Raw genomic sequence first — 72089 nt, forward strand, 5'->3', positions numbered from 1 at the left:
AAGGCCTTATGAGTTTTGGAAGATGGGTATTTCCATTATCCTGGAAAGACAAAAACAGAACCCTACCCCACCCTTTGATTGTTAAATTTTTCTTACAACTTGTAGAGATGTCACATTGGTGGATGATCTTTTACTTCTCTTCATCAAGGGGTTTTTCCTGTTCGAATCGAATTTTTATTAATTTTGTTGGTATCCATAGCTTTTCTTCTCCTGCAGAAACAAAGGCAAAACCCCTTCCCCAACGTAGAACATATCCAGGTTTCCATTCTGAGGTCAGCACATCCTTGAAATAAACTGGTTGGTTTAGCTCAGGAGTTTTGTCTGTCGTCCAATGTCTCTCCGCAGCTGTTGTTCCTTTCTCATTAGCATTGAGAAAATTCAAGGTTAATAAAGCACTATGCAGTCTATTTCTAGGAGTCATTGTTACCTGTTGCTGTTTATTTAGCATATCCTTTAAAGTTCGATTGGATCTCTCTATGACTGCTTGGCCTGTGGGATTGTGTGGTATACCTGTAACATGCTTTATATTATAATAAGCAAAGAACTGTCTCATTTTATTGGAGACATATGCTGGGGCATTGTCTGTCTTAATTTGTACAGGTATTCCCATGATGGCCATAACTTCTAATAGGTGTGTAATCACAGAATCAGCCTTTTCAGAACTCATAGGAGTTGCCCATTGAAATCCTGAATAGGTGTCAATGGTATGATGTACATACTTTAATCTTCCAAATTCTGCAAAATGAAACACATCCATCTGCCAAATTTCATTTCTTTGTATACCTTTTGGATTACTCCCTGCAGGTAATGGAGTTTGGTTATAGATGGAACAAGTAGGACATTTTTTCACAATATCCTTAGCCTGTTGCCAAGTGATGGAGAAATCCTTCTTCAAACCTTTGCTATTTATATGGTGTTTCTTATGATATTCTGAAGCTTCTAGCACATTACCTATTAGTAACTGATCAATCTCATCATTACCTTGTGCTAAAGGTCCTGGCAGACCTGTATGGGATCTGATATGTGTTATATATATAGGATGTTCCCTTTTTCTGATGATTTCCTGCAATTGTATGAATAATGAAGTTAATTCTGTATTATCAGGAATAAATTCAGCAGTTTCAATATGTAAAACAACTCTCTCTGCATATTGAGAGTCAGTGACTATATTGAGGGGTTCTGTGAAGTCCATCAGTACCATAAGAATGGCATACAGTTCTGCCTTTTGTACAGAGCTATATGGACTTTGCACCACTTTACTTAAGTCTCCTGATTTATATCCTGCTTTCCCTGATTTATTTGCATCAGTATAGAATGTGAGGACTCCAGAAATTGGCTTTTGTCGTACAATGTGAGGAAGGACCCATTCAGTCTTCTTTATGAATTCTATTCTCTTGCTTTTGGGATAGTGGTTGTTAATCTCTCCCAAAAAGTTACTGCAGGCTCTCTGCCAGTATTCATTATCTTTCCATAGTGATGAAATTTCCTCATTAGTTAATGGTACTACAATTTCTGCTGGGTCCATTCCTGTCAACTGGCGAAGTCTTAATTTACCCTTTTGAATCAAATCAGAGATCTTTTCTATATAAGTCTTTAATTTCTTATTTGGTTTACGTGGTAGGAATATCCATTCCAATATAATATCTTCCCTCTGCATCAAAATACCTGTTGGGGAATGTCTGGAGGGGAATATGACAAGAATGCATTTAAGTTCTGGATCCACACGATCCACATGTGCTTCTCGAATTGTCTTTTCTACTAGAGCCAATTCCTTCTCAGCTTCGGCTGATAATTCTCTTGGACTATTTAATTCTTTGTCCCCTTCTAGAGTATTAGCCAAATTTTGTAGTCCATCTTTGGGTATTCCCATGATACCCAGTAAGTTGGAAATGCTTCCTAATAACTTTTGAAAATCATTAAGAGTCTTCAATCTATCTCTTCTTAGTTGTACCTTTTGGGGTCTAATTTTTTGTAGCTCTATCTTATATCCTAAGTAATTAATAGAATCTCCTCTTTGTATTTTTTCAGGAGCAATTTGCAGTCCCCAGCGAGGCAAAACTTTTTTTACTTCTTCAAACATGCTTTCTAATGTATCTAACTTTGGATCAGCTAATAGGATATCATCCATATAGTGATAAATTATGGATTGTGGAAACTTTACACGAATTATCTCTAATGGTTTCTGCACAAAGTATTGACACAAAGTAGGGCTGTTTAACATTCCCTGTGGGAGGACCTTCCATTGATATCTCTTGACTGGCTGAGAATTATTATAATTAGGTACTGTGAAGGCAAATTTTTCTCTATCATTTTCCTGTAAGGGTATGGTAAAGAAACAGTCTTTTAAGTCAATAACTATTATAGGCCATTCTTTTGGTAGCATAGAGGGCAAGGGCATCCCAGTCTGTAGGGAGCCCATTGGCTGAATTACTTTATTAATAGCTCTCAGATCTGTCAGCATTCTCCAATTACCAGATTTTTTTTAAATAACAAATACAGGAGAATTCCAAGGACTGGTAGATTCTTCAATGTGTTGAGCATTTAACTGCTCTTGAACCAGCTGTTCTAAAGCTTGTAGCTTCTCTTTTGTCAAAGGCCATTGTCCAACCCAGACAGGTTTATTAGTTAGCCATTTTAAAGGTAAGGCAGTTGGTACTTCTGAGAGTTCAACAACAGTCGTGCTCTGTTTGTGAACAGCCTGAATGGTTGGTGACTGATTTTTATAGCATGTTATGATATTATTCCTAGAAACATGCATTGGTCTGTATTCCTTTTCTGAAAGTGTAGGAATTTTAATCTGGGTATTCCACTGTTGTAACAGATCTCGGCCCCAAAGATTTACTGCTACATTTGCTACATAAGGCTTCAGCCTTCCTCTCTGTCCTTCTGGCCCTATGCATTCAACCCATCTCGAACTCTGTTTTATCTGAGATAGGGTGCCAATCCCTAACAGTTGGACATCTACCTCTTGAAGAGGCCAATTCGGATGCCATGATTTTGGTGTAATTATAGTCACATCTGCACCTGTGTCTACCAGGCCCTCCAGAACCAGGCCATTAATTCGAATTCTAAGCTTTGGTCTTTGTTCATTTATGGAAGTCTGCCAAAATATTTGTTTTATAGTGTTCTTTGTAAACTGTGATCCAGCTATCAAAGCTGTTTTATCATCCATTGCAGTATCGGTTTTTACATTAGGCATTGGTTTATTCAGTTGTCCTGGAGAGGAATTTCTTCCACAGTGGCAGGGAATGTTCGTACTACGTTTGGTTTGGGGGCCTGCAAGAGGCCCCTGAGGCGTTTCCCGCCAGTAAAGGGTTGCCTTGTATATCTATTTTTGATCTGCACTCACTGGTCCAATGTCGGCCTTTGCCACATCTTCTACATAATCCAGGAGGTGGTTGGGGTCTCCTGTTTAGGCTATTCCTAGAAGGAGTATTGCTTCTAGGAGTACCCCATGTACAGTTTTTACTTATATGACCTGGTGTACCACACTTAAAACATTTGGTAACACGGGGCCTTCTTTCACCTCTGGGATTTGTCTCTCCTATCCAAGCCTCATTACTGTAGTTAAGAGACTGAACACCATTAGTATATTGAATCCATTCTTCCAAAGGAGCTGATCTGATCTTTAATGGTGTAAGTATTCTTCTGCATTCTGCATTAGCATTGTCGAACGCCAAGGACTCAGTTAATACTTTTCTTAATTCTTTGTCTGACACAGCTCTTGTTATAGCTCTGTTCAGTCTTTGTAAAAAATCAGTGAAGGGTTCGTGCGGTCCCTGAAATATCTTTGTGTATACCTCAGTTGGTTTTCCAGGTTCTGGAATTTTTTCCCAAGCATTTAGAGCTGCTGTACGGCATAGGGATATTGTATGCTCATCATAAGTGGCTTGTACATTCCTGTCAGCGAAACATCCCTCACCAAGTATTTGATCTTGGGAGATCACAAAACCTCTGATTTTACCTTGTTGTTCTAAATTTTTTGCCTCTTCTCTCAACCAGCTTTTCCACTGTAACTGCTGGCTATATTCTAGAACAGCTGAAATTAACTGATGCCAGTCATCTGGAATGATTCTATGTGAGGTAGACCACGAATTTAACATCTGTTTTACATATGTGGAGTGTATCCCATACGTAACTACTGCTTCCTTTATATTTTTAAAGTCCCTTGTTGAAATTGGTTGTAATGTATATGTCATATATGGCTCGGGGTGTGTGTCATCTGCTGGCTTCTCATGGACGATAACAGGATAAGCCATTGTATGAGAGCCATTTGGAGATGTTACAACCTCTATGGTCTTGACCTTCTGCTTATTAGTTCCCTTGTCATGTTTACTGAGAGTTTCTTCTAGGGCTTGCAAACGAGCACCTAGGGTCTGTTCTAGGGAGTGAACCTCCTCTCTTGCAAGGGACTCCATATTTCTCATGGAATCATAGAAGTTTTTATGTTCCTCAGAAACACATGATTCCATGGACCTTATCCTATCAATTAACGATAATCTTTCTTCCTTATATACTGTCTGAGTAGCCACAACTTCACTCTGGAGAGTTAGTGTTCTATCCATTAAATATTCATATTTATTATCAATAAAATCAATTTTGGGTACAAGCCTGTTTTGTAAATCCTGATTAGCAGATTCTAGAGAAAGAATCTTTTTCTCTAAGCCTTCATTGCTATCTTTTAAAGCAGATTCCAGAGAGAGAATCTTTTTCTGTAAGCCTTCATTGCTATCTTTTAAAGCCTGTATCAGTCCCAATAATGACTCATCTTTGTTCTTAAACCAGTGTTTGAACACTGTGTGAATTATTATGATGAATGCCAAAATGGTATAGCCCAGATATGCCTTAGGAATGTCGTATATTTCCAGGAAGATGTCATTCATCATACAGGCAAAAAGGTTTTTAAATTCTTGTGAGGTAATGTTGTCGGCCATATTACATGAATTACTCAAAATTTGTTAGTCAATTTTAAGGTGTAAAATTATCAAGTACCTTTACTTGAAACAATATGCTTACCTTTCTTGGGTTTGGGGCGTGTAGTAGCACTTTTCAGCCAGCAGGTGGCGTTGGTACAGCTCCAAAACAGGGCCTGCTGGCGATCTTGGCTGGAGTCTGAGGGAGATGGCGAAATGGCGGAGATGGCGGAAATCGGAGCTAGCACTCTCCTGCCTCTTTCGCTGGTCTGGGCTAAGCTAGGGAATTGAGATCGGACTAGCTGCTCCCTTTTTCGGGAATGGAACCGTGTAGGTGTTCCCTGGTTATATGGAACTTTGCAGGCGGGTTTAGGTACCCGCCAGCTAGGGAGGAGAGGCGGGAGCCGCCCAGGCCTTTGGAGTTTGCCCCACGTGAGCGCCAGATATTGGAGAAATTATTTTGGCCACTCCACGTAGTTAAAAGGATATTTATTTAATGGCGTAACTCACAAATTAAGTAATGGGTAGGTCGCAGGGTCTGGGGAAGGTGTAACGCAGTCCAGCGGTGTTCTCCGGAGCTCTGCACAGTCACCTTCACCGTTCAGCGTCCTGGCACCGAGAGAGCCACAGAGAGAGCGCTGGCCCATCCAGCTCTCGGTCCCCAGGCGCCTCCCCTCACCCCGCCTCGTAGGCGTGACAGTTGCCAGAGTCTCAATGGGGGTTGGAACTTCCAGAACCAAGCTGGAATGGCTACCCACTACAGATAGTCTGGATTGGGGAAAAGACCGGAAGGAAGGGAAGGGAAGAGAGACGTGCCTATGAGGAGCTTTGCTAGATAATGGCTGAGCTGGCTTCCAGAGGTGACACAGAACTCATCCAGTGAAGGCACCTCCTTGAGGAGTGGGTGGCTTCAAACAGCCTGAGCTACCTTGAAGGTCCCTGGAAACAATGCCAGACGTTGTTATCTGCTGCTCCCAGGCAGAGGTGTTGACTAGGGCAGAGGAGTTCCTGCTTCGCAGTGTGGCTACTAGAACTGCTGGTAAAACAAGCGACTAGACACGGTGAATGAAGCCAGAGGGATGGTCCACACTTTCCCAGTCAGAGAACTACAAAGCCAGCTGCCAAACCGAGTGACTAGTAGTCTTCCCTGCTCATCAGTCTTCCCAAGACCATGGCGCTCTACTGGAGTCACCTGCCGCAGAGAGGAGATGGGGAGGCAGAGACAGGACGGTGACCTTCAGACCACCAAGCTGTCCTGCAGTGGGGCTCGAGAAGGGCTGTCAGGGCTCAGCCTAGGATGAGGCTGGCAGGCGCCCCCGTGTTTCGGGCAGTCTGTCAAAGCAGCTGTGGAGAGCCGGGGGACCGTGGCACAGCAGAAGCAAGTCACAAGCGGGATTTCTGCCCAAAGCCTTTTCACTTCTTGGGATAGGGTTGTGCGCATGAGGCAAGGGGTGAGGAGAAACGGAACAGGAAGCTCTTCCAGATGTCCTGATAGAAAGTAATCACCTCAGCCCATCCGACCGGAAGAAACAGCAACCGCCAATGCTGCAGCGTTCGGCTGGCCCTTCGTCAGTGTGTTCCTAGTTGACTTCGCTGCCTTTCTGTGACTAACGTTAGCAACAGAAGGACGAAGTAAAGAGTTCTAACAAATGGCTCCTCAGAACCTGTTGGGCCAGTCTGTGCCTGGCTCCTCACACTCCCTCCTTTCTTGAGCTAACTCAAGCCAGGAAATAGCAACATTAAGAGCACAGAAGGTCTCTCTCTGTGTGTTCATATCTTGTGATGATGTCTTACCCCCTTTTAAAATAACTCTTTTTTTCTTAGATTAATGTCTATGAGTGTTTTGCCTGCATAAATGTCTATGCACCTCATGCATGCAGTGCTTGCAGAGGCCAGAAGAGGTTGTTGAACCCCTGGAACAGGAGTTACAGATGGCTGTTAGCCACCATGTGAGGGCTGGGAATTGAACCCAGGACCTCTGGAAGACCAGTCAGTGTTCTCAACCACCTAGTCATCCCTTCAGGCCCAAATTTTTTTTTTACACACACACACACACACACACACACACACACACACACACACATATAATTTTACAATACCATTCAGTTCTACATATCAGCCATGGGTTCCCCTATTCTCCCCCCTCCCACCCCCTCCCTTTACCCCCAGCCTACCCTCCATTCCCACCTCTTCCAGACAAGTCCTCCCCGAGGACTGCAATCAACCTGGTAGACTCAGTCCAGGAGGTCCAGTCCCTTCCTCCCAGACTGAGCCAAGCGTCCCTGCATAAGCTCCAGATTTCAAACAGCCAACTCATGCAATGAGCACAGGACTCTGTCCCACTGCCTAGTTGCCTCCCAAACTGATCAAGCCAATCAACTGTCTCACCTATTCAGAGGGCCTGATCCAGCTGGGGCCCCTCAGCCTTTGGTTCATAGTTCATGTGTTTCCATTCATTTGGCTATTTTTTTTTCAATATTGAGTAAAACTGAAATTTATTATAAGCCACAGTCGTCCTAGGGACCTCCATGCTATATATATAGCCTCTATGGTTCTATGGGTTGTGGTCTGATTATTCTTTATTTTATATCTAGAATCCACCTATGAGTGAGTACATACCATAACTGTCTTTCTGGTTTGGGTTACCTCACACAGGATTATTTTTTCTAGTTCCATCCATTTGCCTGCAAATTTCATGCTTTCATTGTTTTTCTCTGCTGAGTAGTACTCCATTGTGTATATGTACCACATTTTTTTTATCCATTCTTCCGTTGAAGGGCATCTAGGTTGTTTCCAGGTTCTGGCTATTACAAATAGTGCTGCTATGAACATAGCTGAGCATGTATCTTTATGGTATAAATCAGCATTCCTTGGGTAGATGCCCAAGAGTGGGATGGCTGGGTCTTGAGGTAGTTCGATTCCTAATTTTCTGAGAAACCGCCATACTGATTTCCACAGTGGTTGTACAAGTTTACATTCCCACCAACAGTGGAGGAGTGTTCCCTTTGCTCCACATCCTCTCCAACATTGACTGTCATTAGTGTTTTTGATCTTAGCCATTCTAACAGGTGTAAGGTGGTATCTCAGAGTCATTTTGATTTCAGGCCCAAATTTTATAGCCTTTAATTTTTGTTTTTATATTGTTTTCAGACAGGGTTTCTCTGCATAAACCCTGGCTGTCCTGGAACTCATTATGTAGACCAGGGGGGACCTCAAACTCAGAGATCCGCCTGCCTCTGCCTCCGGAGTACTGGGATTAAAGGTGTGCGCCACCATGCCCGGCTACCTTTTAATTTTTTTTTTTTTTGATAGTGTTGCCTCCTTAAAGGCTGGGGGTGGGGCGATGTTGGCAAGCCTTAGCGCTATCTGACTGTGGGCACGTTCCTTGGACTCTGAATGTCATTTTCCAGATCTCCTTCCTTTCCAGGCATATCAGGGTCCTCTTTCACACTGGCCAGGGAGGCCCTCATTAGTCCCCTAAGACTTGGGGTAGAGAGTGATTTGGTAGAGGCGGTGTAACACCTGTGAGGGAGCAGTTTCTGGTCAGCACCTCCTCTCCTGTCTACCCATCCACTCAGGACAGTGACCCTTAGTGTAAAGGCCGTTGGCATGAGTCCCCTCGCCTAAGAACTTCCTCTGCCCTTTCCACATTACAGAGACTCAAGAGCCCAAGACCAGCCCTTAGTGAAGAGCGGCTGAAGCTGATCAGTGTGCTACTCTGCTTCCTTACTGCTCGGAGAGACTTAAAACTCCTGTAAGGTGCGGAGAAGGGAGAACACACAGTGAATGTACAATTCCGTGAAGAGTGGAAGGATTGCCATCGGCGAGGCTGTCCATGAATTGTCCCAGGAGTCAGGGAGGGGACCAGCTTCCCTTGCCCACTGGCTTTCTTCCCCATGCCTGGTTGCTCCAGCCTGGCTGCACCGTGGTCCCTACTGCTTCCTTTGCCGGGACTCCTCTTACTTTTCTGACCTGCTTCCCACCCCCTCACCCTTCCCCTAAGGTAACACTCCAGGGAAGCCACTTTACCCTGATTTTGTCTCAGGGTTGGTTTTAGTAAACTGAAAAATTAAGCAATTGCATAGGAAAGGGTTTTTCGAAGAGGAGGCCTTTGAGCTGAGAGCTGAGGATAGAGAGGGAAGGAACTGGCTGTATTGGAAGCAGTACAGGGGGAGTGGAGGAGGCCCTAATTTGAGGCCGGCCATCTTGAGCATGGAACAAAGGAATGTGCAGGGCTGGCCCACAGCAGTGAGTAGGGAGGGGAGGACACAGTGTGCAAGAGGGAGGCATGAGCCAGATGCTGCAAGGTTGCCCATCACGAGTATGGGGATGTGTGCGATGTGCATGTATGTGCCGTGCCTGGCTTCCCTTTCCTCCTCGGCTTTCCTTATTTCTGAAAGCCCAAGCTGGAGGCAGAAACAGCTCGCTGCATCCCCTGGAATGTGAGATGACAGGAGAGTGGAGGAGCCAGCCATCACTGTGAATGATTTTCTTCCAAATTACTGAAATTCTGTCTCAGCGTTAGACACCCAGTTTCCAACTAAAGACACCACTTCCTAACCCCTTCTTTTATACGCAAGCAAGGGGGCTCTTTGTGGATATATAACTGAAGGGTGTCATTATAGACAGTAGACAAGCCTGAAACTTAGAACAAGGGTGACTAGATCCAGTTCTGGTTCCCCACCACTGTAAGAGGAAGCTGGCCAACCTGAAAGAATTTACATCATATTTTGGATCCTCATTTTCCTTTTCCTTTTGATGAGGAACAGACCATTCCCTTTCCAATGTGCATATTGAAAGGAAGTGATGTTGTTAAATTGAAGCAGAATGGTCATTTCCCCAAGATATGCATGCACTGCCCTCTGAGCCTTTGGGAACAGAAGGAATAGGACTGGGGAAATGGCTGGGTGGGTAAAATGCTTGAGGTACAAGTATGTAGATTCAAGAGGGCACCAAGTGATTCTCCTTCCCAGCCTTCCTGGAACCACACTTAAGACTATGGGTATGTACCACCATGCTCTCTGAGACTTTCTAGTCCTTTTCATGGGAAGGAAATTTATAGTTAAGTTTCCCCAAGTACTAGTGTAACTATCTAACAGAAAGAAAAGACAGGGAAATTAAAAAAAAAAAAAAACAGTAAATGCATTTTGATTGATAGTGCAATTGGTTAGCTTTTTTATTAAAGTAAAATTTAATGGTAAAAATCTTGTCGTAAGGTAGGCAATTCATGATGTGCATACAAAGTGATAGACATAGATAAAGACACCACCAGGAATGATATAATTCAATAAGCAAATGCCCTGTAAGCGGAGGTGAGCACTGTAACAGTCAGGCCGACTGCAACCAGAGTGAATTCATGATCTCATAGAAATCTGATTTTAAATTGTAGCGAGACAGCTTCTGACCATCACTGGTCCAAGTTTAAGCAGGGCCAAATCAGGCTGGGGACAGAGCTCATTGGCGGAGCTCTTGCTGCGCATGTGTGATGCCCTAAGATAATTACCAGTGAGAGAGGCAGGGTGGGGAGATATCGCCACATATCATTTATAATAATAAAGCTTTGGAGAGGGTTTTCTTTGGCTCTGGTGATATTCACTCCAGAACCTCGTTCCCTTTTGGAAGCCTCTTCACCCTGGCGTAGGGACTCAGTGTGTCATCCATCACAAAATCATACAAGACTTTCCCCCAGGAGTCGTGATGGGGGAGTTTGTCGTAGTATTCTGCCGCTATTTTCCTCACCTGAAAGTGAAAAAACACAGCAAGGTGAACCGTGAGTATCACTGAGGCCTCAAGATGACAGGTGAGGGTCTGACAGACAGACAGACAAAATACTGAACCAGCCAAAGGGCAACACCTTTGCTCATGGTCCTTCAGACTCCCTGCAGTTCTTCATGAATAAGGACAGTCTACAGATCACACACACAATTAGGATTCAGAAGTGTTAGAAGATGTACAAAATTTATTACTTGGTAAAATAACTCAATTAAAAAATCAAATTCCTTTGTAGAATGAACATCCGTTCATCATGCTGATCTGATGGGCTTTTGTTAAGATGTATGTTTTTCATTTAATTCTTTGAGAATTTTATGCATGTATGCCACGTATTTGATAATATCAATCCCCTAGTCTTACCAGGCCTGACCCTGCCAAATTTTCCTTCCAACTGCATGTCTTCTTTTTATAACGCATTGAGTTATTTTACCAAGTAATAAGTTTTGCACATCTTGTAACACTTCTGAATCCTAGTTTTAATGGCCAAATATAAGAATCCAAGAGACTGAACTTTTGTAAAATTAGGTTGTCAGACATTGGATATACATTATGCTTTATTTTTTAAGTGAATTTTTGTTTGATACTATATACCAAGTTTTCTTTAAAAATGAGCAAGTGAAAGCCAGGCGGTGGTGGCGCACGCCTTTAATCCCAGCACTTGGGAGGCAGAGGCCAGGCGGATCTCTGTGAGTTCGAGGCCAGCCTGGGCTACCAAGTGAGTTCCAGGAAAGGCACAAAGCTACACAGAGAAACCCTGTCTCGAAAAACAAACAAACAAAAAAAAATGAGCAAGTGAAGACTAATTTGGATCATATAATAATCAAAAACTAAAACAATAAATCAAAAATTTCACTTACCTGTGGAAGGCGGCTTCCAGGAATACTAGGGAAGTCATGATGTTCATTATGGTAGCCCCCATTGAACATGAGAAAGTTCAGAGGCCCATAATATGAGTTGGTGTCTTGCCCCTTTAAGAACATGTAATGGTCAGCTATAAAATGCCAGCAATTGGTTCAAACCCATGCCAAACAGGGAGGCTGTCAACATGTAGACTAAAGATTTAATTCCAAAAACATAGTAAATTATAATGTTAAAAGTGATCTGGGTCACATTATTGATAGTTTCCAGATAAGTAGCTGGTTTGGGGTTGACAAAATAAGGTCGAAGAAAAATCAACCAAGGCTGAAAAACAACCCACATAAGCTTCCTGAAAGTGGTACAGAAGAACCAGCCTTCAAAGTGAGAAGGAGCATCCACATCAATGCCATCAGCTCCAAGGTATCGATGATGATCCATGTGGTACATTTTATAAGAAATCGAGTATGGAACCCCAATAGGAAGGTTAGCAAATATTCCAAACCAGCGGTTCCACAGCGCCCTGTGGTGGCCAAATGGGAAATTGTGAGAAATCTCATGGATCCCCAGAGTCATTGAGTGGTTAATGGTGGTACCAAAGACAAAGGCCCAAAATATGACCCATTTCCAGTCCAGGTCTTTCACTAAGTAAAATGAAGCCAGCTTGACGAGAACCATCAGAGTTATGATCCAGATGAGGTTGGGGTCAGGTTTCATCAAGGATTTTATCTCTGGATACTTTGCTGTAAGAAAAGAAAATACAATAAGAATCATAAGTGGAAAAACTACAATTATAATTATAAAAATTACAATGAACACACCTAAGAAATTATAATGAGCCCTTGGAGAGAGAGAGCTCAGTTGGTGAAGTGTTTGCTATGCAAGCGTGAGGACCTGACTTTGATCTCCAGAACCCAAGGGAAAGAGACAAGTTTGCTAGCATGATCTTTCCTTTTTTCTTTTTCTTTCTTTTTTTTGTGGTTTTTTGAGATAGGGTTTCTCTCTGTAACAACCTTGGCTGGCCTTGAACTCACAGAGATCCTCCTGCCTCTGCCTCCCAAATGCTGGATTAAAGGCATGTGCCACCACTGCCCAGCACTAGCATGATCTTTTAATCCCCCTACTAGGGAGGCAGAGACAGATGACTCTTTGGGGCTCACTGTCCAGACATCACATACCTGATACACACATATACATGTTAAGTAAAGCCTCCTAGCTCAATATTATACTTCCTGTAAGGGAATAATGACAAATCAAAATTGAGTAAATTATTAGTCCCTTGAAGAAATAATTATCATTTACCATTTAGTACTTTGAGCACTTAAGAAATAGTATGAGAAACACTGTGTACTATAATAAAGGAGTGTAGTTATTCATTTCCTAGATATTCTTAAATTTAGGTGACTTTATCCTTGAGCAAAAGACATGATATAGATGAAATATTAATATATGTAACCATTAGGAAAAAATTAGCCACATTCTAAAAGGTATAATATAGATTTTAACGAAACTCTAGTTGATCTGGACAATGCTGGAGCATGCCTTTAATCCCAGCACTCAGTAAGCAGAGGCAGGCAGATCTCTGTGAGTTTGAGGCCAACCTGATCTACATAATGAGTTCCTCAACAGCCAGGACTATATACAGATGATGTCTCAAAAAATATTCTCAGGACATAGAAATTAATTTGGAATACTCAAAATTTAAAAAATCCCTTGAGCCTAAAACTTTAACAGGTAGTTTTGTTATTTCATCCAAAGGTTCAATGGGAAGTAAATATAAAATTAGCTTTTATGCTTATTTAATATAGATATCACCTATGGGGATGTGCTCACACACCTTGCATGTGCCAGGTTCTATTCCTGGCACACACATCCTTGTGCAGATCAAATCTAACTTCTCCTTTCCCACCTCTCCTCCACACACTTCCTAACCTCTAGCAACAGTGTTTCCATTTCCAAGTCAACTTGTTTTGGCTTCTACATGTGAAGGAGACATGGTACTTATCCTTCTATGTCTGATGTTACATTTAACACAGTAAGCTCTAGTTCCTACATTATCTACAAATTATAGCAAGTGTATGGTTCTGTGTGTAAAGGTCAGTGTTGGAAGTTGCTCTTCAGTCACTCTCCACCTTATAATTTACATTTTTAAAGGTTTTTTTTTAAATTTATGTGTATAAGTGTTTTGCTTGCATGTATGTATGTGCACCATGTGTGTGTCTGGTATACATGGAGGTCAGAAGAGGGCATCAGATCTCTTGGAACTAGAGTTACAAATGATTGTGAGCCATCATGTCCATGCTTGGTTGCCCTGCAAGAGCAAGGACTCTTAACCGCGTAGCCATCTCTCCTGCTCTCCACCTTATATTTTGAGGCAGAGCCTGTCACTGAACCTGGTGCTCTCTGATTTGACTCGATTGACTAGCCAAAACACCCCAGAGATCCTCCTGTCCCTGCGGCCCCTGTACCAGGGTGGCTGGCACTTGGAACTGTGCCTGTTTTAATGTGGGTGCTGAGGATCTGAACCCAGGTCCACCGGCCTGCATGACAAGCACTTCATTGACTTCTGAGATATCTCTCCAGCTCATTTCATTCTTATTTGTCATAGGGTGATGGGATGTTATCGTCTATGCACATCACACTTTTTTATCCTTGCTGCTTGTTGGTGAGCCCCTCAGCTAATTCCATAATTTAGCTATTGTGACTGCCACAACACATATGAATGTGAGGGCATCTCTTTTGTATGCTGATTTTATCCACTTTAGAGGTGCAGCAGGAAGTGCCCCGGGAGAGGATTAGATGGAAAATTTATTCTTGGTGTTTTGAGGAAATAATACTATTTTTTAGATTTTTTTTTTGAGAAATATCCATGCTGTTTTCCATAATAACTGTATAGTTTATACCCCCGATAGCAGTGTTTAAGAGTTCCTTTCCTCTGCATCCTTATCAGTATTAGAACAATGATAGTTATTTTAGTTGGGGTGGGATATTATTGTAGGTTTGTCTACATTTCTCTGATGTCTAAGGATACTGAGAATTTTCTCATCTATTTCTTGGCCATTTATTATTTGTGTGTGTGTGGGGGGGGTTGTTGTTGTTCTGAGGAGTGTCTCCAGATCATTTACTCCTTTTACACTCGGGTGTTTTGTTGTTGTTTTTAAATAACCCTCCTCTATTCTAGCTATCAGTCCCCATCACATGACTAGTTGGCAGCTATCTTCCGTTCTGCACATCATCTTCTGTCCGCCTGTCCATCTTACTCTGTTGATTACTCTCTCTGCTCTACAGAAACTACTTGGTTTAGTAAAACACTGTTTCTCAATTTTTTTGTGTGTGTGTTTGCCTTTGAACTCCAATCTGGAAAATCTTTGTCTATACCAATATCTTCACTTGTATTCCCTATGATTTCTTTCAGTTATTTCTGGTCTTACACTTAGGTATTTGATTCATTTTGAGGTTTATTTTGTTTCATTTTGATTTGAGACAGGGTCCCTCCACATAACCTGGCTGGCCTGGGTTAAAGGTGTGTGCCACCAAGCCCAGTTTGAGTCAGTTTTTTTTTCATTTTCTTTTTGTTTGCTTGTTTGTTTTTTGTTTTGTTTTGTTTTGCTTTTCGAGACAGGGTTTCTCTGTGTAGTTTTGGTGCCTGTTCTGGAACTCACTCTGTAGTCCAGGCTGGCCTCGAACTCACAGAGATCCGCCTGGCTCTGCCTCCCGAGTGCTGGGATTAAAGGTGTGCGCCACCTGGCGAGTCAGTTTTTTTTAATATGTTGATAAGAGTAAAATTTCAGTATCATATATGTGGATACTTCCATTATTTTGTGTATCTACTTCAATTTTTCCCATCAATATTATGTAACTTTTATTGTTGAAGTCTATTATTTCATTGGTAAGTTTTACTTTGCTGTTTAACTATTTACAACTATGAGGGTGGCTGACTTAGTGTCTCCTGCTCACCAAGTTTTTTTTTTGTTTTGTTTTTTTTTTTTTTTTTTTTTTTGGATACAGAGAAACTAAGGATTTTTAATTAAGTTAAAAAATATTTTATGCCAGCTGCGCATGGTGGAGCACACCTTTAATCCCAGCACTCAAGAGACAGAGTATGGGCAGATCTCTGTGATTTCAGAGCCAGCCTAGTCTATACAAAGCAATTTCCTAGAGATCCAGGGCTGCACAGAGAAACCCTGTCATCCATATGAGTGTTTTGCCTGAATGTATGTGTTTGTACCATGAGAGGCTAAAGGAAGGTGTCAGATACCCTGGCACTAGAGTAACAGATGTTCGTGAGCTGTCATGTGCTGTGGGGTGGTTTTTCTGTATGCTGTGAATATGTGTTGCTACCATTGGTTAGCAAAGAAGCTGCTCTGGCCTACGGGAAGACAGGTTATAGTTAGATGGGAAATCCAAGCAAAGATACAGGGAGAAGAAAGGTGTAGTCAGAGAGATGCCAGCCCGCTGCCCAAGGAGCAACGTGCCAGCAAACCGGTAATGCCACAACTACATGGCATTACATAGATCGATAGAAATGGGTTAATTTAAGACCAGAGAGCTAGCTATCAAGAATCCTGAGCCATAGACCAAATAGCATGTAATTAATATTAAGCCTCTGTGTGATTATTTTAAAAGTGGCTGCAGGACTGTGGGACCAGGGCGGGACCGAGAAAAGTGTCCATCTGCAATCATGTCAGTGCTGGAAACCAAACCTGGATCTTCTGCAGAGCAGTCAAGCCTCTTAACTGCTGGGCCATATCTCCAGCCCCAGAGGTAAAGAGTTTTAAAGATGTATTCTTGCTGTGTTGGCTAGATCGGTCTCAAACTTGGGGATTCATGCAAGCCTTCTGCCTCGGCCTCCCAAGTAGCTAGTACACAGGTGTGCACCACCATGACCAGCAAGTCACGTGTTGTGTATTTCTTGTATGTTGATTTGGTGTTCTGCTATGTTACTGAATTTGTCAGTTCCAATAGCCTTGTGTGGAGTCTACTTTCCTACATATATAGTCACAGGGTAAACATAACAGATGACCTTCCACTTTGTTTTTATTTCCTGTCTCTCTTTTGCCTGTTTGCTCTTTTTAAAACTTCTTAGTATTATACAAAATTGAGCAGTGACTGGCACCCTTTCCTTCTTCCTGAATGCACAGAAATACTTTTCAGTTCTTTGTCCATTAAGTATGACGTTGGCTGGGCCTCACATAGGCTGTACAAATACCCAAACATTGAGCTACATCCCCAGCCACATTCTCCTAAATCCTTTGCCAAGCATTTCATTCACAATAGTTCCCACAGCTTCTATTGCTAAGCATTTCATTCACAATAATTCCCATAGATTCTGTTGCTAAGTATTTCATTCACAATAGTTCATATAGATTCTATTGCTAAGAAGTAATTTTGTTCTTTTTCTGACAGCGTATTATCCAGTTTTACATAAATTTTGTACATTTGAGATTTTTGGGTGTATCTAGTAGATCAGATATTTCTGCCAATTTTATGAAATTCTTAGGAAGTGAGTGGTTTTCCCTTGAAGATGTACCTTAAAGTGTCAGTTTGATATGCAATGTTGACTTTATTTCCATTAGAGTCTCCCTCTACCATCTGTGGCTGTGAGTGATGCCTTCGGCACAACACATGCTATGCAGAGTCAGCGAGAGCCACTGTGTCTAGACTGTTATGACAGCGACAACATGCTCACGGTCCAACAGTGTGTTGCAGAGAGCAGGGGCGGGAGGGCCCACAGTGCGGCTTCTCCTACAGGGCAGCTGGGGCCGGTGCAGGAAAGTGGGCACTGTCGAGACTGGCTCTGCAGCAGCAAGGCCTAGGACCTCTCAGAGGTGTGGGCTCACAGGGGCAGCAGTGGGAGGCTCAGCACCCCCTCTTTGGCACTTGCACCCCAGACACACTCTTTCAGCTGAAGTGCATTTTAGGAGTAGAAGTCCATCTGAATGGAGCAGGGTGGAGTTTCTTTTCATCCCCTTTGTCCATGAGTACCCACTGGGGGGTTGTTGGTAAAGCATGAAATGGACTTTTAACACACTAACTCTAACTACAGATTCAAAGTGTATGGATTTGTTTCTTCCCCCAAAGTACAGATATATATTTCAGAAGTACATTGTCATTTTGATGAGATAATTTAAATGAACCCCCAGACTCTTCTTCCTTAAAGTTATTTCTTTTCTGTCTCCAGAAATGGAACACTGAGTGGTAAAATAGTATATTTCATCAAGAAATATAAAGTCCATTCAGCTTTTTCAAGTGAGATGGTTCGTTGGTGATAAGTTTGTAGGGAAAAGCTCAAGGCTGAGAAAAGCATCAATTAACACTCTCTTGCTTCCTTGATTTTCTGACTATTGAAGAGAAAGCTAAGTTTAAGAGTCAGCTTTTGTAAAGGTGGACATCACATGATTCTGAGGCAATATGTAAAATGTAGATAATAGGTACTACTGATATCTTATAAAATTAAGTACAAGTAAGCTGCAATGTTGTTAGAGAAAGAGGAGAAACCCAAGAACTAGACAGAAGTCTTTTAAACGCTGCCTTAACATGAAACTCAAAGGTTCTCGCACCCACTAGTGTTAACTCATTCACAAAAGAAGAAATTTCTAACTTTAGACACTCATAAACATTGGGTCTGGTCTTTTCATTGGGAATATGGACGTCAAGAGAAAGCAAACTGTTGTGTATAGCAGAGATCTCCAGGGGTTGGGGGTGTGCCACAGTGTGGACCTGCTGTGTGAGACCCTGGGTTCAGTCCCCAGCACTGGAGGAGGGCCCCTCACATTCAACCCCTCCATTAGTGTCCTTGGTTTAAACAGAGAACAGGTTAGAAGCGTGTTCTTTGCAGGCAGCCTAACCCAGGTTACAGTCCTCCTCCTAGCACTGATCTCCTTCCTTCTCACTGCATCTTCTACAAGGCAGAAAAGGCAGAAAACTGGAATGAGGAAAAGTTAGGCAATGTCAGAGAGAACCCAACTCAGAAGTCTGGTGGGTCATGAAGGGCGGCCTGGGAGAGAGGAGAGAATTCCCTGGGAACACGGAAGGCCCTGTATACTCTAGAGCTGTGAGACCTGGTTAGTCGGTGTTAAAGCCCGAAACAACTGTCAGGACAAGCCAGGTATTTTTGTATTTGGTTGGTCATCTGTGTTTCAGTTTCTTCACCCTGACAACCAAAAAGGATGAGAATTGTCTGTGAACTTCCCTTTGTGTCCCAGGTTTGTGGTAGAAAGACAGGAGATGTGAGCACACCAGGACCTGTCTTCTCCAACAGGCCCTGGGTTCCAGGTAGTGCTGCCCCTCACTGGGACCTACCTGCATTGGATCATGTGTACTTGGCTCCAGGACCCCAGGATTTCCCAGGACCACATCCTGAGCCTCACACTCCAGTAGCGGGCTATTTAGAGAAACCACTGCCCAATGGACGTCCTAAGACTCCCCTAGTTAGTGGAGAAGGCCTGGGATGTCTCAGTCTGGAGATCTTTAACCTGAATCAGCAGGTTGGGCTGAGGGTGCTCACGCTCAGGACTGGCCCCTGCCTCTTCACCAAGCAGGCAGTTCATCTTGGGGATCTGTGAAGTCCCATGCATCCCCAAGCTGTGAGCACCCTGAGCCTAGCCCCGGCCTCTCCTTCTGTTGGGGGCATGAGCAGTAGCTGTACACTCTGGAGCATATGTTTAAAACCTCACCCAGGATCTCTCGTCTCCTCTGCGCATGCGGTTCATCCGTGTCGACCCACTCAAAATCTTCCGAGAAACGCGGCTCCCCATGCTGGCGCGGACTTCTCTGGGTTCTGCACCAGGTCCTACCTCCTGAAAGCAAAGGAAGCAGAGGATGCTGCCGGCTCTGGTGTGCAGGTGCCTGTGCCAGGCTGAGTAAAGTAACAGAGGGGCAGAGCCTAGCTTGCCCCGCCCACTCTCCCCAGTCACTGCCCTCTGGCTCCTAGCTCTGGGCCAGACTAGGAAGAGGTGGTTTGCTGTGAGGGTCTGTGGCTTGTGAGCACCTGGGGGGTCCAACTCCTGCTGTCCTGCAGGTGTCCAGGGTCAGCCCCTCCTTCTCGGACAGGATGAAAAAGGAAGGAGATGTCTCTGAGTAGACAAGGCTGCTGCTCAGAACTGAGGATCCTGCAGGGTTGCTGCAACTTCACCAAGTCAGGAGGATCCCCGCTCTAACACCTGGCAGCAGCCCAAACTGTGTATTTAGTTTCCAAAGTAAATGAGCAGCAGACCGTGTGTGCCAGCTTCTAAATGTAAAGCTTCTCCTGCCCAGAAGGAAAACACAGGCTGTGTGGCACTGAAAAGCCACTGAACAAAATGGAAACATGATTTCTGTGAGAAGAAAAGGTGACATGGAATCTCATTCCAATGCATGCATTTCTGTAACTGGCATCTCTCACAAAGGTCATGGAGATCTTCAGGAGGGTACATTTTGTTTCTAAAATAACTACCACTGCTGTGTCCAAACAATTAACTAGGACTAGGATTACAGAAGGACAGGCAGCGTACTTCCTAGTAAAAGGACCCAGCAAACTACACACTGCCTGTGCCACACCACTACCCAGAGAACACAGAGATGCTGTCAGCCTGAGACATCCATAGGGAGCACTACCCTAGAGTAACCTGGGATCTTCAATATTTATGATTCAAGGAACATAAAGAAAGGGTAGCCTAAGAATTAAGGACTGTCTAAAAGATGTATAACCAACTTCAATGTGCTTGTCTTATTAAGATTCAGATGCAAAGATGCATACTTTTAAAAACTTACTTGGAATTTAATTTAGATAGGTGGAGGTGTTAGGAAGTCACTGCAAAAAAGTTCACCGGAGAACTGGGCAGTGGTGGCGCATGCCTTTAATCCCAGCACTCGGGAGGCAGAGGCAGGCACATCTCAGTGAGTTTGAGGCCAGCCTGGTCTACAGAGCTAGTTCTAGGACATTGAAGGCTACACAAAGAAACCTTGTCTTGAATAACCAAAAAGAAAAAGAAAGGAAGGAAGGAGGAAGAGGAAGAGGAGGAGGAGGAGGAGGAGGAGGAGGAAGAAGAAGAAGAAGAAGAAGAAGAAGAAGAAGAAGAAGAAGAAGAAGAAGAAGAAGAAGAAGAAATAAATTTTAATGGGGATATAGTATTATGGTTTTAGGTTTCTCAAAAGGGTTCTTATCCTTTAGAAGTAAATACCAGATAAACGCCAGGAAAAGTACGAAGTTATGCTGTACTACTGATATAAGCTACAGTTCTTGGTGTATTGATATGAAGTGGTCTCCAACGCATATGTTAAATGTAAAGCAGTAGGTATAAAGAGAACGGTGAGTGTACATAATAAATGTACTTGCTTCCTTAAATATGCATAAAATACACATGACATCCAAGCAGTGACTGCATTGTGCCAGAGTAAGTAGGAGAGAGATGAGAAGGGAATATTTTCCACTGTGTCTAACAATGACCCTCCTGTCTCTTCCCCAAGGTGGCGTGATTTCAGTGTGTACCACATCGCCAAGGCACCAGTAATTGTAAATCAATTTCCCACAAATTTACTATTTGTTTTTTTAAAACCTGCAAAAGCTCTTCTTCAGTTTTCTTCCAAGTCCCCTCAAAGCTATGTTTTTCCTCACGGGCTGGTGAAGGTTCAGCCACCTTGGATCTCTGCACAGCAATGCTCCCCACCCTTGACTGTGCAGGGTGGAGCTTGGGCACACCCCGAGCACTCTCCTGCCCACTGCATGAGGAATAGCAGCTCCCCCACAACCCCTCCCCAGGTTCTCAGGCAAACTTAGACTTTCCATTTGCTGTCAGCAACCCTCATTCAGACCAGCCTGGAGGCTGCTGGTAACATGAACTGCTGCCTGCTTAGGCCAATGTTCTTCATCCCTCTCGATATCAGAGCCTAAGTGTATGTCCTAAGCTGGCCTTTCCTGACTGCCTGAGAGCTTTTCAGACCCCACCTCTTCTGTCACTGTAGACTCTAGGAAGGTAAGGAGAAAAATGATTCAGATTATAATGTAGCTGTTTTAAAGTCGTGTTTGACATTCTAAGAAAAGTACTGAGCTATAGAGTGATTATGAGAGGGACCCATGTTTAGCTACATCCGGGTCTGCAGTTTCAGAACCTTCACTGTGGTGTAAGAACAGAAAAGTCAACTAAGAGAAGACAGACCGAATGCTTTGGGCTTTGAAATGGCCTAAATCTCTTATCTAGCTTTCATATCTTTTATTAGTGTTGGCAAGAGATTTTCGATAGATGATCATCCTAGTCATGCAGGAGGATCCATCCAGTGTCTGTCAAAGACCTGGAAGTGTCCACATAGCCCCTGATGGCCCGGGGTATCAGGTGAGATAAGGGTTTTCCTCCACATGAACTTCCCCTTCCCATTCTCTAATTAGTTAGCTAATTTGTTCTGGTTTCTGTATTTGAGACAGTGTCCCTCTGTAGTTCATGCTGCTGTCCCATCTCATCCTCCTTCTCAGCCTGGGATTGCAGGTACATGCACACACATGCAGCTACCATTTCATTTTTGAACAGGCATTTGAATAATCATTCAGCTGAACTCTTAGAATGATCTGAAAAGGCTTGGGCCTTTGAGATGCTATGTCAATGTTAATTCACAGAAGAAAAATTATAGTAAGCCTTCCTCACTCTAAACAAACGTTGATCATGACATCTACTTCTGGATATCAAGTGGGCACCACACCCTGTCAATAAGTTTTTGCCTGTAAATACCTGATTATTTTGTTGTTGTTACTGTTGTGCTTCTGGATTAGTAATGACCACATGCATTTGCAGTTAAAACTGTCACACATGTGGCTCTAACTAGAGCAGGACTGACATGAGGCTAGCACTCCGCCTCACCCTCTGTCCTCTGCCCTACAGGCCTCCCTCAGATTTGCTGTTCCTGCCCAGTATTAGAGGCCTTTGTGCCATTTAGAGCTGGCATCTTTAGTCCCACAGGCTCTGCAGTCTCAGAGTCTATGCCCCTGAGCTGCCTCCCCTGGTGTCCCTTTTCTTCCAGTACACAGGCCCCCCAGGGCTCTGGGCCTCTCTCTTTCATAGGGATGACCTCCATCAGCCGAGTTGCTTACTCATTTCTATGGGGTTCTGTGGGATTCTGTGGGTTTGTCCTCACATCTCTGGTTTGGATACCTCAGTTCCCAGATGCCAATCAACTGCTTAAGTGACATGTCACAAGCAGGGCCACCTGAGATGCTGGGCTGTCTGGACATCCCATGAAAGCCAGATGGTTCCTCATGCGTTCTTTTTTCCATCTCAACTCAGCTCAAGAACAAAAGTGGACTGTGGGGAAACTTATATCATGTCCTCAACAGAAACAGGAAAAAGAATAATAAGACCAAGTTAGCAACAGTTTTGTAGACAATCCAATGGAACCTACTTGTCAGAATAAATAAGTGGAGAATTACCGAGCAAATCACTTTCACTCTAAGCTTTTATAGAGCAGCAGGCAACTGTTTAAAAGTACAGTTAAACTGAACAAAAACAACTATGAGAACATTAAAATGCATCGAGAAACACCTAACCAAAGACTTTAAGGTCTTTAGGATCATATGTCAACCATCTGGTGGGAGGTTTACAGGGGAATGAACCAGGGCTTTCGGGTGACAAGCACACACCACCACCCAGCACCAAACTCCATCCAATAGCATAAGCTCTTTATGGAAAGACACTAGGGACTTGAACGCACCATGCAATAGACCATGCTAATAGACCGGGAGGCTAAATTCCATAAAAATGTAAGGTCTCCCTTTCAGCTAGTTGATCTACAGATTCAAACTGATTCTAACCAAACTTGCAAGTAGAATTTTGTTGGAAATTGATCAGATGCTTTTTAAATTTACATGGAAGAGTAACATCAAGATGAAGACACACCAAGATAACTGCAAAAGAAGGAAAGTGACTTTGCCAGAGGCTGTCAATTTTTTTCTTTTATTTATTTTATTTTACAATACTATTCAGTTCTACATAACAGCCACAGATTCCCTTGTTCCCCCCCCTTCCTGCCCCCCCTTCCATTCCCCCAGCCCACCCTCCTTTCCCACCACCTCCAGAGCAAGGCCTCCCCCGAGGACTGGGATCGACCTGATAGACTCAGTCCAGGCAGGTCCAGTCCCCTCCTCCAGATTGAGCCAAGCGTCCCTGTATAAGTCCCAGGTTTCAAACAGCTATCTCATGCAGTGAGCCCAGGACCTGGTACCACTGCCTAGATGCCTCCCAAACAGATCAAGCCAATCAACTGTCTCACCTATTCAGAGGGCCTGATCCAGTTGGGGGCCCCTCAGCCTTTGGTTCATAGTTCATGTGTTTCCATTCGTTCGGCTATTTGTCCCTGTGCTTTATCCAACCTTGGTTTCAACAATTCTCGCTCATATAAACCCTCCTCTTTCTCGCTAATTAGACTCCCAGCACTCCACCCGGGGCCTAGCCGTGAATGTCTGCATCCAGATTCCTCAGTCCTTGGATGGGGTTTCTGGCACAACTATTAGGGTGTTTGGCCATCCCATCACCAGAGTAGGTCAGTCCCGGCTGTCTCTCGGCCATTGCCAGCAGTCTTTTGTGGGGGTATCTTTGTGGATTTCTGTGGGCCTCTTTAGCACTTTGTTTCTTCCTTTTCTCATGTGGTCTTCATTTACCATGGTCTCCTATTCCTTGTTCTCCCTCTCTGTTCTTGATCCAGGTGGGATCCCCCGCTCTCTTTCCCTCGACCCTCGCCATTCATTGCTCCCACTCATGTCCAGGCTGTTCATGTAGATCTCATCCATTCTCCATCATTGGGTGATCCCTGTGTCTTTCTTGAGGTCCTGTTTTCCAGTTAGCCTCACTGGTGATATGAGTAGCTGTCCAGTCATCCTTGTTCCACATCTAGTATCCTCCTATGAATGAGTACATACCATATTTGTCTTTCTGAGTCTTGGTTACCTCACTCAGGATGATTTTTTCTAGATCCATCCATTTGCCGGCAAACCTCATGATGTCATTGTTTTTCTCTGCTGAGTAGTATTCCATTGTGTATATGTGCCACAATTTATTTATCCATTCTTCAGTTGAAGGGCATCTAGGTTGTTTGCAGGTTTTTGGCTATTACAAACAATGCTGATATAAACATAGCTGAGCAAGTGCTCTTGTGGTATGATTGAGCATTTCTTGGGTATATGCCCAAGAGTGGTATAGCTGGATCTTGGGGGAGATTGATTCCCAATTTTCTAAGAAAGCGCCATATTGATTTCCAAAGTGGTTGTACAAGCTTGCATTCCCACCAGCAGTGGAGGAGAGTTCCCCGAGTTCCACATCCTCTCCAGCATAAAGTGTCCTCAGTATTTTTGATCTTAGCCATTCTGACAGGCATAAGGTGATATCTCAGAGTTGTTTTGATTTGCATTTCCCTGATGATTAGGGATGTTGATCAATTCCTTAAATGCCTTTCAGCCATTTGAGTTTCCTCTGTTGAGAATTCTCTGTTTAGTTCTATAGCCCATTTATTAATTGGACTGTTGGTCGTTTTGATGTCTAATTTCTTGAGTTCCTTATATATTCTGGATATCAGTCCTCTGTCAGATGTGGGGTTGGTGAAGATCTTTTCCCATTCTGTAGGCTGTCGCTTTGCCTTGTTGACCGTATCCTTTGCTCTACCAAAAGCTTCTCAGTTTCAAGAGGTCCCATTGATTGATTGTTTCTCTCAGTGCCTGTGCTACTGGTGTTATATTTAGGAAGTGATCTCCTATGCCAATGCATTCAAGTCTACTTCCTACTTTCTCTTCTAGCAGGTTCAGAGTAGCTGGATTTCTGTGAGGTCCTTGATCCACTTGGACTTAAGTTTTGTGCAAGGTGACAGATATGGATCTATTTGCAGCCTTCTACATGTTGATATCCAGTTATGCCAGTAGCATTTGTTGAAGATGCTTTCTTTTTTCCATTGTACCCTTTTGGCTTCTTTGTCAAAAAATTATATGTTCATAGGTATGTGGGTTAATGTCAGGGTCTTCAATTCGATTCCATTGGTCCACATGTCGGTAATCAAAAATACCAAACAATTCTTCACAGACCTGGAAAGAATAATACTCAACTTCATATGGAAAAACAAAAAACCCAGGATAGCCAAAAGAATCCTGTACAATAAAACAACCTCTGGAGGCATCACAATCCCTGACTTCAAGCTCTACTATAGAGTTACAGTAATAAAAACAGCTTGGTATTGGCATAAAAACCGACATGTAAATTCTTATACTGCCCTAATAGGTCATTTATAGAGCATCATGGCAAAACTCCTGCTGCTGTAACAAATTACCATAGACTTGGTGGGTTACCAAAAAAACAAAACAAAACAAAACAAAACAACAACAACAACAACAACAAACCATATCCCTATAACTCACAGGCAGGCCAGTGTACAACCTTGGCACAGGCAACTTCACTGTCCTGTGAGCTCTCTCTTCCTAGTTCATAGAGGACATCTTTTCACAGTGTCCTCAGGGGAGAAGTAGAAGGAAGCTCCCATGGGTCTCTTTTATAAGGGCTTCAACCCTGTGTATGAGATCCCTAAGCTCACTTCTCCAGGGCCCTGCCTAGAAATACCATAACAGATGAGTAGTACTCTGTAGGAGACAGAATATATATTATTAACATATGAAGAAAGGTCATAATAATGGGGCAGAATAGAGGTTCCAGAAAGAAATCCTATGAGTGTGAGCACCTTAAGATGAGCGAGGAAGAAAGAGTTTTAAGTGAGATGAACCCACTCCACTGGACACTAACATGGTTCAGGTGGATTATGGCTAAAATGTGGAGGCTGAAACTAAGTTATTTTAAAACTTAGTAGACATGTAATTTATTAAATTTAGGGAGGATTTATTAAAGACAAAAAGCATAAATCATCATGGAAATACATTGGTCACTAAGAGTATAACTCAGTGGTCAGGGGCATGTTTAGTTTGAGTCCTGAGGCCCAGCCCTGGAGCCACAGACCAAGAATGAAGAAGAGACCAGTTAAGATCTGTTAATCACAAGACAAGAGTGGAAAGTCAAGCCAAGAGAAAGGGACTGCAGTGCAAATGATCAAGAAAGGATTCTGATGTAAATACAAGGAGGACTCTGAGGACACTCAGTGGGGAGGGAGGGGAGACAAAAAACAAATGACTTATCAGCACAAGAAGCACTATGGCCTCTCAGTCAGGGTCCAATGAGGAGGAACACACACTTTCATGGCTTGGTAACAAAAGGATTCTATTGTGAGAGACTGGTTACCCAGATAGCGCAAAGTTCAGAGTAACGTGGACAAGGAAGACACTGTCCCTCAGTTGGAAGGCCTCCTCCTCGGGCAGGAGATAGGACATCAGCACCACATCACCCAGTGACAGCAGAGCCACCCGGGTCCTGTCCGGCAGGACCTGGAGCCCAAACTGTAGCAAGTGGGACCTGAAGCAAAGAAGAGAAGGGACAGTACATTAGCTCACTTTTTATAGAAAACAATCCCATGATTTAAAACCATATTTGGTATAGGTGGTGGCGAGTTAGCTCATTTGGAGAGTGCTACTTAGGATGTAGGTGCCCTGGGCTCCATTTACCGAGCAGAAAGAAGAATCCCAAAGGTAGGTGAAGAGAAGGGAATGTACACTACCAATATGATCCAACCTGTCCTGTCCTAGCTGCTGAACCTAGGACAATGGTTCTCAGCTTAAAGACATATTTTAGATATAAAATTAATGTAAAAACTTTAAGTATAACTTGATCCCATATTTTGAAGCAATGTGTACCAGTAAGAAGGCTGTGTGTCAGAACTTGTAGTTCTTCAAGGTATTTTAATGCTAGAGAAGGAAGTGTCTAAAAGTCTGGAATGGCGGCCACTGTGCTTCTTTGAGGGGAAAGGACAGTGGGGCTAAGAGGACTTGGAGCCAGGAGAGTGAATCGAGGGCTCTGTGGGTGGCCCTTGGCTTGCGAACATCTGTCATCTAAACATTGAGACAAGATGTTTAGGAACAGCTGCACTGAGTGCTGATGTGAGTCACATTAACACCACTTTAAGTCTCGGGCACTTTTAACATTTCTTCTTTTAATCAAATTTAATTATTTTTATTTCCCTGCATTTCATTGAGAAGCAATCTGTATTTGACATTTGTTTTACACAAATTGCTTTAGATGTGGTAAGACTAAACTTGGACAAAATGTACATCTGAATCTAAGCTTTATTAACTAAGAAGACTGAATGGAATTTTCTCCCAGTGCAGTAAAACCTCAATCAAGAAAAATCACTCCATTTTCATCAGGTCTGGCTCTGAAGTTGCATCATGGCCTCCAGCATGAAGGTACAATATGGCAAATGAAACTAGCTTTCAGAGTCCCTGATTAAGATCCACCTAAGCACAGGGCTCAGGCTTTAAGTACACTTACAACAAGCTTGGTTAAAATAAACTGAGCTCAAGATTCAGCACTTCATGTGTTTTCTTAATTCTTGACCTCTGTTTTGGAAAAAGCCATATTGTTTTCAGTATATTTGCCATCCGATCCCTCTTTCACTCTATGTAGGGTAAACTGTGTCTGAGTTTGCAACATAATGTGTCTGCTAACCAACATTTGCAGAATGTGTCAAGAAAACCAATTTTTAATGCAAAACCACGTATGTTTACACAAAAGTATAGGAAGTAAGATATCTTCAAAGTAGAGGTCCTAGAAAACTAAGCACAGAGATGGTACATGTAAAATGCCACCAATAAGAGATAAATAACCCAAAGACAGGACATTTCAAATTTACTAGGTACTAGGAACTTCAAGCCCTTTATGGAATCCTTTTGTCAGGATACATCATGGAGCCTAATGACCCGTGTGTCCATCCCCAGGGCTCCTTTATCTTATCTGAATTCATCTTCACTTCAGTGAATACAAACTGGGCATTTTCTGTGTTTTCATGCTGGGCTAATCCAGGACCTTGTCCATGCTGAGCATGTGCTCTGCCACTAAGCTGCATCTCCAGGTCAGTCCACACTGGTGTTTATGTGCTGTGTTGAAGAGAAATCTTTTCCTTCCTATAGGGACAGCAAATGTTGATGACCTCTCCCCTCTCTCTGTCTCACAGAGGAATAAACCCAGGGCCTTTTGAATGCCAAGGACACACTGCACCACTGAACTACACCTCTAGCCCCAATGCTTTGATTTCTGTGTTACAAAGGGAGCAATACCTGGAGCAGAGGTTATTTACATATTTATGGCTGTTATTCAGTTGGGTGAAATGTGAAAACTTAAAAGAATTTAGGAAACATTTTTCAATACAAACACTAAAAACAAAAACTATCTTAGCCTTCCTATTCTATCTCCAACAAATTGTGAGTCTCGGCAGACAATTTCTATCTAGTTCATTATAATATCTCTATAAAAATTTGTTACATTTTCTTTACTTTGTGTGTGTGTGTGTGTGTGTGTGTGTGTGTGTGTGTGTGTGTGTGTGTGTGTGTATGTGTATGCAGAGGTCCAGAAGACAACTCAGGAACTGGTTTCTCCTTTCCCCATGCCTATGTCCCAGAAATCACCTCACATTGAGAGGTGTGGTGGCCATCCCCATTACAATACCTCTGACAACATAGCAAACACATGCTGAATACTCTTTCTAGAGTATGAACTCTTAACAGTCATCTCAAAAGAAGAGTAAGACTCCCACTTTGTATTATTGAACTAGATAAAATTGAATATAAACATTTCACTGTGTTTCACAGCAATGATACACACTCATACTGATAACTGCACAGAAGCTAACTAGACACATCCATTTGTAAATATTCATTTAGAGAAGCAGAGAATTCAGAAAATCTATCTCTCTCTCTCTCTCTCTCTCTCTCTCTCTCTCTCTCTCTCTCTGTGTGTGTGTGTGTGTGTGTGTGTGTGTGTGTGTTTGTGTGTGTGGTGTGTGCATGTGTGTCTTCTCCAGTTGTTGCCCACCTTATTTTTTGAGACAGGGCCTCACCCTGAAGAATAATCTCACTCATTAGACTAGACTGATCAGGCAATGGCTCGACGGATCCCCCTGTCTCTGCCTCCCCAGGTTGGGATTACAGGTGCCCATCACCAAGAGAGTTTTTATTTTTTTCTTTAAATGTGGATTCTGGGAATAGAACTCAGGTCTTCACGCCTGTGCAGCAAGAACTCCACCAACTGTGACATCACCTCAGGCCACTCCTCAGACAGAACTGAAAGATCACGTCATAATTTTAATACTTGCAGGTTCACAATGGTGGGCAGTGTTGATGCACGCTGTAATTCCAGCAGTCTGGAGGCTGTGGCAGGAAGACCTCAAGGTTAAGGCCAATGTCAGTAACAGAACATTCCAGGCCAGACACGGGTGCATAACAAGACTTTGTCTCTGAATGAAAAAAAGAAGACTGAAAATGAAAGTGTACAAAGGACATTGGCTGTCTGGGTAAGCCATTCTGTTTTCTCTTTCTCTGACAAAGCAGATAGGGACTGGGAGTCACATACTTCAAAAACTTTAATTTAATGGTTGTGAGGAGGGATTGTACCCCTGAATGAATGTCATGAGCACAGACATGTCAAGGACCCAGTGCCTAAGACCCAAGGACATGCAAGGCCTTCCCTGACCCAGTTATGTGCTGACATGTCAACCCCTGCATCCTCCTCCCGGGTGGCTGATGCTGAGACTGCTCCTCTAGAGAGACTCCTGTTAAGATCAGGCAGCTTGTCTTCTTGTTCAGCTGTCTACTGTGAGCACAGAGTCTCCAGGCTGCTGGTGTGTCGCTGTCTAGACACTCAGGCGTCCCAAACCCAGGTTCTCTGCACATGTGTCTGTCATTTCTTCATTCTGTGTCACCGGGCAGTCAGTCACGAAGCCATGTAAGCTGCAGCCAACGGTGGCAGTCGTTTCCATAGCAGCTAGGATCCCTGTGGAGCTAGCTAAATGATCGTTTCTCCTCTCTGTCACTCTCCAGATTTATAAAAATCAACAGACACTTAGAGTTGTTCCGTGGATCAAAATTGTAAGCACTCCAAATGTCTCTGCTAGGCCCTCTTGTACTTGCTAACTTAGAAATCTTAACTAACACATAAGGGTAAAGGAGATGTTTGCACAAAAGTACTTGATAAAGGACCAAGTAAGCAAATCCTTGTAGAACTCCTTTATTTGGTGCTAGAAGAAGCTTTTTTATTGTTTCTATTTTCAAGATAGGATTTCACTGTGTAACAGCCTTGGCTGTCCTGGAACTCACTCCGTAGACCAGGCTGGTCTCAAACATGACCTGCCTCTGTCTCCCAAGTGCTGGGATTAAAGGCATGCTCCACCACCATCATGGCTGGATAATACTTGTAAATAGAGATCTCTGCAATGGCCCTGCTTCCAGTAGGTTGAGGCTAAAGGATTTGCAGAATGGTTTGCCTAGAAAGAAAATACCAGTGCTGCCCAGGAGGTGGCGCTCAGAAGTCAGGGAGGTCCTGGAAGGATGGAGGGTTGGAGCCCTGGGGAAATTTCCACCCAGCATCAGGATTTCCTGCCCACAACCACACCCTAACCCCTTCCGGCATGGTAAAAGTTTCTCGCACACTTGAGCTATAGTTTGAACATTGACACTGAGACACCAAAGTCCCCTCTATGTCCCTCAGGCCGACATTAAGTAAACCACTGGTTTCTCTCTCCACAGTTTTCAGGAGGGCAGCATGCGGTGTGTTCTCAGCTTTCCCAGCACAGGGCGTCCACAGGTCGTTAACATGCTGGGCCTGTTCCTCTGCGGTGATGAGAGCCCACCCCAGGATGGGGAGGAGAAGTCCTGCGATCTGGTGTCAGAAAGGACTAAAAGTCTTTGGGTTTTGTCAGCTGTAGGGAGGCTGACCACGGCCTGGATCTGAGCTGTTGCCAGACAGTGAGTGAGAGTCTGCGTTTGTGCTCCTGAAAGAGCTTGTGAGGCCCAGCAGAGCCCAGCAGGGCCTGGGTTGTGTGGGGGAAGACACAGGGCTGCTCCTCTCAGCATTCCTGTCTTAGATCTGCCCTGCTAGGGCTGTGCAGAGTTGCCTGGTCTGGTGTCCAGGGGCTGTGGAATTATTCATGTTTGGTTTTAAAAGCAGCTTCAGGAGCTTGGGGTTCAGATTGTCGTCAGTTCTCGGCACCTGTGTGTTACACACAAGAGGGATTTGCAGTTCTTTTAACTTCATTGCCTACAGTGCTTAGGATCTGGGGACACGCTGTACTCAGACAGAGGCCCCCAATCTACATTCCTATTCAGGAGGGGAAGGACACCCAGACAGCCTTCCCTGCTGCCCATCTGTTCCTCATCATCTGGGGATGGGGAGTCTCTTAGAACTGCTCACACTGTCCACAGCCTCATTTTCCTCTAGCTCTAGCCATAACACCATTCTTTAAACAGAAGTGCACATTAGATATGTAACCTAAAATGTTGATTTAAAATTTCTGTTCCCTGATAAATAAAGTGTGGCACATTTATTCATGTGCTTAGTGGGACGTCAGAGATCTTCCTATTTTCCTACATTGTTTACTCCTTAAAGAAAGCTGAGTTGGTAACACGTTATTAATGAGTTGAAGTAAAAATCTTGTTTGTCCTGTGCTGTGGGATGTTCTGTATGTCCTGTGGGAGCCCTTCTTGGGTTCCTTGTGGCGTTACCCAGCAGGTCCGTATAGAGGATGATTAGGACCATGGGCCTGAGTGCAGGTGTTTGAGATGGTCTGCACTTGGCTGTGCTGGGGGAGGGTCTGTATGTCAAGTTGTTCTGATTGGTCAATAAATAAAACCTGATCGGCCGTGGCTAGGCAGGAAAGATAGGCGGGACTAACAGAGAGGAGAAATAAAAGGACAGAAAGGCAGAAGGAGACGCTGCAGCCGCCGCAATGACCAGAGACACTGCAGCCGCTGCCATGACCAGCAGCATGTGAAGACGCCGATAAGCCACCAGCCACGGGGCGAGGTATAGAGTAGTAATAAGCTCATAAGAAGTAAAGATACTAGTTGTGTATAAGAAGCAAGAATGGGTTACTTAAAGATATAAGAAAAGTTAGCAAGAAGCCTGCCACGGCCATACAGTTTGTAAAGCAATATAAGTCTCTGTGTTTACTTGGTTGGGTCTGAGCGGCTGTGGGACTGGCGGGTGACAGAGATTTGTCCTGACTGTGGGCAAGGCAGAAAAACTCAAGCTACAGTCCTGGACTTTATAAACTGAACTCACTAAAATCTATACATAGACACTTTCCAAAATTGGAGTTTTTTCTTTGTTTTGTTGTTGTTTTTTGTTTGGTTTTGGTTTTTCAATACAGGGTTTGTCTATTTAGCCTTGGCTGTCCTGAACTGGCTCAGTAGCCCAGGCTTTCCTCGAACTGAAAGATCCAACTGACCCTCTACCCAAGTGCTAGAATTAAAGGCATGTACCACCACTGCCCATCTTCCAATCTACTTTATTTCATAATTTAATGTCTTCTATGCAACAAATAGTTTTTCAATTAAAGAATACCTATTTATCATTTCATCTCTCATGGTGTATTATTGCCATAGAAATTAACACTTCCCAAGTTTGCAAAATTTTATATTTCAGTCTTCGTTATAAATATTGAAGTTTTTTATTTCAGATATCAGTGTACTTTCCATTTTCCATTTATACTAACATTCAAAAGACCATCTAGAGTTGGGGATTAGTTTCAGTCCCACTGCAGATACTATAGTCTATGACTACTCAAATCCCATCAGTAAAATGCAGCATTACTTGCATACAATGTATACCTACCCATTCTTTCTCTGAAGTAAGTGCTAGATGATACCCATTCCCTCTCACAGTGTACACATGTGTGTGAATTGTTCACACTGCTACATAACAGTTGTTATGCTGCAACTGATACAGAATGATGCCTCTTACACAGGGAAAGTCGGTGTATGTCCAGTACAGATGCAATTAGTTGTCTCTAGAATAAGTTTTGGTCTTCAGTTTTATCTTTGGAAGAGGACTCTGAGGAAAGGAAAGCAGTGGAAGGTTTTGTAGTTGATGTGAGGTAGGGTTGTAGTTGCTGGTTTTCCATGAGATGGTCTACTGTAGTCTTGGTTGTTGAAAAGGCAGGACTTTTCCTCCTGTTGAAATGGCCCAAGTGGGTAAAAGTCCTCACCACACAAACTTACTCGCCTGAGTTCAATCCTTGGACATATGAGAAGGTGGGAAGAGAGAAACAACCTCAGAGTTGCCCTCTGACCTTCGTCACCTGAGCACTGTGGCAGGCACACACCCTACTAAAGCACACACCACCACAACAATAAATAAACGATGAAACTTTAAAAAGACATGACATTTATCTTCTCAGGGGACTAGCATGTTCACTTATGAAAATGAATTGGTCACATATTCTTGGTCTTTTTTAGTCCCTTTGTAGTTCTGCAAAACATTTGCCAGGTGCTCATCCCTTTCCTCAGGAGGGCCTGTTGGGAATTTGGATAGCAGCCCGTGGAATCTCTGTGTCAATTGGTAGGACTCAGGAACACCCCTTGGGGTCTACATGTATGACTAGTGATGTGACTTGATTCAATTCTCTTCTTTATAAAAGTATTTCATTATTTTGTGTGTATGGGTATGTTGATGGTGTGTAGGTGTACCACATGATGTAGTGCCTGTGGAGGCCAGAAGAGGGCATCAGATACCCTGGAACTGAAGATACAAACACTTGTGAGCAGCCATGTGTGTGTAGGGAATGGAACCTGGGTCTTCTGGAACAGTAGCCAGTGCTCAGAGCCACTGCACGGATATGGTGCCCACACAGCAATCCAGGAGGTCCTCCTGCATCCTCAGCACTGAAACCTGCATGTGGCATCCCACACAGATAGTCAGGACTTCCAGCCAGTGAGATCAGAGTCACCTCCCCTTCCCAAGGACTATGAAAGTGTTAGGGTCCTAGAAAAGTCCCACAAAGGACCACCATCCATGTATGCAATCAACAAGAGCATTTATCATCTCCACTATAAAGGTACCAGCATGATGGGGGTACACATCTGATACAAAGGCAAAATGGCGCCCCCACGGAAAGATTGCAGGCTCTTCTATACACAGCTAAAGGAATTCTAAAGGTAGTGAGGTCATTCTATCTAGGATTGGCTTATGCCAGTGGCAGTCATATGAGCACATTCCTGATTGGTTATTGCTGGCAGGGGTTGGCCAAGGCTATAGTTTTTCCATTTTTGGACAAGCCTGGCAAGTCCCAGACTCTGACCTTATTTTGGTTATTCCTTTGAGCTACTCTGGGGCTGGCTCAGGCCTGGGATGTGCAGTTACCCTCTCCTTGCTGTCAGGGTTGTTGGTGATTGATTGCCCTTTGTATGTGGCTTCCTCAGAAATGCCTATTCAGTTTCAAGAGGAGGCAGGAAGTGAGGCCTAGTTCTTAACTGAGTTATTAGGAGCCTACCATGATATTTGCCTGGCATTCTCAGAAAGTACTGAAAAAAAATAAAAAAGAAAAAACTCTTTTGAATGGAAAATTTAAAATAAGTTTCCACCAGTACCCAGGCAACCAACCATATGTAATAAGAAAGAAAACTACAAGAAAAGCAATACATATGGATGTCTTGTGATTAAAACCTTAGGTATTGCAGATGATATGATAGTATACATAAGTGACCCCAAAAACTCTACCAGGGAACTCCTACAGCTGATAAACTCCTTCAGTAAAGTGGCAGGATACAAGATCAACTCAAAAAAATCAGTAGCCCTCCTATACACAAATGATAAAAGGGCTGAGAAAGAAATCAGAGAAGCATCACCCTTTACAATAGCCACAAATAATATAAAATACCTTGGGATAACACTAACTAAACAAGTGAAGGACCTTTTTGATAAGAACTTTAAATCTCTAAAGAAAGAAATTGAAGAAGATATCAGAAAATGGAAGGATCTCCCATGCTCATGGATGGGTAGGATTAACATAGTAAAAATGGCAATCTTACCAAAAGCAATCTACAGATTCAATGCAATCCCCATCAAAATCCCAACACAATTCTTCACAGACTTGGAAAGAAAAATACTCAGCTTCATATGGAAAAACAAAAGACCCAGGATAGCTAAAAGAATCCTATACGATAAAGCAACCTTTGGAGGCATCACCATCCCTGACCTCAAACTCTACTATAGAGCTATAGTAATAAAAACAGCTTGGTACTGGTATGAAAACCGACATACGGACCAATGGAATCGAATTGAAGACCCTGACATTAATCTATGCACATATGAACACCTGGTTTTTTACAAAGGAGCCAAAACTATACAATGAAAAAAAGAAAGTATCTTCAACAAATGGTGCTGGCATAACTGGATTTTAATATGTAAAAGGTTACAAATAGATCCATATCTGTCACCACGCACAAAACTCAAGTCCAAATGGATCAAAGACCTCAACATAAATCCAGTTACACTAAACTTAATAGAAAAGAAAGTAGGAAGCACTCTTGAATGCATTGGCACCGAAGACCATTTCCTAAATAAAACACCAACAGCACAGACCCTGAGCACAACAATTAATAACTGGGACCTCTCGAAATTGAGAAGCTTTTGCAGGGCAAAAGACACAGTCAATAAGACAAAAAGACAGCCAACAGAATGGGAAAAAATCTTCACCAACCCCACATCTGACAGAGGATTGATCTCCATAGTATATAAAGAACTCAAGAAACTAGACATCAAAATACTGAATAGTCCAATTAAAAAATGGGCTAAAGAGCTAAACAGAGAATTCACAAAACAAGAATCACAAATGGCTGAAAGACATTTAAAGAAATGCTCAACATCCTTAATCATCAGAGAAATGCAAATCAAAACGACTCTGAGATACCACCTTACACCTGTCAGAATGGCTACGATCAAAAATACCAATGACAGTCAATGTTGGAGAGGATGTGGAGCAAAGGGAACTCTCCTCCACTGTTGGTGGGAATGTAAACTTGTACAACCACTGTGGAAATCAGTATGGCGGTTTTCTCAGAAAATTAGGAATCGAACTACCTCAAGACCCAGCCATCCCACTCTTGGGCATATACCCAAGGAATGCTGATTCATACCATAAAGATACATGCTCAACTATGTTCATAGCAGCACTATTTGTAATAGCCAGAACCTGGAAACAACCTAGATGCCCATCAACGGAGGAATGGATGAAAAAAATGTGGTACATATACACAATGGAGTACTACTCAACAGAGAAAAACAATGAAAGCATGAAATTTGCAGGCAAATAGATGGAACTAGAAAAAGCATCCTGAGTGAGGTAACACCAAACCCAGAAAGACAGTTATGGTATGTACTCACTCATAGGTGGATTCTAGATATAAAATAAAGAACAATCAGACCACAACCCATAGAACCATGGAGGCTATATATATAGCATGGAGGTCCCTAGGACGACTGTGGCTTATAATAAATTTCGGTTTTACTCAATTATTGAAAAAAAAAATAGCCAAATGAATGGAAACACATGAACTATGAACCAAAGGCTGAGGGGCCCCCAGCTGGATCAGGCCCTCTGAATAGGTGAGACAGTTGATTGGCTTGATCAGTTTGGGAGGCAACTAGGTAGTGGGACCGGTCCTGTGCTCATTGCATGAATTGGCTGTTTGAAACCTGGAGCTTATGCAGGGACACTTGGCTCAGTCTGGGAGGAGGGGACTGGACCTGCCTGGACTGAGTCTACCAGGTTGATGGCAGTCCTCGGGGGAGGACTTGCCCTGGAGGAGGTGGGAATGGGGGGTGAGCTAGGGGTAAGGGGAGGGGGGGAGGGGGGAAAACAGGGGAACCTGTGGCTGATAAGTAGAACTGAATGATATTGTAAAATAAAATAAAAGGAAAAAAAACCTTAGGTAACTAGCTATATTAAAAGTAAAACTTTGTGACTAAAAAAATCATAAGGTAGAAACAAGCAGTTTTATAATATGCTTTCAAAATGACAGACAATGGTGAATGGTGTCTCAGGGATGATAACTGGACAACCACACAGTTGAGCTCTGTGACAGAGTCAGACTGACAGGGAACCAGAACAGCTTCTTGATGTTATGGAGAGAAAATTCTTCTGGGGCAGCTTCTGAGCATCACTGATCTTTTTTTAATAAGGAAAAAATCCACATTCTCGCTATTTCGAATCTTTGCAGAATTTGCTTTGGCTCTGATAGTGTTACTCCAAAAGCTATTTTCCTCACTGAAGCCTCTTCACCCTGGAGTAGGGACTGAGTGTGTCATCCATCACAAAATCATACAGTACTTTGATCCAGGAGTCGTGATGGGGAAGTTTGTCATAGTATTCAGCTGCTATTTTTCTCACCTGGAGTGAAAAAACAAAGTGAGTGTTACTGAGGCCTCAGGATGACAGGTGAGGGTCTGACAGACAGAGGGACAAAATACCAACTCAGCCAAAGGGCAACACCCTTGCTCATGGTCCTTCAGACTCCCTGCAGTTCTTCATGAATAAAGTCTACAGATCACATGCACATACACAGCTCAGTATCAGAATCCACACTGGCCTCTTGGCAAAGCCAGTGGCAATCAGTTTAGCTTAGCAGATGGTTCAGAGAAACACTGGAGTTCCAAAACTGTACAATGACAAAGCCACTCAGAGCCTTGATAAGTTTTTGAGAGATTTGCTAAGACTAAATGTACATAGTAACCAGGATGACACAAAAGATGATAAATTATAACCATTAAAAGGATATAATGTGGCCGGGCGGTGGTGGCGCACGCCTTTAATCCCAGCACTCGGGAGGCAGAGGCAGGCGGATCTCTGTGAGTTCGAGGCCAGCCTGGTCTCCAAAGCGAGATCCAGGAAAGGCGCAAAGCTACACAGAGAAACCCTGTCTCGAAAAACCAAAAAAAAAAAAAAAAAAAAAAAAAAAAAAAAGGATATAATGTAAAACTTCAACTTTATGTATGGATTATAATTTCTAGAGAATTTATTAGCCAGGTGACCAATACAATTAAAATGCTGATGTGGTGATATTTTGTGTCCCCCAAAATATTGTGCACCCCAATAAAGCTTATCTGAGGATCAAAGGAAAAAGCCAACCACTATAGTAAACAGAGAAGTCAGGAGAGGTCAGACAGTGGTAGCACATGCCTTTAATCCTAGCATTCAGGAGGCAGCGATTTCAAGGCCACACTGGAGAAGAGAGCCAGGCATGGTGACACACACCTTTGATCCCAGCCCTAACCATAAAGGTCTGGAGGTCTGTACAGACAGACAGGAAGTGATGTAGCTGGGTGGAGAGAGGAAGTGAGAATTCAGAACATAAAGGTATATAGGCATGGATATCCAGAAAGTAGGTCTCTTTGGAGACTGAGGCATCTGTAAGGTGAGGTTTTTCCTATTCCTCTGATCTCTCAGGCTTTTACTCCATATTTTATTAAAAAGACTGTTTAGCGATTCATCTTACATGCTGACATAATCCTCGATGTCTATGTACTTTATAAAGCTGTAAGGAAGTGGAGCTGAAAAGTGGGCTATGGATTGCTTAGCAGTTAAAGGCACTTGGTGCCAATCCTAAAGATCTGAATCCAATCCCCAGAATCCTCATGATAGAAGGAGAGAAACAACTCTTCAAAATTGTCCTCTGACTTCCACACACACACACACACACACACACACACACATACACACACACACACACACGAGAGAGAGAGAGAGAGAGAGAGAGAGAGAGAGAGAGAGAAAAGTATTTTTTAAGAGTTGTGTGAACTGCAAACCTCACTAAAACTATGTTTTTAAAAAAATTTTGTAATGAAAATGTTCTTTGATTTATTATTGGAATAGCTGCATACTCTATGAATATTCAAAAACCTACTTCAAATAGCCGTTTTGTGTATGAGTTATACACACACAAACACACATACACACATATGTGTGTATAGATAGATATAGATGTATGTATTTTGGTTTTTTGAGACAAAATTTCTCTGTGTAGCTCTGGAGGTCCTGGAACTAGCTCTGTAGACCAGCTAGCCTTGAACTGGGCGATCTGCCTGCCTCTGCCTCCCAAGTGCTGAGATTAAAAATATACGTCATTATGCCTAGCACTGTGTATGAGTTGTGTTTGAATATAGCTATTAAAAGTCAAAAGCATTGGAGGTGTAGCTCAGTGGTAACACGCTTGCCCAGCATGCACTGTACCATGGTTTCATCTCTAGTACCACAAACAAGCAAATGAACCCACAAAATGCCCATTTTTATTATTGTGTTCCCAGTAGTCCTTTCATAGATATAAAAATGTAAGTACTGGGGATGGAGAGATGGATCAGAGGTTAAGAGCACTGGCAGCTCATCCAGAGGTCCTGAGTTCAATTCCCAGCACCCACATGGAAGCTCACAACTGTCTGTAACTCAAATTCCAGGGGATCTGACACTTTCACACCAATGCACATAAGATAAACTTAAATAAGTTATAAAAAATATAAATACTATAATCTAGCTGGACGGCAGTGGCACACGCCTTTAATCCCAGCACTTGGAAGGCAGAGCCAGGTGGATCTCTGAGTTCAAGGTCAGCCTGGCCTACAGAGCAAGATCCAGGACAGGCACGAAAAACTACATAGAGAAACCCTATCTCGAAAAACCAAAAGAAAAAAGTGTAAACACTATAATCTAGTGTTTAAAAATACCAGCAAGTTATCAAGAAACAAAGCATGATGTTCCTTGATACATATCATAAAAAGATAAGGGAAAGACACACCAGTGAAATCTAGGGATGCTTGTAAGAATAGCTCAGTGAAAGAAGACAGCGTGAAGAAAGAGGGCTGTGAATCATCGGGGGGGGGGGGGGGGTACCATGGGCCTTATGTCAAGATGTTTTCAGTATCGGGATGGCTACAAAGAGTTACACACACCTTTCTATGTGGCTCCTGTTGGAAACATCCATGTGTTCAAGGGATTACTGTCTTTGTTTCTAAGGCAGACCCACTTAAAAATAATAAAAATTCTAGGCTAGAGAGATGGTTCTGCAGAGCACCTCCCATTCTTCCAGAGGACCTGAGTTCAGTTCCCAGCACCCACATGGCAGCTCACAACTGCCTGTAACTCCAGTTCCAGGGGACCTAACACCCTCTTCTGGTCTCCTTGAACACAAAATATGCATGTTGTGCACATACATACATGCAGGCACTCGCATACACTTAACAAAAAAATATTTTTAAAAAATTCTCTTTTACAGTCACAGCAGAGGTGAACAAAAGCCACACTAGAGATTCAGGGCAGATTGACACCAAGGAGTTGGGGCCTAGCGTCACATGACACATGTTTATCGAGGACTATGGGGGTCCAGCCCCTCGATAGTCCCCTCCCAGTGTTGTGCCCAGATCGTGACCCCCAGAGAGACCACCAAAGATGAGCATGCCGGAATGCAAAAGCAAGGTTTAATTCTGGATATCCAAAAGCAATACAAGCCTAGGCAGGGACTTTGTCCAATACATCCAACGCAGTGGAGGCTGGAGGAAGTGCCCACCTGTCTGCAAGCTCAGTTTTTAAAGGGAAAAGTCACAAGGTTACATCATTTAGGGTGCTAGTACAGGTACAATTCTGATTGGCTTGTGTCTAGGAATTCCAGAAATCACAATTCAGTTTTCCTTCTAAGGAAGTAGTTGCCCACCACCATTTTTCATTGGCTGCCCCCAGATGGGGGCATCTGGTGATTACACAGTCACTATGGAAACTAGGGTTGGGACATTCTATGGTCAAGCAGTTGCCTAGGGGGCCAGGGAGAGGACATTCCATAGTCCGGCAGCCATTACCTCCTGACTACCTTGTGACTCTGTATTTTTACACTTCCTGGTTTCTGGAATCTGAACTGACTGGTCTCAGTAACTTCTGGCCTGTTCTCAAAAGGAGAAATCTTAGGCCTTAATTTTAGGGTGAAAGCATTTTGGTCTTATTTCTAAGATGGCTCATTTTGGTCTCACATTTCCCCCTTCTCATGTGCCTAATGGAACCCAATCATGGGTTTTGGACAGTTAGCTCCTAAGTATCCCTCTCTAATAATGGCCATGTATAGTTAGCCATCTTGTCTCTATGCCAGGGAGTTTCATTTTGACTCAGCATTTCAGCCTTTTCTGAACAGGGAATATGGGTGATGTATTCTCTTCTGGAACTGCTTCGAGCTGACATTGGGGCGCCGATGTCAGGGGGCCCCAAAAGGCTGAAAAGCTAGTCAAAGACTGGGCAAGGGGGCATTTGTCAGAAGCATGTAGCTGCCTGACCCCATAGGGACAGGGAAGAACCATGTTAGCTGGGCTGGTCCACGTCAGCTTTTAGCAAGTCTGGAGCTCACAGTCGTCTGGAGCAGTGCAGTCAGCAACTGAAACCTGGAGGTGACTGCCAGCTGAGTAGAAATCTGTTGAGACAAATTTAAACTAGGAACAGAAGTTAAAATTTATGAACTTATTTGGAACCCTTAGGTCCATACCCTTAGTAATGGGAAAATCAGTAGTCCCAAGACCAGGAGTGAGGAAAAATACCATCTTTAGGAATACTTATCTGGGGTCCTTTTGACCTCTGTGAAGTGGGTCTAGGTTTTTATGACTCTTTTGATCCTTTGAGGCCTACTTACAAAATGACATAAAAGTTTTAGATACATTAGTATTACCAATCTGTACTGAAATCCATATTGTAGACAAAGCAGATAATGGGTATCTTGTAAAACCCAGAAGTGGACTCATACCTTTGAGTCCCAACAAGTTACATTTAAATATGACATCTAAAACAAATCCAAAATATTGAGCTTGTAACTGAACAGTAAGTAGTCATTGCTCTACCAGCTCATCAGGACTCCTAAATGTTAAGCTCTGAACCATGGAACAGGAGAGTAATCTGAAACTTATCTCATTTTGGACTCATTCCTAAAAGTGATCTAACAAGCTAGCTATGGCCTTGCAGAAGGATCTGGTTGATGCTGCCATGCTGACAAAGTTAGAGCTAGCATAGCCATCAGTACTATCAGAAATCTGAGAAGGATAAACTATATCTGAGTGCAGACCAAGAAGCTTCCAATCCTATAAATTACAAGGACCAATCCCTACCCAGGTCTTCATAGCGTTGGAGGCACCAGTCAGAACAGCATCAATCTTCTTCCGCCATCAGGTCCACAAGGCAGAGTATTTTTCCTGTGGAATAGGGACATGGAAGACTGACCTTGATCACGCAAAAGGGTGCAATCAATTCCAGTGTCCTACTGCTTGTCCACAGTCTGGGCTGGGTCCTGGCGGCAGGCGTTGTACTGGGGCATCTTGCCCTGTGGTCAGCGTTGTCATATTTCAGGCAGAGACGTTGTGGTGCCTTGTATGTAATCTTCTTTGGAGACCTTGGGTCACTGCTAGGATCTGGAAGCCTGTCTGATATAGTAAGCTTTTAGATCAACATTTAAATGCCATATTCTGCAGATCTCTGAAGTATGAGGGCTGTCCAGGCATATCTGAATAGACAAACTTTGTTTCTAATTACTTGTTCCAAGCTCAACCCCAAAAACATGTGCAAGAGACTGAGTAAATGAGTAAACTTACATCAGTACTTACTTACCCTGATTACAATTAAAAAACTTGATTACTTATGACTGATTATTTATGTTCTCTAACAGTCTACAAAAGTAGCCTAAAAACAATGCTTTTAAGTTGAAGGTCTTCTAGCAACAAATACAGGTTCAGTAAAAAAACCAAAACAAAATATCATTATACAACATTCTTAAGCCTGAACGTACCTTGGGTAAGAAGAAACATTTTTTAAGCCATTGGTTTTTAACTATAAAAACTGTTCTTAAAAGACTGAGATCTCTCAAATGTCTTCCACCACTGCAACTAGACTCTTTTTGGAACTCTAGTCCTGCCATACATTTGCAAACCTCAGCTGTTTCCTATGATTCCTTTATGTTGCAAAGTTTGGCTGCCAGAGCAAGGTATATTCCTGTGAATAAAAGCATTGATGTGCAGCTTTAATATTAATCAAATACCTTATTTATTAAACATATGTTGCCATCTATTTAAATTCTCTAGAAACTTGCTGTTGAACACTTGGTAAAGACATAAGTATTAGGTGTTAACCTGAGTAGATCTTTATAACCTTAGTAAAAAATGGCTGCCAGCCACATGGCTGCCCATGAGGTCACCAGCCAAGATGGAGGGAGCCACGTGGTTGCTGTTTAAAGCTCGTTTTTTTAAACAATAATTACTTGCACACATACACACAGTTGGATCCAAGTTACACACATACATACATACAGTTAAAGCTTGCTTACATTTTCAAGTCACATGCCTGTATACATACACACATAAGCAGTTTACAGAATCATTAGCCACTTTTAAGATGAAAACCAATAAGAATTAAGTTTCAAATTCAGTATTTGCAGGTATAAGAAACCATAACAAACAGTTTACATCATAACCCCTCTGACCTTCTACGACCTTCCATGTACCCTCAGTCCGTTCCTTTGATCCCTCAGACATTTACTCCAGACAAATTCCACCTTTTCTTTTCCTTCAAAACAGAAACTCTTACCAAAGTCTTTCTTGTGATTTCCCTCAGTACTCTAGAATATATTGTAAAGTTACAATATTTTAAACAACAACAGAAATACATGCATATACCATAACAAGAATAACTCTCAATTTGCATCCGCACTGTACCACAGACGAGAAACTGTTGGTGACATTCCATTCTTGGAGCCAGACCTTGATCAGGTTTTAGCCCCAGGGCAGGTCTTGGGAGCCCCACCCAACAGCATGGAAGAGGAGGACGGGGAAAGCATGCACCATGGAGACAAAAGATGACTCCACACCCTGGCTGGGCCCACAGACCTGTAGGCCACTCCTCAGCTGTGACTCTGGAGGGGCAGTTAGTTCTCCACCAGCCCCCACACTGAGCTCCTTGAGGCTCCTGCTGGCTCCTGCCAGCTCTGCCCCATGTCCATACAGGAGCCCAGCCAGAACCTGCTGGCCGTATCTGGGCCCCACAGTGCTCACAGCCCGCTCTAGCACAAAGCCATGCCTAGTTCCCATGCAGCCAAGCCTCTACTCCACAGCTTTTTGAGCGAGCTGGGGCCCCGAACCCACTGCATCTAGGCCCCGTGATGCTCACGGGCCGCCTAGCCCTCTCAGCAGCACCCTGGGTCCCCGAAGTAGCAGCTGTGCAGCCGCTGCCTGCACTCATTGCAAGCTTTCTGCTGCCTGCTGCCTGTGCTCTGGTCAGAGAGAGCAAGGAAGCAATGTTAGGTTAGTCTGTGCCAGTTCAACCACCGAAGGGGTCTCCATCCCTTCGGCTGGCAATCCGGCCCACAAGTCCCAATGCACACACAAGCTCAGGCATAAAACACTCACACATGTGGCCACAGTTCTCACACATTTATACATTTATGAAGGTATAACAAATAACACTGACAAACAAGATAGGCAGACAAAAAGGAAGAATGGCCAGCTCAAACGTGCCCTCCGCCAGCCAGCCAACATTAAGAGTTGGCCACTCTGCGGAGCAAAATCTCACCCACTTACGCTTCCTGACATTCACACTGTTGTTGTTCGCCGTGTCTCGCACGTCCTGCCAGTGAGCAAGGGTTAAATCCAAGGGGGAAGATGGAGTTGTCCCCATGGTTAGTTTAGAAAGCTAATGAACAAAGGGGAGAGAAACAAAAAACAAACACAAGAACAGACAATAAAGAAATGACAAGGCCTTAACAGATTCCCGGGTGCAACAGAGGGTCTCTGGAACCTGTGTTGATGTACACGGATCCAAAAACCATACAGACGGGGCCACAGAACTCTAAGATTGGTTCCTGGTCCCCTTAAACGGATGGACTCCACACAGGAGTCCTCTGACGGAGGAGGGGTCCTCTGAGGCCCCCCCCCACGTCCTGACGAGGGGCCGAGACGTCTCTCGACTCCTCCAGGTCACCTTACAGGCGCGTCCGCCAAGGTGAGCCTGTCAGATTCAACCGCCGGCTTCGGATAAGAAAAGGAAAGCAAAGACAAGAAAACAGAGCGCTCTTACCGATCGGTGCAGATGGACCTCCGGAGCTCTTAGGGGTCCCGGCGGGGGGTCTCTGGGGATCCCGGACGGGCCCCCAAATGTTGTGCCCAGATCGTGACCCCCAGAGAGACCACCAAGGACGAGCAAGCCGGAATGCAAAAGCAAGGTTTAATCGTGGATATCCAAAAGCAATACAAGCCTAGGCAGGGACTTCGTCCAACAGATCCAACGCAATGGAAGCTGGAGGAAGTGCCCACCTGTCTGCAAGCTCAGTTTTTAAAGGGAAAAGTCACAAGGTTACATCATTTAGGGTGCTAGTACAGGTACAATTCTGATTGGCTTGTGTCTAGGAATTCCAGAAATCACAATTCAGTTTTCCTTCTAAGGAAGTAGTTGCCCACCACCATTTTTCATTGGCTGCCCCCAGATGGGGGCATCTGGTGATTACACAGTCACTATGGAAACTAGGGTTGGGACATTCTATGGTCAAGCAGTTGCCTAGGGGGCCAGGGAGAGGACATTCCATAGTCCGGCAGCCATTACCTCCTGACTACCTTGTGACTCTGTATTTTTACACTTCCTGGTTTCTGGAATCTGAACTGACTGGTCTCAGTAACTTCTGGCCTGTTCTCAAAAGGAGAAATCTTAGGCCTTAATTTTAGGGTGAAAGCATTTTGGTCTTATTTCTAAGATGGCTCATTTTGGTCTCACACCAGGGTCCGGGAAGAATCTACAACCAACTGATAATTAATCTTTGATGAAAAGAAATGAATCTATGTACACGAAACTCCTTAGTCCATATACTTTATTATTCTGTGACAGTTATAAGCTTATATTCCGCTCTCATATTTAGTCATCTTTAGCCTGATTTCTCTCTGCACTTGTCTACGATCCCCTCTAAGTTCTATCTTAATTCCTTCGTCTAGTTCTGCCCCTTCTAAGTTCTCATCCACTTTGTTCCTTCCCATATCATCTCCTCTCCCGTCTCCTCTCTCCTCTTCTCGTTCTACTTCATCTTGTTCTTCCCCACCTGGCTCTTTCTCATCTCCCATCTTGTTCCTCTAGTACTCTCCTGTAGCCCTTCAATCTACTTCTTCCCCATCTCAGTTTGTTCCTCTCAAGTTCTTACCCATCTAGTTCTTCCATTCTCTTCTCTCTTCTCCCTGCCTCCTGGAAGTCTCGGTATATAAAGGGAGGGTCCGAGCTAAATTGTTAAAGCTATTAACGTCCACCTCTCCTAGGCGGTGTCCCCTTGTGGAATTTACCATAAGTCAGGAGACTTGCACGTGGGCTGTTACCATTGTTAGTCCACCTGGGACTAACAATGGGTGCCCACCTGGGTGGTGTTTCCTGTAGTCCTTGAAAGTGGCCAAGGGAGATAGATAATCTGATTCCAGAGAAAGCCTTTCCTGAGGCTGTTCTCCAAATACCTGGAATGTGTATGTCCAGAGAGTGATCAGTCTACACTGTTAGTCCTTCTTAGGGGAAAGTCAATTGGAAAAACTATGAAGGCACACATGATTTTCATAACACAAGACAGCTGATATATAACAAGCTAAGTAACACCAAAAACTCCTTGGGATTTGGCTTCCTCTGGAGGAATTCCCTGATTCTTCCAGGTAGTGACTTTGCCATAACCAGCTGAGTTCTTATGATATTCCTGCGGCCCGCAGCACATGTTCAAGGTTGTGTTCACACAGACACATGCTGCTTCCCTCAAATACGTTATTCTGAAAATGCTAAGCCCGTTGAACAGTTGAGGGAGCAGTCAAGTAGCCCTCATGTGCCCTTCACCAGTTTGAAGGTGTGACACAGTGACCTCTGACAGTCGCCCTCTGCAATGTCTTGTAGAAAACAAACCTACACTCTTGTTCTCTTGCAGAACCTATTGACATAATGAAACCTATTGGAAATCATCCCTGAGTCATAGAAAACTTAACACTGGCATTTCATCCCTCAGTATCTCAACACGTGTTTCCTAAAGGTGTCACCCTATAAAGCAGAAAACACACTTTTACTACAATACATTATACAAGTCGGTGCAAGGAAAAAAAGATAGTCCATGACAGGGCATTGCAAATTGATGTCTACCCGATTTTCAGAACATTTACGCAGCATTTCAAGGTTCCAATGGACAAATCGACTCACTCCAAATAATTCTGTACTGAAGTTTCACAAAGTAGTAATAGTATTTCGTGGACCAGTCCACCCTTCCTAGCAAAGCCTGTCAGCGTGACGGCGATGAAAGCTCCTCAGTCTGAGATTGCTGCTCACTCCATGTTTGCTTCCTAATTCTGAGTTGGTGGTGTTGGAATGAAAGTGGAAGGATTAGGAGGCGTGGCCTTGTTGGAGAGCTGTGTCACCAGGGTGGGCTTTGAGGTTTCAAAAACCCAAGCCAGGTCCAGTCTCATCAGCACCACACCTACCTGCCTTCTGCCATGCTCCCCTCCATGAGGATCATGGGCTAACCCTCTGAAACTGTAAGCCAGCCCCTAATTAAATGCTTTCTTTTATAGGTTGCCTTGGTCATGGTGTCTCTCCACAGCAATAGAACAGACATTGAGACATTGAAACAGCTATTTACTGGATAACAGATTTTACACATCTCCCAATGCTTCTGGACCTAAATGTAACCACTAAGCTTAAGGATCTAAAAGAGTATATCCTCAGTAAAAACTAGCCTGTCAGGCATTAGATGTATATTACACTTTGATTTTCTTTTTAATGAGCTTTGGTTGATAAAATATGCTTGCTTCCTTTAAAATGATCAAGTAAAGACTAATTTGGGCCGGGCGGTGGTGGCGCACGCCTTTAATCCCAGCACTCGGGAGGCAGAGGCAGGCGGATCTCTGTGAGTTCGAGGCCAGCCTGGGCTACCAAGTGAGTTCTAGGAAAGGCGCAAAGCTACACAGAGAAACCCTGTCTCGAAAAATAAAATTAAAAAAAAAAAAAAAGACTAATTTGGATTATATACCTGATAGAAATGAGAATATCTACCAAGTCCTTCACTTACCAGGGGCAGGTTTTTCCCAGGAACGTTCGGGAAGTCATGGTGTTCATTATGGTAGCCAACATTGAAGGTCAGTAAATTCAGAGGCCCATAATATGAATTTGTTTCATGTCCCTGTAGGAACATGCAATGGTCGGCTATAAACTGCCCAGAAATTGGGTTCAAACCCATGCCAAGCAGGGAGGCTGCCAACATGTAGACTAAAGACTTAATTCCCCAAACATAGTAAACTATAATGTCAAAAGTGATCTGAGCCACAGCATTGATGATTTCCAGATAAGTAATTGGTTTCGGGTTGATAAATAGAGGTCGGAAAATCACAAAGAGGGGCTGAAAGATAACCCAGGCCAGCTTCCTGAAAGTGGTGCAGAAGAACCAGCCCTCAAAGTTGGTAGGAATGCCCACATCAAGGCCACCAACTCCGAGGCATCGATGGTGATCCATGTGGTATCTCTTAAAGGAAATCGAGTATGGAACTCCCAAAGGGAGATTAGCAAATATTCCAAACCAGCGGTTCCACAGCGCCCTGTGGTGGCCAAATGGGAAATTATGGGAAATCTCATGGATCCCCAGAGACATTGAGTGGTCAATGGAGCTACCAAAGACATAGGACCAAAATATCACCCATTTCCAGTGCAGGTCTTTCACTAAGTAAAATGAAGCCAGCTGCACGAGAACCATCAGAGTTATGATCCAGATGAGGTTGGGGTCAGGTTTCATCAAGGATTTTATCTCTGGATATTTTGCTGTAAGAGAATAAAATACAACAAGAATCATAAATGGGGATTAGTGTAAGTACAATTACAATCAATTATGTTGAAGTGAACGTGTTGAAGAAATTATACTTAAAGGGGTTGGGGAGATAGCTCGGGGGGGTAAGAGCACTTGCTGTGTAAGCATGAGGACCTGATTCAATTTCCAGTGCTGAGGCCACTAACCGTGCATGGCTTCCCATGCCTGGAGCCCTAACACTGGTAGACTGGAGTCAGGAGGACTCCTGGGGCTTGCTGCTGGCCACCAGCCTAGCTCCAGGTTCAGGGAGAGACCCTGCCTCAAAGACTAAGGTGCAGAGTGATAGAGCAGGACACTCAATGACTGTCTCTGTACTCTGTACACACAGATGCTGTTAACCCCCACACACATGTGCACATACACCATACACACATACACCATACACACAAGCCATACACATAGACCACACACACACACAGACACACACACACACATACACATAAACACACACACACAAAATTATAGTGAAGCTAACTTATTAATTACATTTTCTCAAAATCATAATATTCTCATTATTAAAGGCATTACCAAATATTTCCATGCTACTAGGAAACAACATTTTGATAGCAAGTTCTAATATACTGTACCACAACAATTTGAGAATTTATTAAAAATCTGTAATGTCTATATCTTTTCTTCTTCTTCCCTACCCACCTGACAGGGTTTCACAATGTAGTTCTGGCTGTCCTGGAACTTACAATGTAGACCAGACTGGCCTTGAACTCACAGAGTTCTAACTGCCTCTGCCTCTTGAGTGCTGGGATTAAAGACATGTGCCACTACACCCAGGTGGAAAGTCTGTATCTTTTATATTATGTGTTCTAACTATGCTTTGACAGAGCTCTGGAAATCTTTACATTATTAACACATATGACAAAGGATAGGTCCATTTTAAGGTGCTCTAAAATATGAAACTTTTCTTCATGGTATCAAGGACAAACAATTCATCCCAAATAATCTGTAACTGAATTTTCAATAAGTAGTAATAGTTAAAAAACTACAATAGTAGCTTAAGGGTGCCTGAATTTAAAATGAACATTTTCATAAAATGGTGATAGAACAATTAGTTATCAATATGTAGACTACTGAAGAGGACACCTTGTAGACTAATGAACTGGACACCTTGTAGACTAATGAAGTGGACACCTTATAGACTACTGAAGTGAACACCTTGTAGACTACTGTAGAGGACACCTTGTAGACTAATGAAGTGGACACCTTGTAGACTACTGAAGAGGACACCCTGTAGACTAATGAAGTGGACATCTTGTAGACTAATGAAGTGGACACCTTGTAGACTAATGAAGTGGACACCTTATAGACTAATGAAGTGGACATCTTGTAGACTAGTGAAGTGGACACCTTGTAGACTACTGAAGTGGACACCTTGTAGACTAATGAAGTGGACACCTTGTAGACTAATGAAGTGGACACCTTGTAGACTATTGAAGAGGACACCTTGTAGACTAATGAAGTGGACACCTTGTAGACTAGTGAAGTGGACACCCTGTAGACTAGTGAAGTGGACACCTTGTAGACTACTGAAGTGGACACCTTGTAGACTACTGAAGAGGACACCTTGTAGACTACTGAAGTGGACACCTTGTAGAATAATGAAGTGGACACCTTGTAGACTAATGAAGTAGACACCTTCCATTAAGCATGCACAACTATTAACTAAAACTGTGTCAAAGAACTAATGATAAAATCACAAAACTCAAAAGAAAATATTGACGTGAATCTTTATGACCTCTGTGATTTATTTACCCTACTTAAAGGTATTTAAGATGGGCAAAAAAGGAATTTTGACTGCATTAAACTCTTCTATTCTGGAGGAGAAACTGTGGTTGGAATTTAAAAGAAAGAAAGAAATTTAAAAGAAAAAAAAACTTTTCTTCTGCAAATGATGCCATTGAAAAAGTGAAGACTATGTAAAACAAAGGGAATCACATTTGTAAATGATCTATTTGATAAGAGAATTTTATGTAGAATATATAAGGAACTTTTAAAGCTTGTACAAATAAGTAATAATCCAATTTTTAAATTGCAGAATGTCTGAATAGGTATTTTTCCAAAACCACTTATGTGATGGCTAATCTTGGTTGTCAACTTGACTACCTCTGGAATTAACTAAAACCCAAGCAGCTGGGTATACTTGTGATAGATTCTTCTTGGTTGGACTATCTAAGGTGGAAGATCCATCCTAAGTCTGGGCCAAAGTTTCTGGTAGCAGCCAGCATAAAAAGGACTGGAAGGTTGATGTTTGTGGCTTGTGTGGCAACCAGAGGCCACATGGATGTCCAGGGGCTGGTCAGCCACCTGAGATCATACTGGTGTTCAAGAGCCATGCTATCACCTGGGCCATACTGATCTGTGTGGCCTGTGCTATCACAAGGGCCATGGTGACATCCAGGCCCAAGCTGCTGCCAAGGACTGTGTCTGGGTCAGTGGTCCTGCGGCAGCTGGGATCTGTGTTGATCTCAGTTGCTCGTGTTACCACGGGGGACCATAGGAACCATGAGGTTTGAAATCCGAGGGCAGTGCAGACCTGCACCTCCCTTGCCTGGCCCTGGCCATTACAGCAGAAGAGCTGACCCCATTCCTCTTGGGAGAGCTGGCCCAACTCCTCACCACAGATGTGGAAGAGTGGTCTCAATGGTATGGACATAAAAGATAGGGCTCTACCCCTCACCTGAGGGGAAAGGTCCCAGCGGCCCAGACTGACAAGTCAGCTTCCACCCAGACCCACATCCAGGGCTTTGAGACTGTCCACCCCAACATCTACCCTATCTGTGACCTGTCAGAGTGTGTGAAAGGACGGGTCCTGAAGAAACACAGTGGCAAGATCTCTGTGACTCGGGGAAACCGCAGGGTATCTGAGAGGAGTCTTGGTGAGGGTCCGGTATTGATGGTGTACCAGAATCCAGAAGCCTTAACCAGACCAACGAGTCATTGCAGTGAACAAGTGAGCAAGTAAAGCTGAGTAGACAAAAGGGTGTACTGTGTGACACACCACAGCTCCCAATGTCACTAAGATGAATGAAAAGGGTTGGAGAGGCAGGAAAGATGGAGGAGCGAAATGGGGGTTTTGTTTGTTTGTTTTGTTGGTTGGTTATTTTTGTTTTAGTTTGGTTTGATTTGGTTTGGTTTTGGTTTTCTTGAGACAAGATTTCTCTGTGCAGTTTTGGTGCCTGTCCTGGATCTCAATCTGTAGCCCAGGCTGGCCTCAAACTCACAGAGATCTGCCTGGCTCTGCCTCCCGAGTGCTGGGATCAAAGGAATGTGCCACCACCGCCCAGCAGTTGGTTTTGTTTTTGATGAATATTTTTAAATTTTTCTTTTTTGGGGAGGGGGTGGGGATGCTACCAGGGTAAGAAGAGGATATGGAATGATTGGGAGCCGAGCAGGATTGAGGTTCATGATGTGACGTTCCCAAAGAATCAATAAAGAATTATGTTGAAAAAGAAAAAAAAAAAAAGGACACGGAAGGAAGCTTTTGCTTTTTGCCTGCTTGCCCTCACTCCCCCTGGTAGTTCATCACTCCTATTCCTGAGGCATTCCTTTGCTGGGGATAGATAGACCCTACTTCTTCAGGATTCCATTGTAGACTGAAGACCAGCAGCTCCTTAGGACTTCCCTGGGACTCCAGCAGCAGACTGTGACTGCTGAGATATCCAACCTCTTGGACTGAACATCTACCAGATCCTTGGTCCTTCCATCAAGAGACAGCCATTGTTGTCTACCACTACCCAGACCACAGCCTGTCAGCCACTCTAACAAACCCCTTTTTGTCCTTGCTACCTCTATGCCAGGATGACTGATGTGAGCAACTGTGCCTGGCTATAATGTAGGTGCTGGGGTCTGAATTCAGGTCATCATGCCTGCAGGACAAGCACTCTATTGACTGAGCTATATCTCTAAGGCCGCTTCATTCTTATTTATCATAGCTTAGTAATACATTATTGTATATACACACCACTCTTTCTTTATCCATGCTGCTCATTGATAGGCACCTCAGTCAATTCCATAACTTAGCTATTGTGACTGTTAGAAGACGTGACTGTGCACGTTTCTCTTTTGAATGCTGACTTTATTCACTTTGGAAGTAGAGCAGCAAGTGGGAGAGAAGATTATATGGTAGATCTATTTGTAGACTATTGGGGAATTGCTATGTTTTTAGAGTTAAGCTTTAGAAAAATCTATTCTGTTCTCCATTGTAACTATATAGTTTACCACCCAAACAGCAGTGCCTTCTCTCTGTTTACATTTCTCTGATGGCTAAAGACATGGAGGGATTTTCCATATAATTGTCATTTGTATTTCATTTTTGAGAAGTGGCTCTTCAGATCATTAACTCCTTTCAAACTTGGATTAATTGTGGGTTTCATTTTTTTAAAAAAAATCCTTATGTATTCTGGATGTTAGCTTTCTGTCACATGACTAATTGGAAATATGTTCTTCCATCTGTACATTGTCTCTTTACACCGTTGCTGTTCCCTTTGCTCTGCAGAAGCTTGCAAGATTGGTAGAAGCCTGTTAATGAACCTGGCTTGTGTTTGCCTTTGGACTCTCTGCTCCTTGCTGATATCTTCAAGTGTTCACCCTGTGTTTAGTCCAGTAGGTTCAAGTCTTACATTCAACTACTTGGTGAATTTTGAGCTGACTTTTTTTTTTCAAGACAGGGTTTCTCTGTATGTGATCCTGGCTGTCCTGGAACTCACTCTATAGACCAGGCTGGCCTTGAACTCATAGAAGTCTGCCTGCCTCTGCCTCTTGAGTGCTGGCATTAAAGGCATGTGTTACCTCTGCCAGCTTGAGTTGACTTTTCTACACATTGATATGAGTGAAATTTCAGTGTGGCACATGTGGATCATTTTATGGGTCTTCTTCGATTTTTCATCTATATTTTCTAATTTCCATTCCTGAAGACTATTAATTTATAACTAAAGATTATTCTGAGCAATTTAACTCATTTCTTTTTGAGATATGGCTTCTTTGTGGAACTCATTCTATAGACCAGGGCTGGCCTCAAAGTCAGACACCTGCCTGCCTCTGCCTTCTGAGTGCTGGTATTAAAGGGGTGACACCATCACCACTTGCTTTTTAACTTTTTAAAGCTATTTTGGGTTGGGGGTTGACTTCACGTTTTTCTTTCCCAGCAATATATTTTGGGAATACAGAAAAGATACAGATTTTAAAAGGCTGGGTCTTCTTTATGTCTCCCAGTTTGGTCTCAAACTTCAGGGCCCTTTGTAGTTCTCCTGCCTCAGCTCCCTGAGTAGTATACAGGGGGCACCACCATGCTCAGCAAACAAGCTAACTTTTGTATGTGTGTTTGTATCCTACGATGTTACTGAATTTGTCCTCAGTTGTGGTGGTTTGAATGAGAAGGCCTCCCATATCTCACATATCTGCATGCTTAGTCCCTAGTTGATGAACTGTTTGGAAAGATTAGGAGGTGGGTCCTTGTTGGGGGATTTGTGTTGCTGAGGGTGGGCTTTGAGGTCTCTCTCTGTCTGCCTGCTGCCTGCAGATCAGGATGTAAGTTCTCAGCTACTGCTCCAGTACCATGTCTGCCTGCATGCCACCATGCTCCCCACCCTCAGAAACTGTAAGCAAGCCCCCAGTTAAACGCTTTCTTTTATGAGAGTTGCCTTGGGTATGGTGTCTCTCCACAGCAAGAGAACACTAAGACATAATTTTTTTCTCTTTTTATATTAATTTTATTTTTATCTACGTGTACGTCGGTTTGCACCTGTGAAGGTGTATATGGCTACCCATGGAAGTCAGAAGAGGATGTTGGATTCTGTGGAGCTTGATTTACAGGCACTTGTGAGGTCACTGATATAGGTGCTGAGAACTCAATTCCAGTCCAGCAGTGCTCACTCTTATCTGCCACACACCTCTAATCCCAGCACTTGGGAGGCAGAGGCAGGCAGATCTCTGTGAGTTCAAGGCCAGCCACGTCTATAAAGTGAATTCCAAGACATCCAGGACTACACAGAGAAACCCTGTCTCAAAAAAAAAAAAAAAAAGAAAAAGAAAAAAAAAAACCAAAAAAAAAAAAAAAAAAAAAAAAACAAACAAAAAAGTCTATGATCTCTTCAATTTCCTTTTATGAAGAAACTTAACAAAAGATTCAGAAGTATGACATCATGTCATGTAATTTAAGCAAATATCCTGACTTTCTTGCCTAAAGCCCTTCTGCTTCTGTCTCCAGAAATGCACACGAAGCAGCATTTATGCCTCTTGGGAAATGGTGTACTATTCATTGAGATTCAGGTGAGATGGTTCAATGCTAAGATTGTATGGAGACTCCCTGTTGGGACAAACATCAGTACAACATCTTTCTTTAATTTTCTGACTATTGATGATGAGAACACAAATTCCAGTGTTTGAGGGTTGGTTTTCATAAAGTGGCTATCACGTTATTATTATGCAATATGTAGATAAGCATAGATAAGGTTACCACAAGCCATCTCACATCAAGTATGCAGAAGTGATTTGCAAAATGAGAGAGAGAACATGCAAGAATCAAGTCTCCCTGCCCACAAGGTCTCCTGGGACTCTGTAAACAAACTGGCCTGGAACTCACAAAGCCCCACCTGGCTCTGCCTCCTGAATGCTGGGATTAGGCAGCTCCCATCTCAGCTGGCTAGCCCAAAGCCTGTTAGGGCTACCTTTAACACGCAACTTAAAGTTCCTCTCACCATCAGTAATTGAGTTGTTAAACCTGGTTTCAGTGGCACTGTTAAGTCATCCATGAAATAAGGAATTTCTAACTTTAGACACTCATAAACATTGGGGTCTGGTCTTTTCATTGGGAATATGGACGTCAAGAGAAAGCGAACTGTTGTGTATAGCAGAGATCTCCAGGGGTTGGGGGTGTGTCACAGTGTGGAGCTGCTGTGTGAGACCCTGGGTTCAGTCCCCAGCACTGGAGGGAGGGCCCCTCACATTCAACCCCCTCCATTAGTGTCCTTGGTTTAAACAGAGAACAGGTTAGAAGCGTGTTCTTTGCAGGCAGCCTAACCCAGGTTACAGTCCTCCTCCTAGCACTGATCTCCTTCCTTCTCACTGCATCTTCTACAAGGCAGAAAAGGCAGAACACTGGAATGAGGAAAAGTTAGGCAATGTCGGAGAGAAGCCAACTCAAAAGTCTGGTGGGTCATGAAGGGCGGCCTGGGAGAGAGGAGAGAATTCCCTGGGAACACAGAAGGCCCTGTATAATCTAGAGCTGTGAGACCTGGTTAGTCTGTGTTAAAGCCCGAAACAACTGTCAGGACATGCCAGGTATTTTTGTATTTGGCTGGTCATCTGTGTTTCAGTTTCTTCACCCTGACAACCAAAAAGGATGAGAATTGTCTGTGAACTTCCCTTTGTGTCCCAGGTTTGTGGTAGAAAGACAGGAGATGTGAGCACACCAGGACCTGTCCTCTCCAACAGGCCCTGGGTTCCAGGGTAGTGCTGCCCCTCACTGGGACCTACCTGCATTGGATCATGTGTACTTGGCTCCAGGACCCCAGGATTTCCCAGGACCACATCCTGAGCCTCACATTCCAGTGGCAGGCTATTTAGAGAAACCACTGCCCAATGGACGTCCTAAGAGTCCCCTAGTTAGTGGAGAAGGCCTGGGATGTCTCAGTCTGGAGATCCTTAACCTGAATCAGCAGATTGGGCTGAGGGTGCTCACGCTCAGGGACTGGCCTCTGCCTTTTCACCAAGCAGGCAGTTCATCTTGGGGATCTGTGAAGTCCCATGCATCCCCAAGCTGTGAGCACCCTGAGCCTAGCCCAGGCCTCTCCTTCTGTTGGGGGCATGAACAGTAGCCACACACTCTGGAGCATATGCTCAAGACCTCACCCAGGATCTCTCGTCTCCTCTGCGCATGCGGTTCATCCGTGTCGACCCACTCAAAATCTTCTCGAGAAACGCGGCTCCCCATGGCTGGGCGTGGACTTCTCTGGGTTCTGCACCAGGTCCAACCTCCTGAAAGCAAAGGAGGTAGAGGATGCTGCAGGCTCTGGTGTGCAGGTGCCTGTGCCAGGCTGAGTAAAGTAACAGAGGGGCAGAGCCTAGCTTGCCCCGCCCACTCTCCCCAGTCACTGCCCTCTGGCTCCTAGCTCTGGGGCCAGACTAGGAAGAGGTGGTTTGCTGTGAGGTTCTGTGGCTTGTGAGCACCTGGGGGATCCAGCTCCTGCTGTCCTGCAGGTGACCAGGGTCAGCCCCTCCTTCTCGGACAGGATGAAAAAGGAAGGAGATGTCTCTGAGTAGACAAGGCTGCTGCTCAGAACCTCCTAGAACGGAAGATCCTGAAGGGTTGCTGCAACTTCAGCAAGTCATGAGGATCCCCGCTTTAATACATGGCAGCAGCCCAAACTGTGTATTTAGTTTCCAAAGTAAATGATCAGCACACCATGTGTATCTGCCTTCTAAACTGTAAAGCTTCTCCTGCCCAGAAGGAAAACACAGGCTGTGTGGCGTGAAAAGCCACTGAACAAAATGGAAACATGTTTTTTGTAACAGGGAAAGATGACATGGAATCTGTCATTCCAATGTATGCATTTCTCTTACTGACATCTTTCACAGAAGTCATGAAGATCTTCACGAGGGGACATTTTGTTTCAAAATTAAGTGCCACTTCTGTGTCCAAACAATTAACGAGGGCTAGGATTGCAGAATAGTAGACATCCTGCTTCCTAATAAAAGGGCACACCATGCACACCAAACTACACACTGTCCATGCCCCATGCCACATACCCAGAGAACCCAAGCTGTTCAGGTCCCTGGATCAGATTGTCACTGTTTACAAACTAGCAAGGACAGGGGTCATTCCAAGGCATACCACAGAATTGCTGTCAGTCTCAGCCATCAGTAAGGAGCACTATCCTACAGTGACCTGGGATCTTCAATAATTATAATTCAAGGAGCATAAAGAAAGGGTAGCCTAAGAATTAAAGGCTGTCTAGAAGATGTATAACCAACTTCAGTATGTTTGTCCTATTGAGATTCAGATGCAAAGATTCGTAGTTTTAAAAACTGATTTGGCATTTAATTTAGATAGGTGGAGGTGTTAGGAAGTTAATGCTAAAAGGTTCACTGGGGAACTGGGCAGTGGTGGTGTATGTCTTTAATCCCAGCACTTGGGAAGTATAAGCAGGCAGATCTCTGTGAGTTTGAGGCCAGCCTGGTCTACAGAGCTTCATCCAGGACATCAAAGACTACACAAGGAAATCTTGTCTTGAAAAAAGAGAAAGTGTTAGGATCAATGAGAAGTCCAATAAAAACCCACCAGTCATGTATGCAATCAACAAGAGCATTTATTAAAAATTGCCAACATGTTGGGGGTCAAACCATCTGACAAAGTGGCAAATGGTGACCTTGAGAGAAGCTCATAGGCTCCTTTTATACACAGCTGAAGGAATTCCTAAGGCAGTGAGATCATTCTATCTAGGGTTGGCTTACACAAGTGGCAATCATATTAGTATATTTCTAAATGGCTAGGATTAACAGGGGTGGGCTAAGGTTATAGCTTTTCCACTCTTGGGCAAGTCTGGACAAGTCCCAGGCTTTGTCTTGATTTGGTTATTACCTATGGGAGGGGCCAGGTTTTGGTTCAGGCCTAGTATGTGCAGGAACTGAGGCCTAGTTCTTAACTGAGTTATTAAGGGCCTGTCATGATATTTGCCTGACCCTCATTCCCTCCTTGAGAAGTACATCATCTCAAATCCTGGAGATGTTTCTTCTAAGTTTACAGGCTTGTATTGTTGCTTTAAAACCATTAATTGGACCATGGAGATACGTTTTTTGATAAACCTGACTAAGGCATTAATTGTACGTGGTCCACAGGCCAGAGCAAACAGTGAGAGGACTAAGGGCCCAGCCAAGGCTGATAGGAGTGTAGTTAACCATGGTGACCAGTTAAATAAGAATTCATACCATTCTTCATTTTGTTGTCTTTCTCGTTATCTGTCTTACAACCTCTTTCTAAGTAGACCATGTGTAGATGAAGTTTTTCTGTGTTCCTGCCCAGTGGCCCCAAGGTCCCACAGCCATTCAGACCCAAGTAAACACACAGAGGTTTATATTAATTAAAACTGCTTGGCCATTAGCTCAGGCCTACCACTAACTAGCTCTTATACTTAGACTCAACCATTTCTGTTAATCTTTATGTCACCATGTGTTCCCTGGCTTTACTTGTGTGACATTACATGCTGCTCCCTGGATGGCAGACTGGTGTCTCCTGACTCAGCCTTCCTCTTTCCAGAATTCTCCTTTTCTGCTTATTCCACCTATATATACTTCCTGTCTGGATACTGGCCAATCAGTGTTTTATTAAACCAGTGTACAAAAGCATTATTCCACAACATTTCTCCTTTTCTGTTCAATTAAAAAGGAAAGTTTTAACTTTAATGCAGTAAAATATATAGAACAAAACAGTTATCAAGCAAGAATTACAGTTACAATATCTAGTCTATTGATATTTCACAAATTCAAAGAAAATATTCTATTTGTCCTATATTTGTGAGTCTAAGGTTTCATATCTATTTTATCTTTTATCATAACCAAGGAAAATTATAACTATCTAGTCTTAAACTATATCAAAGACCTTAGAAGGATATACTATTACCTAAGTAAACAGGAAGAGCATTGTAAACAACTTCCAAAAATCTAGAATGACAGAGACAGCTGTCTGCCTGGACAGTCATCCAAAGTTCCTATGCAATGTTGGGGCATCCATCTTCAGCCCACAGGCCTAAAGTTGCTCAGTCACTTCTCTTGGTGTCCTGTAGAATGTCTGGCAGTTTCTTCTGTGAAGCAGGAACCTGAAGGACCATCTCTCCTTGCAAACTTCAGTGGTCACCTTCCTATGAGTCCTGCATGTCCAGTCAATACAACATTTTGTCAAGCAGTCCAGGCAAGAACAGTTTCTTGCCCAAATGGCTATTTTTGCCAAGAAGAAGATAAACTCCATATGGAATGTCTTCGATACCCATCTTTCTCTTTGAAGTAAATCGGTACTGCCAGGAGCAGATGTGTCTCATTATCTAGGGAAGTCTAAGTTTTTAAAACATTTTAAATGCTGTATTCTGTAGGCCTTTGAAATATTTGAAGATTACCTACCTAATTGAAATCTATCTATGTGTACCTAGAAAACTATCATGACTATAAGTTTGGTTATCATAGATGATTAACTATTAATCTGTATTTCTTAATGATACATTACAATTTTAAATGAGCTGTATAAACATAATACCTTATGCAAGAGTAAAAATATACACACAGTATAACAAAATTAACTTTAAATTTGTATCAATAAACTAAAATCTATAGCAATGTAAAACATTTTACACAAGTTGCTCTTTAAGAATAAGTTCAACAATCCACCCTTTCATCCTATCATATCTATATCCTATATTTCCATATCATATCCCCCTTTCTTCTTTTAGAAAGATATTGACTATGACCAATAACAATTTTTAACCAAAAACCTAAACAAAGACAGACATCCATAATCCATTTTTTTTTTTGGGAATGTGGGCATAGTTTTCTAGGCTACTTCCTGCTAATAGAGGACACTGTATTCTTATGGAGATCCTGAAAAAATTAAGAATTATAGTTAAGTCCTGACTGGAATAGTCTGTGAGGCTGCATTGTCTGAGCCAATTGCCTTGAAACAATTTTGGATGTTGATCATCTGGGCCATGGTGTCATCGAAGACCTTTCAGGGGGTCTTGGCCGGTTAAATATGATCCATCTTAACCTGGAACAAATCCATAGCCTCTTGCTTCCTGTGGAAACAAAAGCAGAGCCTCCTTTCCAAAGCAACATCCTTAGATCCAAATTTTGAAGTCAAGATACCTTAAAAATATATATATTGTCTTAATTTAGCAGCCTTTACAATCAAATGTCTTTCTGTAGTTAAAAATATCAAAGGCAACACAATCCAGATTCTCTGTGTAATATCCATCTTTATGTGGCTTATTTTTATACTACCTTTACTGTATCTTTAAAGACTTTATTTTTTAAAGCTATTTCTTTATATAACTGTCTATATTCATTTTCTTCTCCCTTCCAAGCCTAAGTATATTTTTACACACACTGTAAACCATTTAAAGTCTTGTTCCATCTGAATCTGCCTTATTATGAATCCATTGCTTTAAACTGCAGCATGACTAGGACTGAAATGGCAGCCTTGGCTGCTGGCTCCGCCCACTTCAGCTTCCCAACATGGCCAAACTACATTTACCACCAGCTCTGGGAACCAGGCTCACCGCCAACTATGGGAAACAGTTGGTCTATGCTTCAATCCAGCAATGTGTAGCCCAGAAACCTCTTATTTATTTATTTATTTATTTATTTATTTATTTATTTATTTATTTATTTATTCATTATTTGTTTGTTTGTTTATTCATTCATTCATTTATATATATATTTATTTATTGTACTAACAAAAGCTAAATCTGCCACACAGTGCTCTGTGAAGTTTGGAGATGCCATTCTGTATGGGGGTGGGAATCTACAGCCCTGTTGCAGGTCAAGCCCACACACCACAAACCCGCCATAGAGTAGCTCAAGCCCTCAGACTGTGGCTGGCCTGAGAGATACAACTAGGAAGCTGTTTTTAGCTCTGTTTTAGAATCTTTTTTTTTTTTTTTTTAAAGCTTTCTCAGATTTTAGGTGGAAACTCTTGCCCCATGTTGGGTGCCTTTTGTAGCTGAAGTTTTTCTGTGTTCCTGCCCAGTGGCCCCACGATCCCACTGCTGTTTAGGCCCAAGTAAAAACACAGAGGTTTATATTAGTTAAAACTGCTTGGCCATTAGCTCACGCCTACCGCTGACTAGCTCTTACACTTAAACTCAGCCCATTTCTTTTAATCTATATGTCACCACGTGTTCTGTGGCTTTACTTGTGTGCCATTGCATGCTGCTCCCTGGACAGCAGGCTGGCATCCAGACTCAGCCTTCCTCTTTCCAGAGTTCTTTTTGTCTGCTTATCCCAACTATACTTCCTGTGTGGCTACTGACCAATCAGCATTTTATTAAACCAGTGTACAAAAGCATTATTCCATAGAAGCCATGGAGTTTTAATAACTCCAGAATGGTTAACATAAAACAGCATTACTCTCCTAAGGCCATGCCCAGGTGTCCTTGTTGAAGGAATAATAGATCAAGGCCCCTTCTATTTTAGAGAACTATTTCAGCTGGAGAGGGGAGCAATTCCTGTAATTCTTTAGATTTTTTTTGTTTTTTGTTTTTTTGTTTTTTTGTTTTTCGAGACAGGGTTTCTCTGTGTAGCTTTGCGCCTTTCCCGGGACTCACTTGGTAGCCCAGGCTGGCCTCGAACTCGCAGAGATCCGCCTGGCTCTGCCTCCCGAGTGCTGGGATTAAAGGCGTGCGCCACCACCGCCCGGCTTTGACTTTTCTACTTATTTTCATCTAATTACTTATTAAAGACATCTGGTAGCAAAGCCAACTGATTTTAGACCTAGTAGTAACTTCAGGGAAGTGAGATCTGTGGCTGATTTTTATTTAAAAATTTAACTGAGAAGTCTTCAAAAGGAAATGGGTGCTTGTTGCTCTTAAAGCTACAGTTGGTTACTATCTTCAGAGATCTGAGAGGAATAAATTATACCTGAGTGCAGACCAAGCAGCTTCTGAATTTATTAAAAATGACAGAGACTAGTCCGTTACCCAGATAGTCATCTCAAGCTTCCATGGTCTCCATAGTATTGGAGGCAGAAGTATCAGGACAGCATCAGCCTTTGGCTGCCAGGCCCATAAGGTGGGAGTTTTTCCTGTAGAGGAGGAACATGGGGAAGAATGATCTTACTTTGTCTAGGCGGGGGTGGGGGGTGGGGGTGGGGGGGTGGGGTGAGGTGGGTGGGCAATCAATTCTCCAGTGTCCTGCTTGTCCACAGTCTGGGCTGGGTCCTGGCAGCAGGTGTAGTATTGGGGCATCTTGCCCAGTAATCAGTGTTATCAACAATTTGAGTGGAGCTGTTATGTTCTTCTTTGGAGACCCTAGGAGTCATTGCTAGGAACTGGGAGTCTCTGTCTAATATAATCTTTTCATTAAACATTTTAAATGCCATATTCTCCAGATCTCTGAACCATTTGAGGATTGTCTATCTATTAGGTATATCAAGATAGACGAACTTTGTTTCTAGTTACTTGTTTTAAGCTTAACTTCAAAAACATACATAGGGAACTAAGTAAGGCTTATCCCTGTAATATGTACTTAGCATGACTACAATTAAAGAACTTGCTCAGTTAGATGACTATTAACTTGTGTTCCTTAATAGTATACAAAAGGTTAGCAGCTTTCATAAGACTAGGACTTTACATTCAATTCCTGTCAGGTTTATCCTTAAAAATAATGATTTTGAATGGAAGCTCTTCTAGTATCAAAATAAAACTTGTTGGGCTGGAGAGATAGCTCAAAAGTTAAGAGCACCGACTGCTCTTCCAGAGGTCTTGAGTTCAATTCCCAGCGACCACATGGTGGCTCACAACCATCTGTAATGAGATCTGGTGTCCTCTTCTGTATACATAATAAATAAATCTTTAAAAAAAACTTGTTAATCATAGATAATGGGCTCAGTAAAGAAACTAAAATAGTCATTTTGTGGATGCAAATAGAACAAATCTGTCCTAAACTGAGTGTCTCCTGAGAAGGCAAGAAAAAGGGACAGGGGAAAGATCCCCAGGGGCAAGTGGGAACAGGAAAAAGCAGGCCTGTGAGTTGGGGTGTGGCAGATGAGCAAGGACTGAGGGAGCCCTGAGGCTGGCACTGCCCTTGGCAAGCCATGGGGCACTGTCAGAGCCTGCCGACCAATCAGCTGGGTAGCTGGGTAGTGGTGTGTGGATGGTAGAGACAATGACGAAGACAAAAAAGAGTCAAGAGGACTGCCAGTCAATGCCGGACAGCCCTGAGTTTATTTCACAGCCAGCTTATACACAGTCTTGGAGGACAGAGGTAAAATAATGCACAGCACAGGCATTCAGCCACTATCTATCCTGCCTTGTGTAAAGGAGCAGGCAGTTTCATTTTCTATCTCAATGTACCTGTGGCTGATATCAGGAGCCTGCATCTAGCTAGATATCATGTTCCTTCCCATGGGCTAATCAGGACTTTCTCACAGTCCTGGAGCAAACAAGCTTGAACTCTATTGACTCAGAACAGACTTCAGATTCAAACTGGGAAACTGAGTCAGTTGTGGGCTCCCACAGGGCACCTGTCCAAATGCCCATCCCTGGGAAAAGGACCCTCTCAGGGGACCAGAAACTCCATTATAGAATATATATCTTATTTATCAAATATCTTATTTATCAAACATATATTCCCACTTAGCTAAATTCTCTAGAAGCTTGGTGTTGAACATTTGACAAAGACATAAATATAAATCTGTAAGTCAGCTTTTGTTAATCGAATAGACCTTTATAACCTTAAATTTTTATCACCGTATAGAGTATATTCTAAATCAGAGTTGAATCGCATATACAGTATGTTGTAATAAATCTAACCTTACATTTCTGTCATCATATAACAGACCCTACTCGTGCTGCTGTTCTGGGTCTGATGGCAGCCATTCCTTGTACTAAACATAAAGTTAGAGCCATATTTTGTGAAGTAGCTTCTTTGGAAGTGTTGCTTTTGGCAGGCCAGAGTTCTGCATTTGTTTTGCTTCCTTCTTATAAGCATTTTTCTTTTAAGAAACAGATTTGGACTTCCTATGACATTCTGAATAGCTCAGAGCTTTAGTCTGGTCATTTCATAGGACACCAATCATATAAAACCCTGTAACCCAGAAGGCTATGACATGATGATTAATTATTAACCTGTATTCTTAGTTATGTGTTATATTTTTAAATAAGTCTGTCATGGGACCTCAGTTCTCCTCCCTCCTTTAAAGAGCATGACTCCATTTCTAGAATAAACAATTTGCAGTGAAAAATCACCAGCTATTTTTAAAAAGGAAGAAAACCAACCAGAATTAACCTAATATGGTCAAATCTCCAACATATTTCATGGTTTCTTTTCAAATTCAGTATCAAAAGCAAAGAATTTGGTTTAGGAAGAAAGGGATAAGGAGGGGTGGGCACAGAGTGCCTGGCACTCCTACAAAATATCTCAGCTCTAGGGGCTCCGAACTGTGAAGACACAGAGACTTGAGTTCCATGCAGGCTGACAGGCCTCTGCACACCGGGTCAGTGTAGCTACTCTTAAAGCTGTCTCTTATACACATTGTTACTGATCCCTCCAAACTACAGGGAGACCCTTCAGCAGGTGGTCATACAATCTTTTAGTCCTGAGAGTAAGCGACTCTCCAAGCCCATCTCACAGGTAAAGAATTTTTTCCCAAGCCTTTCATTGTTCTCCATCCTACCACTGCCCACCGTCCTGTTCCCCGAGCCATGGTGTATTGATATGAAATGGTCTCCAATGCATATGTTAAATGTAAAGCAGTAGGTATAAAGAGAACGGTGAGTGTACATAATAAATGTACTTGCTTCCTTAAATATGCATAAAATGCACATGACATCCAAGCAGTGACTGCATTGTGCCAGAGTAAGTAGGAGAGAGGATGAGAAGGGAATATTTTCCCACTGTGTCTAACAATGACCCTCCTGTCTCTTCCCCAAGGTGGTGTGATTTCAGTGTGTACCACATCGCCAAGGCACCAGTTACTGAAAAACAATTTCCCGGGAATATTTACTATTTGTTTTTTTAAAACCTGCAAAAGCTCTTCTTCAGTTTCTTCCAAGTCCCCTCAAAGCTATGTTTTCCTCACGGGCTGGGTGAAGGTTCAGCCCACCTTGGATCTCTGCACAGCAATGCTCCCCACCCTTGGCTGTGCAGGGTGGGAGCTTGGGCACACCCCGAGCACTCTCCCTGCCCACTGCATGAGGAATAGCAGCTCCCCCACAGCCCCTCCCCGTGTCTCCAGGCAAACTTAGACTTTTCATTTGCTGTCAGCACCCCTGATTCAGACCCAGCCTGGAGGCTGCTGGTAACATAAACTGCTGCCTGCTTAGGCCATGTTCTTCATCCCTCTCGATATCAGAGTCTAAGTGTATATGTCCTAAGCTGGCCTTTCCTGACTGCCCGAGAGCTTTTCAGACCCCACCTCTTCTGTCACTGTAGACTCTAGGGAAGGGTAAGGAGAAAAATGATTCAGATTATAATGTAGCTGTTTTTTTTTAAAAGATTTATTTATTTATTTTGTATATAGCATGTATGACTACAGGTCAGAAGAGGGCACCAGATCTCATTACAGATGGTTGTGAGCCACCATGTGGTTGCTGGGAATTGAACTCAGGACCTCTGGAAGAGCAGTCAGTGCTCTTAACCTCTGAGCCATCTCTCCAGCCCCCATAATGTAGCTGTTTTAAAAGTCGTGTTTGACATTCTAAGTACTTGAGCTATAGAGTGATTATGAAAGGGACCCTTGTTTTAGCTACATCCGGGTCTGCAGTTTCAGAACCTCTCACTGTGGTGTAAGAACAGAAAAGTCAACTAAGAGAAGCACAGACCGAATGTTTTGGGCTTTGAAATGGCCTGAATCTCTTATCTAGCTTTCATATCTTTTATTAGTGTTGGCAAGAGATTTTCGATGAGATGATCATCCTAGTCATGCAGGAGGATCAATCCAGTGTCTGTCAAACACCTGGAAGTGTCTGCACAGCCCTGATGGCGCTGGGTATCGGGTGAGATGAGGGTTTTCCTCCACACGAACTTCCCCCTTCCCATTCTCTAATTAGTTAGCTAATTTGTTCTGGTTTCTGTATTTGAGACAGTGTCCCTCTGTAGTTCATGCTGCTCTCCCATCTCATCCTCCTTCTCAGCCTGGGATTGCAGGTACATGCACACACATGCAGCTACCATTTAATTTTTGAACAGGCATTTGAATAATCATTCAGCTGAACTCTTAGAATGATCTGAAAAGGCTTGGGCCTTAATATGCTAGGTTAATGTTAATTCACAGAAGAAAAATTACAGTAAGCCTTCCTCACTCTAAACAAACGTTGATCATGACATCTACTTCTGGATATCAAATGGGCACCATACCCTGTCAGTAAGTTTTTGCCTGTAAATATCTGATTATTTTGTTGTTGTTACTGTTGTGCTTCTGGGTTAGTAATGACCACATGCATTTGCAGTTAAAACTGTCCCACATGTGGCTGTAACTAGAGCAGGACTGACATGAGGCTAGCACTCCGCCTCACCCTCTGTCCTCTGTCCTTCAGGCCTCCCTCAGATTTGCTGTTCCTGCCCAGTATTAGAGGCCTTTGTGCCATTTAGAGCTGGCATCTTTAGCCCCACAGGCTCTGCAGTCTCAGAGTCTACGCCCCTAAGCTGCCTCCCCTGGTGTCCCTTTTCTTCCAGTACACAGGCCCCCCAGGGCTCTGGGCCTCTCTCTTTCATAGGGATGACCTCCATCAGCCAAGTTGCTTACTCATTTCTATGGGGTTCTGTGGGATTCTGTGGGTTTGTCCTCACATCTCTGGTTTGGATAACTCGGTTCCCAGATGCCAATCTACTGCTTAAATGACATGTCACAAGCAGGGCCACCTGAGATGCTGGGCTGTCTGGACATCCCATGAAAGCCAGATGGTTCCTCATGCTTTCTTTTTCCATCTCAACTCAGCTCAAGAACAAAAGTGGACTATGGGGAAACTTATCATGACCTCAACAGAAACAGGAAAAAGTGTAATAAGACCAAGTTAGCAACAGTTTTGCAGACAATCCAATGGAACCTACTTGTCAGAATAAATAAGTGGAAAATTAGCGAGCAAATCACTTCACTCTATGCTTTTATAGAGCAGCAGCAACTGTTTCAAAGTACAATTAAACTGAACAAAAACAACTATGAGAACATAAAAATGCATCTAGAAACACCTAACCAAAGATTTTAAGGTCTTTAGGATCATATGTCAACCATCTGGTGGGAGGTTTACAGGGAGTGAACCAGGGCTTGCCGGTGACAAGCACACACCACCACCCAGCACCAAACTCCATCCAGTAGCATAAGCTCTTTACGGAAAGACACTAGGGACTTGAATGCACCATGCAATAGACCATACTAATAGACCGGGAGGCTAAATTCCATAAAAATGTAAGGTCTCCCTTTCAGCTAGTTGATCTACAGATTAAAACTGATTCTAACCAAACTTGCAAGTAGAATTTTGTTGGAAATTGATCAGATGCTTTTTAAATTTACATGGAAGAGTAACATCAAGATGAAGACACACCAAGATAACTGCAAAAGAAGGAAAGTGACTTTGCCAGAGGTTGTCAATTTTTTTTCTTTTATTTATTTTATTTTACAATACTATTCAGTTCTACATAACAGCCACAGATTCCCTTGTTCTCCCCCTTCCTGCCCCCTCCCTTCGCCCAGCCCACCCTCCTTTCCCACCACTCCAGAGCAAGGCCTCCCCGAGGACTGGGATCGACCTGATAGACTCAGTCCACGCAGGTCCAGTCCCCTCCTCCCAGACTGAGCCAAGCGTCCCTGCATAAGCTCCAGGTTTCAAACAGCCAACTCATGCAATGAGCACAGGACTTGGTCCCACTGCCTACTTGCCTCCCAAACAGATCAAGCCAATCAACTGTCTCACCTATTCAGAGGGCCTGATCCAGTTGGGGGCCCTCAGCCTTTGGTTCATAGTTCATGTGTTTCCATTCGTTCGGCTATTTGTCCCTGTGCTTTATCCAACCTTGGTTTCAACAATTCTCGCTCATATAAACCCTCCTCTTTCTCGCTAATTAGACTCCCAGCACTCCACCCGGGGCCTAGCCGTGAATGTCTGCATCCAGATTCCTCAGTACTTGGATGTGGTTTCTGGCACAACTATTAGGGTGTTTGGCCATCCCATCACCAGAGTAGGTCAGTCCCGGCTGTCTCTCGGCCACTGCCAGCAGTCTTTTGTGCGGGTATCTTTGTGGATTTCTGTGGGCCTCTTTAGCACTTTGTTTCTTCCTTTTCTCATGTGGTCTTCATTTACCATGGACTCCTATTCCTTGTTCTCCCTCTCTGTTCTTGATCCAGGTGGGATCCCCCACTCTCTTTCCCTTGACCCTCGCCATTCATTGCTCCCACTCATGTCCAGGCTATTCATGTAGATCTCATCCATTTCTCCATCATTGGGTGATCCCCGTGTCTTTCTTGAGGTCCTGTTTTCCAGGTAGCCTCACTGGTGATGTGAGTAGCTGTCCAGTCATCCTTGTTCCACATCTAGTATCCTCCTATGAGTGAGTACATACCATATTTGTCTTTTTGAGTCTGGGTTACCTCACTCAGGATGATTTTTTCTAGACCCATCCATTTGCCGGCAAACCTCATGATGTCATTGTTTTTCTCTGCTGAATAGTATTCCATTGCGTATATGTGCCACAATTTATTTATCCATTCTTCAGTTGAAGGGCATCTAGGTTGTTTCCAGGTTTTTGGCTATTACAAACAATGCTGATATAAACATAGCTGAGCAAGTGCTCTTGTGGTATGATTGAGCATTTCTTGGGTATATGCCAAGAGTGGTATAGCTGGATCTTGGGGGAGATTGATTCCCAATTTTCTAAGAAAGCGCCATATTGATTTCCAAAGTGGTTGTACAAGCTTGCATTCCCACCAGCAGTGGAGGAGAGTTCCCCAAGTTCCACATGCTCTCCAGCATAAAGTGTCCTCAGTGTTTTTGATCTTAGCCATTCTGACAGGCATAAGGTGGTATCTCAGAGTTGTTTTGATTTGCATTTCCCTGATGATTAGGGATGTTGAGCAATTCCTTAAATGACTTTCAGCCATTTGAGTTTCCTCTGTTGAGAATTCTCTGTTTAGTTCTATAGCCCATTTATTAATTGTCGTTTTGATGTCTAATTTCTTGAGTTCCTTATATATTCTGGATATCAGTCCTCTGTCAGATGTGGGGTTGGTGAAGATCTTTTCCCATTCTGTAGGCTGTCGCTTTGCCTTGTTGACCGTATCCTTTGCTCTACAAAAGCTTCTCAGTTTCAAGAGGTTCCATTGATTGATTGTTTCTCTCTGTGCCTGTGCTACTGGTGTTATATTTAGGAAGTGATCTCCTATGCCAATGCTTTCAAGACTACTTCCTACCTTCTCTTCTAGCAGGTTCAGAGTAGCTGGATTTATGTTGAGGTCCTTGATCCACTTGGACTTAAGTTTTGTGCAAGGTGACAGATATGGATCTATTTGCAGCCTTCTCCACGTTGATATCCAGTTATGCCAGCACCATTTGTTGAAGATGCTTTCTTTTTTCCATTGTACCCTTTTGGCTTCTTTGTCAAAAATTATATGTTCATAGGTGTGTGGGTTAATGTCAGGGTCTTCAATTCGATTCCATTGGTCCACATGTCGGTAATCAAAATACCAAACAATTCTTCACAGACCTGGAAAGAATAATACTCAACTTCATATGGAAAAACAAAAAACCCAGGATAGCCAAAAGAATCCTGTACAATAAAACAACCTCTGGAGGCATCACAATCCCTGACTTCAAGCTCTACTATAGAGTTACAGTAATAAAAACAGCTTGGTATTGGCATAAAAACCGACATGTAAATTCTTATACTGCTCTAATAGGTCATTTATAGAGCATCATGGCAAACTCCTGCTGCTGTAACAAATTACCATAGACTTGGTGGGTTACCAAAAAAACAAAAACAAAAACAAAACAACAACAACAACAAAAACCATATCCCTATAACTCACAGGCAGGCCAGTGTACAACCTTGGCACAGGCAACTTCACTGTGCTGTGAGCTCTCTCTTCCTAGTTCATAGAGGACATCTTTTCACAGTGTCCTCAGGGGAGAAGTAGAAGGAAGCTCCCATGGGTCTCTTTTATAAGGGCTTCAACCCTGTGTATGAGGTACCTAAGCTCACTTCTCCAGGGCCCTGCCTAGAAATACCATAACAGATGTGTAGTACTCTGTAGGAGACAGGATATATATTATTAACATATGAAGAAAGGTTATAATAATGGGGCAGAATAGAGGTTCCAGAAAGAAATCCTATGAGTGTGAGCACCTTAAGATGAGCGAGGAAGAAAGAGTTTTAAGTGAGATGAACCCACTCCACTGACACTAACATGGTTCAGGTGGATTATGGCTAAAATGTGGAGGCTGAAACTAAGTTATTTTTAAACTTAGTAGACATATAATTTATTAAATTAGGGAGGATTTATTAAAGACAAAAAGCATAAATCATCATGGAAATACATTGGTCACTAAGAGTATAACTCAGTGGTCAGGGGCATGTTTAGTTTGAGTCCTGAGGCCCAGCCCTGGAGCCACAGATCAAGAATGAAGAAGAGGCCGGGCGTTGGTGGCACACGCCTTTAATCCCAGCACTCGGGAGGCAGAGCCAGGTGGATCTCTGTGAGTTCGAGGCCAGCCTGGGCTACCAAGTGAGCTCCAGGAAAGGTGCAAAGCTACACAGAGAAACCCTGTCTCCAAAAACCAAAAAAAAAAAAAAAAAAAAAAAAAAAAGAATGAAGAAGAGACCAGTTAAGATCTGTTTATCACAAGACAAGAGTGGAAAGTCAAGCCAAGAGAAAGGGACTGCGGTGCAAATGATCCAGAAAGGATTCTGATGTAAATACAAGGAGGACTCTGAGGACACTCAGTGGGGAGGGAGGGGAGACAAGAAACAAAGGACTTATCAGCACAAGAAGCAGTATGGCCTCTCAGTCAGGGTCCAATGAGGAGGAACACACACTTTCATGGCTTGGTAACAAAAGAATTCTATTGTGAGAGACTGGTTACCAGATAGCGCAAAGTTCAGAGTAACGTGGA

General features: G+C 43.2%; 1 protein-coding gene, 1 long non-coding RNA gene and 1 pseudogene across 2 annotated transcripts; 1 reads left to right on the top strand and 2 right to left on the bottom strand.

The window, feature by feature from the left end:
- Nucleotides 1-10053: 10053 nt before the first annotated feature.
- LOC114686410 lies at nt 10054-19297 on the bottom strand (annotated as a pseudogene).
- An 8332-nt stretch (nt 19298-27629) lies between these two features.
- Nucleotides 27630-32130, top strand: LOC119089106. Its single transcript, XR_005092936.1, has 3 exons — nt 27630-27828; nt 29735-29930; nt 31162-32130. It is a non-coding gene; the product is annotated as an uncharacterized LOC119089106 (long non-coding RNA).
- A 5318-nt stretch (nt 32131-37448) lies between these two features.
- On the bottom strand, nt 37449-57249 carry LOC114686407 (sphingolipid delta(4)-desaturase DES1-like). Its single transcript, XM_028861093.2, has 3 exons — nt 57136-57249; nt 48484-49226; nt 37449-37802 (listed from the first exon to the last, which is right to left on the bottom strand). The coding sequence occupies exons 1-3, from the start codon at nt 57215-57217 to the stop codon at nt 37677-37679; spliced, it is 951 nt and encodes a 316-aa protein (XP_028716926.1). The 5' UTR covers nt 57218-57249; the 3' UTR covers nt 37449-37676.
- Nucleotides 57250-72089: the final 14840 nt, after the last annotated feature.

The sequence above is a fragment of the Peromyscus leucopus genome, chromosome 15 (assembly GCF_004664715.2).
Source record: "Peromyscus leucopus breed LL Stock chromosome 15, UCI_PerLeu_2.1, whole genome shotgun sequence".
Lineage (NCBI taxonomy): Eukaryota > Metazoa > Chordata > Mammalia > Rodentia > Cricetidae > Peromyscus > Peromyscus leucopus.

Excerpts from the sequence above, each read along its gene's own strand:
- LOC114686407 (XM_028861093.2), bottom strand. The coding sequence starts at position 57,217 with ATGGGGAGCCGCGTTTCTCGAGAAGATTTTGAGTGGGTCGACACGGAT. Across the intron at positions 49,227-57,135 it reads GAGGAGACGAGAGATCCTGG|CAAAATATCCAGAGATAAAA; the intron begins GTGAGGTCTTGA and ends ATTCTCTTACAG. Across the intron at positions 37,803-48,483 it reads CTGGGAAAAACCTGCCCCTG|GTGAGAAAAATAGCAGCTGA; the intron begins GTAAGTGAAGGA and ends TTTTCACTCCAG.